The sequence below is a fragment of the Salminus brasiliensis genome, chromosome 10, assembly GCF_030463535.1.
Source record: "Salminus brasiliensis chromosome 10, fSalBra1.hap2, whole genome shotgun sequence".
In the NCBI taxonomy this organism is placed as follows: Eukaryota; Metazoa; Chordata; class Actinopteri; order Characiformes; family Bryconidae; genus Salminus; species Salminus brasiliensis.
Genome location: NC_132887.1, coordinates 11,068,918 through 11,133,967, shown reverse-complemented (window position 1 = coordinate 11,133,967; position 65,050 = coordinate 11,068,918). Strand labels below are relative to the sequence as shown.

The following is a 65,050-nucleotide window of genomic DNA, read 5'->3' as shown; positions in this document are numbered from 1 at the left end:
TCAGATTCAGTTTTATATCTAGCACAAGTAAAATCTTTTCATGTATTTCTTAAGCCATTTTGCTGTTACTGCATCCTTCTACAGATCCAATGCTGTCAAGTAAATATTCGCATACTGCAGTTAATCAAACAAAATGGTTATTGTTTGTTTTCCCAATATTTATATTTTCATTGACTTCTTTGGCAGTTAGTTAAGCCCAACTGTGCCCTCACCTGGACTGACCGGGTATCACAATTAAATGTGAAACCAAACACAGAAATTAAGTTGATCTTTTAATGTCTTTAAACAAGTTTGAGGCTCTCTATCGTGTCTTTAGTTATTCATCTTAAACAATACAGCCTACTCAAATCTGTGACATAGAAATCCTAATAGTTACCACTTTAAAACTAACACCTTACTTTGACTGTTACAAGCAAGTGCCCAAAGACTGTTTGATTTCTGTTCTTATAGTAGGCTCACATTCTGTGTTGGATAATGTTATAATGTCAGATCATTTTCAGATAATTAGACATAGAATACCATATATTCAAAGGATATTAGCAGAATATGTTATTGTATAGGAAGTTAAGTAGTCTTTGTTTTGTAATTGTATTTAAACTGTATGAAAAAAATCTGCATGTAAATCCTATTGTCATGGCAGGTGATAAGTAATGCTTTAGGAGTGTGGGGTTTAGAGCTCATCCTCTTCAACAGCCGCGAGTATCAGCGATTAATGATAGAGCCGGTGTAAGTCTCCCTAAGTGCTTTTATGTGTCACTGTTCTCTTATTAATATTTCCATTGTAGTTACTTTAAATTGTATGAACTAGAATGTTGTCTGTAATTTCAGAAATGAAAAAGCCTTTATATGTAACTACAAGGAGCATTGGTTTACAGTACGGAAACTGGGACAGCAGGTATGATGGCTGAATAATAACAATACTGATTGTATACAAGTATAACCTGAAGCTGATTTTAAAAATAACAGTTAACACCTGAACTGTTTTGAAATGTAATTAAAGTGCTGATTATTTAACAGAAGAGAACTGAAGTGAAATCTCATACTTATTAAATATGTTTTAAGTATCACTTGTCCTTCTTTGTAGTGGTTTAATTTGAACTCACTTTTAACGGGACCAGAACTCATATCAGATACATACCTGGCACTTTTCCTTGCACAACTGCAGCAAGAAGGTAAAGTTGTTATTGAGTAGTATTCGGACTGTTCACACACCTTTTAGCTATAGTTTTCCAAGTATGTTAAAGATGACCTTTAGTTTGTGTGTATTCGTGTCTTGTCTTCAGGTTATTCCATTTTTGTGATTCGGGGGAACTTGCCTGAATGTGAGGCAGACCAGATTTTGCGAATCATGAGAGTGGAGCAGCAGCATCGACCAAAGCTCATTGGAGAGGATGAGGCTCAGACAAGTAGTGGTCAAAGGTGTGGAGTTATTAGCACTGTCCCCATTGTGTCCGTAACACACAACAAACCTATTAATTTTATATTATTCGCTATTCACAGATTATTTATGTTATTAAGCCAAACTTGTGCATCATTAAGAAATAATTTCATTGATTTTCTTTTTATTCTTGTTCATGTTTAAATGTAGTTTATTAGTTAGCCTGTAATCTGACAACAAACCAGTAGTACCAAGTTAGAACATCCCAGCTAGTTGTGCATAGTTGTGTTTATGAAGTATATAGTATAGATTAGTGTCGAAGTTAAGTGTACTCAAATATCCAAGATACGTACCGGTTGTTTTATGAGTGTGGTCACGATGGACACTATTATCCTACAATGCAATGCAAAACTGGTGGATAGCATTGCAAGTGCTGTGGCAACAGCAGCTGAAGAACTTACACAGTGGCATATTTGCATTATTGATTATTAGTCTATATCTCATAGTATTGGTATGTAGTATGCCATTGGGACACAGTTCTTGACCACATTCCTTAGTATTGAGACCCACTACTGCAGGCAGAGAGGCTCTGTAGGTTTGTACTTCATATTGACATTGTGTCTTTGTCCATGTCTTCTTCTGTTTTCCAGAACCTCAGTGCAGCATGCTTTGGAGACTAGGCATGGTATGGAAGAAGGTGTGGTGGATGAGGATGAGGAGGAGCTGAGGAAGGCTTTGGCCTTAAGCAGACAGGATATGGAAGTGGAAGATGAGGAGGCTGACCTTCGCAGAGCCATTCAGCTCAGTATGCAGGGTAAGACATGAACATGGACATTAATTAGAGCATGTAGCAATAATGCTGCTGTTGAATCAGACCTGGTAGTTTATCATGACCATTCTAAAGTCTCAGTGTTACGCTTTACATTAAGCCTCCTTGTTTTACAAACACACAACACATCACAATATGTTCTGTTTTTTTTTGTTAACTATATTTCTCAGTTTCATTTCAGGTGCCTGGTCTTTTTAACAAACAAAATTCAAAAGGGGCACGTTTGACACAAGTTCATTTGATTTCATGATTTTTGCCAAGTCAAACCACAAAGGTTGACATTTGTATGTTTACAAGGTGTGTCTACACTGATAAGCCAGAACAGCCTACTGTGCTGTTAATTCTCAACGCAGCTCATTCTACAAGACCTCAGAAGATTTTATGTGGTATCTGATGCAGATGGATCCTTTAGATTCTGTATGTTATGAGGTCTCACTGCCAAGCATCTTAACAATTTGGCTTTCGTCATAGTCACTAAACTCTTCTGACCTGTCCATTTCTTCCTCATTCCTCATCCATGTCACCTACGAGTTGCCTTCTAACGTGATGTTTTGGGTCATCTGTGTATATAGAAGGTTTCGCCGTTAAAATGGCCAATTTCTGTTTGTCATCTAGTACACTTATTCGTAGCTAGATTAAAAATTTGTGATTTTGCTGACAATACCTACAATGTTGTTGATCCCCTTACTCCAGGAGCTTCTGGAAGCAGCACCCTAATAGGTACTAAAGAGCCTGTAGCTGCCATCACTCCAAGCTCCTCAGAAAGCACTACAGGTGGCGTGGCACAAAACACTCCAAGCGAGAGCCTCACAGCAGAGGAGCTTCGCAGGAGAAGACAGGCATATTTTGACAGGCATGAACACTTTGCCACTATGAAGTTGAATATTAGAAATCTATTTCACCTGTATTGTTTTAACCAGTATTCCCTAACAAATAATTTGTATGTTTTAGCATCTCATAAACATCACAATGTCTTATGTACTGTTGCTGTTCGTCTATATAGGCAGTCTCAACAACAGGCTCAGCCCACATCTTCACCGGACACAAAAGTTGCTGGTAAGGCAGAGTTATGACATTGGATTAGATATACTTTACTGGGTCTAGGAATTTATGTAGTTGACTTACAGTGATAAAGCTGACAAAACAAGCATTTTTATTCCATTAAGTTTTTATTTTTGTCTTGCTTTTTACACCATCAGGTGGAGAGCAGGACACTGGGAATAAACGCAGCCAGTGAGGACACAGTGACCATGGGGATCTATAGCCAGAGCTCTACAGCACCCAACTACTAGCTGCCCCGTCCACCTCAAGCAGCTTCCTTTCTCTCTAAACTGTCTCGGTGTTTGAACGACAGGAAGGACCAGATGACCATTCACCACTAACGCACCACCCTATAGATCCACTCACAAGGCTCTTATATGGAAAGAACTAAATAGACAGACACTTACATGGAAAGTAGTACCATGATCTGCTGTTTAAAGTGGCGTTGTGTGCACCGCTACTTTATTTTTAAGTCCAAGGGAAAAGGGAGGGCTCAGCAGCCCAAAGCAGTTCTCGCTTAAGTCTGTTATGGCCTTTTTACCACAGCGCCTTTAAATATGCTAACATAATTTTCATAATAATGACCGGTTTGTAGTCCTTCAGACTCATGGTGGAAGAGGAGGTTTCTAAATGGTATACATACGCTGTGGTGAGTTGATAGAGGATGTTCTCACAAATGTGTCAACCAGAGGAGAATGGAAAGGAGCCTAAAACCCTTATTTAAAGGGTGCAAGGGTTATTCAGGACCACTAGATGTCTGTGTTTATTGGGCACACCATACCCTGTCTTATCTGTTTTTGCCAGGCATAATTTTAAGAGGGACCCTTTTTTTGTGAATTCTGGTGCAGTACCTTGCTCTCGCTGGGTAATGCTGTAGGTGGTGGTTTAACATGATTGCTTGAAGAAACTCAATACAATCTTTTTCTTGATGAGGGTTTCACTGATATGGGTCCAGTATGACCGTTTGTATCTCATGTGGAGGGGGAAATGAGCTGAGTGAAAAAAAGTATTGTCGAGTCTTATTCTGCTCTGTACAGCTAAAGTTGAATTCTGTTCTAAGATCAGAAAGGAGAGACTACTGCTGTGGTCAGTATTTACACTGCACGGATTCCTAGCTCTCCGTATAACCCAACAGCTACTGCTGTTTACTGTTCAGCAATGTTCCTTAGTCTCTGTATGTGCTTGTGTGTTTGTTTGTGTGCATGTGTGTGTGTACGCACCATGCCCGCATAGATAACACATCTGTTAAGGGATAATCTACATTGGTTGCTAGAATATAAAAGCATGTAAAGTATTGACAGAGCAGTCACACTAAGACTCTACTTAATCACTGTACTTCCAATTTAGTAAAGTAATGATGCTTTACTGAGAGTGTTTACGGGCACCCTTTCACTGGATTTACCAGTGCTGCAAATATCTGAGTGAGGTTGACATGTGCAGCAATCAAGAGAAGGCTTTTCGGGCAGTCACAAAAATGTGTGATGCACATTGGCAGTAAGGAAGTATGCTGTTATGGACATTAAACAGTCAAGCTTTTCACCCACTTTTTAAGTTCATTCATTTTCTTTCTAATAGACTTTTCAGTTTCTTGAGTCATCATTAAAGCAGGTAGTGGATGCTGAAGGCTTTTTTCTTTTCATACATAATCTTGCTCCCAGCTGTTTGCAGTAGAATAAGTGATCTTTTTGCTCACGCACCAATACAAACAATTACCTTTGTAGCTATTGATTTGTTTTGTTTTTGTTTTTTTTACTTCTTAAAATTAAATGATGTTTTTCCCCTGTTGAATTGTGTTTCTTTCTCTCAGAAATTTCACTCTGATTTCAGTCATACGATGCTCTCAGTTACACAAGAGAATTATTTGACTGCTGTGTTGTCTGAGAGACTTTCTGTAAGACTTTGTTTTGCCTACAATAGTGTTGTACATCTGTTTGAATGTTTCCTGGGACTGGACAGGACTGTACTGGCTGCAGAAATATGAATCTTTAATAGATTAGAAAATGAACAGTATTATATGAAGTATTATAAGCATTAAATGATTCAGTCGCTCCATCTGATTTGTTTTGGATTAAACTTGCTTTCTGGACCCTCTCGTGTTTGAACACCCAATTGTTAATAGATAACTCTCAGTGCTCGCTTGCACTTTGTTTCTCCAAACATAGGGAACAGAACAGCCTGAGACAGATTCTTTAGCTGGTGTTTATTGGTAAGTTGAAGAACAACAAAGGAGTAAATGTAGCAAATATATTGCATCTATTGTTTTTTGTGTTTTTCTATCACTGTATTTCAACAAATGTACCTTATTCTTTTGTGTTTTTCTTTGCATGGGTGTTTCTACAGTTTAAAAATTAGTGGGCACTGTATATATTTGTTGCTCGGGTTAAAAAAGGTCATGCTTTAGTTATTTTTGTACGCAATGACTAATTCTACTATGGTAATTCATAGATACCCTGCTATTAATGACCGTAGAACTACAGTCATGTACAGTCAAGTATGCTTTAGTAGTTATTTAGCAGTTTTGTTTATGTTTATGTAGCAAGTTTTGCTACTCTTTAAAGTTAACCTGGTATTTTATCTCTTCAGATCAAACACTGAAAGACAGTGATGGAGGCCAGACTGCTGTTCCTTCTGATTTGCGCTTCCTCCTTCAAGTCTGCTTTCCAAACCCAGGAAGGCCCAGCTCCTAACATCACTGATCTGACCTTTAAAAATATAGACTTTGCCATGAACCTTTATCGTAAGATTTCGAGCCAGCACGACAACAACATTTTCTTCTCTCCACTGAGCGTTTCCACAGCATTCGCCACGCTGTCTCTGGCAGCCAGGAACTCCACACGCAGCCAAATCCTGTCAGGGCTGAATCTGGACACACTAGAACAGAATGGGCAGCCTGAGCTCATTCCACAACTCTTCCAGCACCTCCAGGGGAACATCACCCATGACGGAGCACTGAAACTAGAACAGGGAACAGCACTCTTTGTGGACCTGCATTTCCAAATAGAGAGGGCTTTCAGTGATCAGATCAAGAAGTTCTTTCATGCTGATGTAGAGCATGTGGACTTTGGAAAAGCTAACATTGCTAAGGAGACGATTAATAAGCATGTGAGGAAGAAAACTGGGGACAAGGTGAAGGAGATGGTGGCCAGCATTGAACCACTGACTCAGATGATGCTGATCAATACCATTTTCTTTCAGGGTGAGTAGTAGTTTGCACGCTCCAGATGATCAAACTCATGGCAGTCAAACTGGCTTGTCTAGAATGGCTTGCCTTTGAAGTAGTCTTGAGTTTAGTCTTGTGCAAGAGATGTAAGCTATGTCTGTGTGTAGGGCTGCACAATACATCATGTCTGCATCGCAATCGCAATGTGTGCAAGCACAGTATTTACATCGCAGGATGTGCACAGCCAAAATATATCAAACATGACAAAATTACACACTGTTTATTTTCCGTACCATCTATTATAGGCAAGTAATATCCGCTCAGTAACATTAATTTTACTCCAATCTTGCATACGCAGAGTGCATTATTAATATGCCATGTTGGATCTTTGATGTCTGGTGAAAATGTCCAATGTCTTTTTTCCAATATCTTGCAGCCCTACCTGTGTGTCTAAATGAAATGGTTCTTTTCTGTATCTAGGTGCCTGGGAGAGACCTTTTAACCCAAACAACACTGAAAGCAGTCGGTTTTATGTGGACAAATACAACATTGTCCAGGTGCCCATGATGTTCATTATGGATAAGTTCTACATTGCCAGTGATGACGAGCTTAAGGCAAAGGTGTTGCGCCTACCTTATTTGGGTGGCGCCGCTATGCTTATTGTCCTACCTGACAACAGTGTTGATTACACCGTCATAGATGATGAAATAAATGCTGAGAGGTTTCTTAACTGGATCAAGAACTTGAAAAAAACGTAAGTTTTATACATTGGCATGTTTGTTATATTGTTATTATACTGGTCTTTTGTTGCATTGTGAGTGTTTTTGTAAAATAATAATAAATGATCAGAAATATCTGACCTCAATACACTAATCCTAAATTGTATTATGTTTGTGGACACCCCTTCTTATGAATGCATTCAGCTACTTTAAGTTGCACCTATTAACGTAACAGATATGCAAATGCACTCAATATTGCCTATAGAATAGGAGACTCTGGAGCAGATAAGCATGAACCTATTGGTACCATACCCAATGCCAGGCATTAAGCTGTGGCAGTGAAACTGTGTTTTCTTGGAATGATGGTTGGTGCTCCATCCAATACTTTTGGGATGAGTTGGGGATGAGGTGGGGTGGTGGGGTGGTGCTCAACAGCCTGACCTCACAAACTCTCTGACTCTGGCAGCTGACTGCCATCAAATTCTCACAATGCTCTGGAATCTAGCCTCCCCTGGATAGCAGAGACAGTTACTCCAACAAAAGCAGGATAAACACTTCTTTAATATCCTTGATTTGGGAAGAAACAATAAATGAGTCCCAATACTTTTGTCCATATAGTGTTTGTTCAAGCATTACAGCAGAGTTACTGGATTTTACTATTGCTCTCTTTCGCATTCTTAGGAAACTGGAGGTCTACCTACCCAGATTTAAGATGGAACAGTCATATTCTTTGCACAAGATACTACCAGCCATGGGCATGCAGAATATCTTCACATACTCCGCTAACTTCAAAGGCATGAGCCAGGAACCTGGTCTAAAAGTCTCACAAGTCAGTATGCACTTTTGCCTGATATAATATTGGGGCTTTATTATACCACACTAATACAAAGTACTCATCTGCACAGTTAGGTATTACTACATTACTAACTCAGTGGGTTGGTCTGTAGACCAACATTTTCTCATTCTGATAGCAACAGAACATTCATACAGTCACTGTCACACACAAACCTTGTATCTCCAAAATGGCAGCTTTACATGTGAAGAATATTGTTCTTAACTTTCAATAGAAGTCGATATAAAGAGATTTTATTCCAGGTCATTTTGGAGCATTTCTATTGGTCCATACATTGTGTCAATTTCATGATGGAAAGAACAACTGCCAAAAAGTGGAAAACAGAAAAGAAAATGGAAATACAATATTTTTGCATAACAGTGATGATATTTTCATAGTAGATGTGAATAATTAGTCTGAAGATCCAGGGTTTACCATTTCACCTAGATGGGTTCAGTCTGATATCATATATAACTGACAATCAAATTCAAAGTTTATTTGTCACATACATAGTTATACACAGTAGAACTTGCAGTGAAATGCTTTGATAACTGTCCACTCGTATAAAACAACTTGATATAAGGTAGAATATATAAGATAAGCACAGAATATACAGCTTTGACAAATACAATAACCTAAATGAAGTAAATTAATAGCAATATATACACAAAATATCCACAAAATACGTGCTTCGCTACTTTGTGTAAGCTGTCTTGCTCATTTTTAATTCTTGATTCTGTGTGTTCAGGTTCTGCACAAAGCTGTGATTGAAGTGGATGAGAAAGGCACTGTAGCCGCAGCAGCAACAAGCGTGGGAATCACAGCGTACTCTCTGCCAGCCACCTTCATTGTGAACAGGCCTTTTTTCTTTTTTATATACCATGAAGCAACAAACAGTGTGCTCTTCATGGGCAGAGTGATTGACCCCACAAAGCAATGAATTAGCAGGTGCTGCCATCAATAAATAAGCGCCCTGAATTAGAAACGTTTGTTTTTCAGCTATGACCATGTTCACCTATGTGTTCTAGGTTATTAAATCACTTTTCTTCCAGGTTGTCCGTTGATTATACACCCCCCCCCCCCCCCCCATTTATCTGTAAATTGAATTTTTCAAGGGTGATGTACATTAAGCAGCAAGTAAACAGTCTGTACCTGAAGCTGATGTGTTGGAAGCAGGACAAAAGCATAAGAATTGAAGTCATTTTGCCAAGAATCAAACTGTGATTGCTTCAAGGAGAGGACAACGTGTGAACTGGTGACAGGGTCATAGACCCTAAGGAGCCCAAGGCTCATTGATGTGGTCCATGGAGGCCCCACCTCACAACCTACAGGATAGAAAGGATCTGCTAGTGATGTCTGTGTGCCAGATACCACAGGACGCCATGCTAGCCCTTTGTAGAGTCCCTGTCCTGATGGGTCAGATCTGCAGGCAATATTAGGTAGATTAGGAAATTCAATATGAATTTATAGCATGTAATTAGACTAGTCGTTTTTAAAACAAGGTTTTGTAGTTTTTAGATTTTAGGGTCACAGCAGGGTTCAACCTTTTATTTATCTATCTATCTATCTAAAAAAAAAAAAGAAAAAAAAAAATATATATATATACAGACTATTGTGTTTACGTTTAAAAATAAATAGACTGAGATACATTATAAACTTTTTAGCCACCGGGAGTTAAAATTGAGGTCTGTATGAGAGACGGGTTGGGCTAATGCTAAAGCCTCATGTGAATGTCTAAGGCAGTAATTGATATGGTCATTACAATTTCAACATGTCATGAACCAAAATTAAATATTACTTGTTCAACCTGAAATTTTCATATCAAGAAACGTGGATTAAAAATAAAAACAAAACAAAAAATCCATCGGAGAAGAAGGGGGGATTTTAATACCACAGCAGGTGGAGTTCACAGAGGTATCTGGCAACCCTGTTTGTCGTCACTACAGTAATGGCCGCGTCCTCGTGTTGGGCATGTGTGTGAGGGGCAGTCTTCATCAAACACGCACAACTTTTTAAACAAGGCTGTAAAAATGACTGTGAGTATAACTCTTTGTTTACGCTATGAATTATTTACAGGTATTCAAGCGTTAGCTTATGTTTTTTGAGCAGTAAAGACAGCGGTTAAAGCTGGCGGAGTGATACTGTGTTTAAGAGCTTAGCACTGTGGCGAACACTAGTCTCCCAAATGTGTCTGGTTTTGGGTCAGACTGAGTTAATAAGACTAATAACTGCCGGCAGCTGACATTGACCACTGTACTTTAGTTCTGTTGATTTCACCACAGTGGGTTCGATCAGAAGACCTGCTGTGAGAAGTGTGGTGGGGTTCATTAACAGCAGCAGTCACTCCTACAGTAGACTAGTGCAGTAATGAGGGTCTAATGAAGCAGTTTTAGGATCTTTTAATAGGCAAATCAAATTATTTCACTATTCATTTTCATTATAGACACCAATCAGCTTGGCATGTTGCTAACAGCTTACACACTACTGGTTTATAGCATAGGTAGCCTAAATGTAGACATTTCACCTTGTTTTGTACCTTTTTTGTTGTTTTTTTTTTTTTAGGCTTGAATTATTTTTTAATTTTTAATTTAAGACACCAGTCAGCTTAAGCTAAGCTTAATATTGCTAATGTCTTACAGCTAGGGCTGGGTGATATGGTAAAAAAATATCACAATGCATACTATTTATCATGATACCCATAATTGTAGATAAAATGCATCTGTAGTGATGGATTCTTAAAAATATATTATTATTATTATTATTATTATTATTATTATTATTTAAACATGCTGCACTTCATCCAGTTAAACCAGTATAATTACTCAGTTTTTAACAAAATGTTCTCTAAGCACTAATGATTTCCCTTAATATGCTTAGAAAAGCACAATTTGTATCACAATATTTAAGTTGATCACAGTACAATAAAACTGTCATATTGTCCAGCCTTACTTATAGCTTATGAAGTTTCCTACTTTTACATGCAAAGACCCACCTGTGTTCACTTTTACTATGCTTTTACTGTACCTCATAGTACACTGTTTTTTGGTTTGTTTTGCTGTTTATTTTAATAAAACAATGCAATTTTATTTGTTAAATGGTAAGCAAGCATCACATGAAACACTCTCTCTACCATCCCAGAAGATCTTAATACTATGAGGCTTTTGTGAAACTGAGCTGGGATCAATTTGCTGCTCTGAGTCTAATCACCCTTACTTAGTGAGCCCGCACACACACAAACATGGAGGCATTGGGAGCGTGGCAAACAGATTTACAGGTGGAACGTGTGCTTATAACATTTGGTTATACACTCTATTCGTCTGTCTTCCATACCTATAGGCGAGGCGTTCTTGTGTATTTTTGGACTGCATGCACTGAACTGTAATGCTCGTACCATTACATTTATAGATGGGCTTCTAAAATCTTGTGCACAACAGTGATTTCGTAATATTGTACATGGAAGAGTCCCCCTGCACCCTCAGCTCCCAACACACCAGATATAACTAATGATGTTTGTAATAGACTCTTATTGAGATATGAAGGTATTGAAAACACTACCAGGAGCAGTACTCCAGGACCAGGATTAAAAACTACTGGTACATAGGTAGCCTACATTTAGGACATTTCACATTGTTTTGTACCTGACTTGTTTTTTCAGCTTCAGATCTGCTTGATATCTTGTTATCTTGTTTTTCTAGGGAAAAAAGATGAAGACCAAAACTTTGTCAAAGAAGCGCCCAGGGTCTGGTAAAAAACGAGGGATCCTTGTAAAGGGCCAATGGAAGACTGTGAAGATAGATCCCAGCATTTTTGCTGATGAGGCCATGGGAGAAGTCGTTGTCTTTGAAGAACTTACAGATTATTCCTTGATTGAATCCAAAAAGACAGCGGCTGTGTCCCAGTTGCTACAGGAGTCCGTGGGGAAAAAGAAAAAGAGGAATAACAAGAGAAAAGCCAGAGAAATGGATGAAGAAGAACCTTTAGAGGAAGAAATTGCGGAGCAGTCATCTGAAGACGATGCTGAACAAGTGGCTATTGTGGAGAAACCGGCAAAAAAGCGGAAAAAGAAAAAGAAGAAATCCAAGGGTAATGCTGCAAACCTTGAGATGAATCAGCTGAACAAAGAAGATTGTACAGAGAGTCCAGACGCTTTAGAAAGTTTCTCCAGTCTGCCTAAAGAAGGAGAGGATCAGACGCAAGAACACACTGAAGAAAGTTCAATTACAATATTGAAGTCTAAAAATAAGAAGAAAACAAAGAAACAACAGAAATCAGCTGTGAAAGAAACAGATTCCCAAGTAAACCCTGTTGGTAAATCTAAAGGAAAAGCCAAGAACTGGACAGATGCAGCCCTCTCAAACTCAGCAGGTCAGGATACAGATGTATCCGCATGGAAAGACCTGTTTGTTCCTGAACCTGTTTTGAAGGCGCTGAGTAAACTTGGATTTTCTGCACCCACCCCAATTCAAGCTCTTGCTCTTCCTCCTGCCATTCGAGATCACCTGGATATTCTGGGTGCAGCCGAAACAGGTAAAATTACCTTTTGTAAAACACGAATTGTGAGCAGTGTTTGTTTTATACAGCATAGTTTAATGGCCTACATAATGGTGACCAGTTGTTACTGCACCATTAGTTTGTGCAAAGGTTAGGTAACAGACAGTCCAAAGTATCATCGATCAGCCCTAACATTAATACCACCTGCCTAATATTGAGTAGGACTGTAAGGTCTCTATGGATCACATCAGTGAGCCTTAGGTGCCCATGACTCCTTTCATGCCCTTTTTTATTGGTTGTCCTTTCTTAATCCACTTTTGGTGTACTTTCCACTGCATACCAGTAAAGCAAGACTTGCCTGATATATGATGCTATGGAGATATGGAGATGCTCTGACTCAGTCATCTAGCTAACACAATTTAGTTATTGTGCCTCGGATTCTTATGCTTGCCTAATTTTCCTACTTTTAACACCTCACACTAAGATAAACTTAAACCTGTAAAAAATCCTGGTGATAACGAATAACACAAAAAAAGATGACCATGACCATAGGTTTTTAAAACTAGATACTAAAGATTTATTTAACAAATCACCACCACCTTCAAAATGTGGCCAAAACACTTTAACTGTTATAAACTGTTTAGTATCAAACTGGGCTGAATGGCATTATTTCTCATTATCTTGAGAAATCACATTGTCACAGTGTCCTTTCCTAATGCCTTTACATACATATAGACTTAAGACTTGACTTGCAACTTGTCTCGAATGACTCTCAACTCAACTTGGACTCGCCAAAAAATAATGTGAACAATAAGTGTCTTTCCATTATCATTATCGTCTTTCCACACAGGTATGGTGTGTGAAAGTTACACACAGCCTGTCTAGTCCCTGTAGAGAAGTACTACCAATAGAATGGGACACTCTGGAGCAGATGCGTATAAACCTATTGTCATCATGCCTAATGCCAAGTATGGGCTAGAGGGGTATAAAGCCCCCAGCACAAAAATATGGAGCAGTGGAACAACTGTGTTCTCTGGAATGAGGGTGCTTCATCCTGACCTCACTAATGGTCTTGAACAAATCCTTAAAGCAGTGCTCCAAAATCTAGAAGAAGGCCTTTCCTGGACAGTAGAGACGGTTACTCCAGCTAAAGCAGATCTCTTGAGTTGGACTTGTATTTAATGACTTGTGAACATATCTGCTTCAAAACACTGATGAACTATTTGTCTCTAATTGTTTTTGGCTGTTCACTCTTGGCAGATAATTAATTAATTGATTGACTGACATTAATTGACATTGTGGTACCATAATTATGCCATATCACACACTCCTGGTTTGGCACAATTTAAAGAAGGAAGTACACTGATACAGTATCAAACACAGGACTGTTGTCTTTTAGAATGTTCTGTGTGGTTTAGCTGTAATGGGCACATTCTCTCACTATTCCACTCTGTTCATTGTTTAACCCTGTGATAAAGATTGTAAGGTTTCTAATAATTAAACATTCACTTTAATTAATGTAAATCTCTTGCTTTGCAGGAAGTGGGAAGACGTTGTCTTTTGGAATCCCAATGATTCACACAATATTAGAGTGGAAGAAATCCATCCACTCTAAGAATGCAGAAGGGAAATCGAACACCAGTCTAGCCACTGAGAAGAGCACAGAGTCTGGATTAGACCAGGAAGATGAGGAGGTAACTGACAGTGAAAAAGAGTCCAGAGCACAAGAGGGTGGTGAAGTGGATGAAGATGAGGGGATCACATTGGGGGCAACAGAGGATGGAGATGGAAATGATGATGATGATGACCAGCAAAGTCAAGATGATGGCTTGGCAACAAATGATGAAAGCATTGTTCAAGGCTGGGACATTGAAGCAAAGAGGGCTGAGAAAGAAGGGGAAAGTGAGAAAAGGCCCCTGCTTGGACTTGTTCTCACCCCTACCAGAGAACTAGCTGTTCAAGTCAAGCATCATATTGATGCTGTTGCACAGTTCACAGGTCAGTGTTATTATTGTGGAAGTTAGTTAATGTGCTTATCGAAGGGTTTAATTGATTGCATCAGAACTGCACTCATGGTGATGTCTTTTAACAGGTATAAAAACTGCTATTCTTGTGGGTGGCATGGCACAGCAGAAGCAAGACAGGGTGTTAAAGCGCAGACCAGAGATAGTAATAGCAACACCAGGCCGGTTGTGGGAGATGATTCAGGACAAGCACCCCCATTTGCGGAATCTGAGACAGCTCAGGTAATTTGTGATGCTATGCTCCCCTTACCTGGTACACTGATTAATGAAAAAGATATCTTTATTTTCACCATTTACTGTTTTCATATTTTATTGTCTATTACACTTCTGTGGATATTTTTGCATTAATCATACTGGAGAGAAATGTAACCTCTATTAATAGTGTTCCACTATTGATTTGCTCAGGTCTCTGGTCATTGATGAAGCTGACCGCATGGTGGAGAAAGGCCATTTTGCAGAGCTCGAGAAATTGTTGGAAATGCTCAGCACGTCCCAGTTCAACCCAAAGAGGCAGACGTTTGTGTTCTCCGCCACACTGACCATGGTCCACAGCCTTCCTACCCGCCTGGTGCGGAAGAAGGGAAAACAGCTGGAGCAGCGCAGCAAGCTGGAGATCCTCATGGAGAAAGTGGGAATCAAAAACAAGCCCAAAATCATCGACCTCACCCGTAAAGAGGCCACAGTGGAGACGCTGACGGAGACCAGAATCCACTGTGAGAAGGACGAGAAAGATTTTTATCTCTACTACTTTCTTCTGCAGTACCCTGGGCGCACAATGGTGTTTGCCAACAGCATTGACTGCATAAAGCGCCTCACTTCACTATTGACTATTTTGGATTGTAACCCACTGCCACTGCATGCCAATATGCACCAGAAACAGAGACTGAAAAATCTGGAGAGATTTGCAGAGAGGGAGAGGTAAAGGACGAACAAGCAGTTACACGTCTACTACATTTTAATGCCCAGTTTAAAGATTGGCTTTTCACCTCTGCCTTCTCATCTTTCACCAGTTGTATCCTCCTCACCACGGATGTTGCGGCTCGGGGGCTTGACATTCCAGATGTTCAGCATGTCATCCACTATCAGGTCATTTAGGAACATTTTACATAGTTGTTTTGTATCTTTTTATTACTTAAATAAATGTATTGATTCATACGTTATATTTTGTAATAGGTTCCAAGGACATCTGAGACCTATGTCCATCGTAGTGGACGTACCGCTCGTGCAGCTAAGGAGGGTCTCAGTTTGCTCCTGATTGGGCCAGATGATATGATTAACTTTAAGAAGATCTACAGGACTCTGGGGAAAGATGAGGATCTTCCCATGTTTCCTATTCAGATCAAGTGCATGGCTGCAATTAAGGTATGGAGAATAATGGAAGTTGTAAGGGAAATAGCATACTGTGTAGTTAATAGGCTTCATATGATCCAGAAGAGTCCAAGTTTGCTTCAGCTAACTTAACTGGGGTGGGGGGTGTTATTTTGTGACCATTTCTGCAGGAACGTGTCAAAGTGGCCAGGAACATAGAGAAAATTGAATATCACAACAGCCGAGCGAAGCAGCACAATTCTTGGTTGAGACAGGCAGCAGAGGAAATGGATATAGACGTAGATGATGACTTGTTCATGGGTTTGTATTTATATATAAAAAGTAGCCCTACAACAGGGTTCCTTGTTCTTGTTCCTGGGACTCCACACTGCATATTTTTGTGTTTACTTTCTTTAGCACATCAGTTAACTAATGACAAGCCTCTCCTGATCTGTTTTAAAGTAGGGGAAACAAATGTGCATGAGCATGGGGTCCCTAGAACGGGGATTAAGAGCCCCCTGTTTTACACTGTTGTGTTCCATTTGCATATGTAGGAACTAATTACTATTAAGAAGTAAATTGATTTGTGCTCTCTCAGGAGGTGGCAGGGACGATAAAGATGACAGGGACCAACAGAAGCTGGTGAAAGGCTTGAAGAAACACCTGAAGCACCTGCTCACCCAACCAGTCTTCAAACCCCACATGCAGACAAAGTACCCGACCCAGATGGGCAAGCTGCAGCTGCCGGAGCTGCCATTGGCCAGTGAAACAGCACTAATCAGTGTGACCAATCAACAACGTAAACAGAAACAGCAGCAGAAGCGTAACGGGAACCCCTGAAAGTTGTAACATTACTTTAAAGAAAATTGCATATAAAGGATTTGTGTAAAAAAGAATCAGAAAAAGAAAACCAGTCTTTATACTTTGTTCAGTGTAGAGAAAATGTGATTAGTAAACCATTATGCTCACTGTTTTGGAAATTAAACTCAAGCTTATTTATATAAAACACTGATAAGAGCACTGCCTCTTGCTCATAGGCTGTAAAAGTTGGCATAAATGTACTTTTGGTCCAAGCCTCAATTTTCAGTGTTCTCTGTGCTTGTAGAGAATGTCATAGTGCGATGTCTTGTACAGGAGGTATATGGAACATTCGGATCCCTCTGGAATGGCGTGGTACACGAGTTGGCCGTCACTGCTGTCCATAGAGATGATACACAGACTAGTGTCCAGCGCCTCAGACAAAGCCAGGATCTCCACATGGTCACACTCCATTGCCATGGCCTCTACTTCCTAAGAAACCAAACAGTCAGGGTGGATGTCCCAATGCTTCAAAGGCTGAAAAGGCTTCTCTACTTGTTTTTTTAATACATGGTAAAGATTCAGATATAACTGACCTGAGTACAGTAAGCTTTGAGGTTGGGGGCCTCCACAAAGTGCTGGAAGAAATCTGCATGGTTCTGCAAGTGAGCTGAGGTGAGCAGCCTCAGGTACTTCACCATGCTGTCTGAGGTAGCCTGATCATTGAAAAACCCCAAGAGTGCTCCTTCGCGGTCATCTGCTTCAAGCTGATCCAGTACACTGAGAAACTGGAACAATGCCATGCGTTTAGCTCATGCTGTAGCATAGTAGTTACATTTGTCTACCTAATCATGCAGAAATTGTTACTCACAGTGCTGAGGAGCTCTTTAAATTCACTTTCATCAAACCCTGCTGTAAGTAGGTCTTCGTGACTTCTTATCAGTTTATCCTTAACTCTTAAAATACAGAGCAAATTTTAGACGTAAAGCCACATGAGTGCCCAGGTTGAACAGATGTGCCATGAGAAAGCAGGGAAAACAGCTGTAGTGCATCTACCTCTTCATAGAACTTCCATTGTGCATCAGTGTTTCTACGAGTCTGAAGCACAGAGCCCTGTAAAAACAATTCCCATCTCCTTTCACTTTGCGAATGAATCCAAACTGGTGGCTTATGTCCTACATAAAAGAAAGCAAAGTGGTTGACACAGAACAAGGATCATCCTCTACCTGTCCTTGCCCTCTATGTGGACTCATGACAGATGTGATATGTCCAGCAATTACATTTAGGACACAAAATACTCCATGACTACTGGAATACAGTACACTGGAATTTTTTTGTACTCATTTTTCTACTGATTTCTACATTTTGTGTGGCCAAAATACTACATTTTGTAGACATGATTCAGTGACTAAGACTCACTTTTTATGTAACGCAATGAGACTGAGCAGATTTCTTCTCAGAAAGTGAGTGCAGGGAACATGAGCCAAAGGATATTTAGCAGAGGTCATATATGGACACATACCTGGTATTTCGCTTCCTCTGACTGCTCCAGTATCTGAGCTGAAACTGCCTCTTTGCCTGAGACTAACTTGGACTCGTCCATCTACAACACAGAGGGAGAGCAAGCTCTGCACCTTTGCTTTTATATCTGGATCACCTGGTTAAACCCTAAACGCATTCGTGTTCTCGACACCCGTAAAAAACAAAAGAGGCTGTCAACTGAGCTACAGGATTTAGCTTATTCGCCCTACCTTATTCGATCCCCTCGGCGACGTGAGCTGCGTTAGTGGACAGCACGCAGGCTGTGGTCCGTGTTTTCAGGTTGATCCAGGCTGAACATGTCGAAGCGTCCAGTCTCCCGCCACGCGACGTTCCAAACAGCTGGTTAGATTAAAAAAGCGGCGCGAGCTGCGTTCGAGAACCCGTTCGCGTGAAGGTAGTAATTGTTGTCACAGTTACCGGACGTATGGAACAACCACGTGCCTTCCGTTTAAAGGGACAAGGGGTGCGAAAGCGAAAGTGGCTGAAGTTCGAGATAAGCATCTGTACGTTATCTGTGTTAAATAAAACCAGTAAAGAGTAAAAGATGAATTCTTCAGGTCTAAATGTAAACGCTGGTCCTGTTCTAATCGTTTTAACATGGGTACTCCACGTTATGCACCGGAAGGGGGTGCTAAACTTCAGCTTCCAGTTTACAGCTTCAGTAATAACATTCCCATTTCTGTCTACCAAGAACGCCGGGCTGTTGAGGCCTCTGTCCATTTTACCCCCGTTTTCTACACACGTGTGTCCGACCAAACACCATACAGACACTCAAGATGATCATTCTAGGTCGAAATCTGTGTACATTACTGGTTTTACTGGGACACGTTAACTAACCAGCAAAATCAGCAGACCTCAATCCCAATCTCTAGCTGAAATGTGCATGAAGTGCAAGGCAGAGGGGGCTAAAACACACAGGGATGTGTATCTCCAGAGACTGGTGTAATCCTTAAATGACAGGACTGGTGCTGTTAAGACAAGCAGACACGTAACCACATAACATGTAAACTGTGTGGTTGGTGTAGCAAAGTGTGTAACAACACCATCTTCCCTGTGGTGGACAAGGGTGCAGTTTCCAAGCCAGATAAGTACAGTACACAACACCACTAATAACCGTCTATGGGCAAGACTCCTAACCCTCACATTCTCCTACCTGTGCAACATGATCCCAATGTAAGTTACTCTGGATAAGAGCATCAGCCAAATGTCAGCAATGTAAATTATGATGCATGTGACGGTGACTTTGTCCATTGAGGAATTGAATCCCCATCAATATGATATTCAAATATAAATGCGAATTAATTGGGGTTTTATGTGGTTAATGTGGTGTAATGTCCTTGGGCAAGACATCTGGCACTACATCTGCCTACCCTTGTAACATGATTCAAATGTAGGTTACTCTGGATTAGAGCGTCAGTCAAATGCCAGAAATGTCCATTATGATGAATCTGACTGTATTTCGTTCAGTGAGCTTGAGGAATTGAATCCCCATCAATCGGATTTCCACATCTAAATTCAAATCAAATGTTTTCATTGTAAATCATATTGTATGTTGAAATGCATACAGTTCCACTTCCCAACACTTTCAGTCTCCTTTTAATTCACGTCAACAGTCTCTAATTAATAATCACAAACATAATTTTCATTGCATTGTTTTGGATGAGCTGAGCAGTTTACTCCCTCCACTGGTCTTGCTGGTACTCTTTAGATGGACTTTGCTGGAGGTGTTTCTTTTCAAGGCTGATCCAGTCCTCCTTCTGTCTGCACTCCCCTTTGTGAGCTCTGAGCCGGAATTTGTCAGCCGCATCGCTCTCCTCTCTGTATCTGCCTTATCCAGAATGAACTCCTGCAGAAATCGTCACAAGCCTGTTAAACATGAATCAGCCCTTCACTGTGGTCTGTAGGACACACATAATCTGTTATATTTTTGCACAATATTTTGATCATGTGAATATTACCTTTATCATATCCATTATTGTCAGCATATTCATATCTTCTAATGAGCCATAGTGTTGCAGGTGGCACTGCTGCCCAAGATTTTTCACTGCTATCATAAGACTCCCAATCTCCTCAGCCTAACACAAAAGCATGAACAGCTTCACTTGAGTCCCTGACTGTCAAAAAAGTATCCAGACTTCTCTTTAAATGAGTGAATTCCACAGTCCTACTCTGCAATCATTGCCGACACACACACACACATACACACAGCAAAATGTTTATAGAAAAGCAGTGACAATAAAACAAGACACTGTCACCAAGCACTGACTAGAGGGTATAACGCCTCCTAGCACTGAGCAATAGAGCGGTACGCCTCTGGAATGAGTTGGTGTGGCAATTCTGAGCCAGAAAAAAACATGCAACATCAGTACCTGACCTGTTTGCTTGCGACTGAATGCAGTCAACATCTCACAGCAATGTTTTAACCCCCTTGAACCCTAGACTTTTAGATTTAATTTTAACACTATCTACAACCATTATCTATGAATTATTATGAATAATTATTAAATACCTACTATGCATTATTTAGTAACTACAATGAATCATTCAGTACCTACCATGAATTATTCTGTGTCTACTAATTCTCTGTCTACTATCCAGTACCTGTTAATTATTTAGTATCCACTATGGAATATTCAGTATTGATTATGAATTATTCATTAATCACTATGAATTATCTAGTAAGTAAATATTATGGTTGAAATTACATATTTTGTTAATAGGCCCACATACATGTCTTAAGGGGTCAAGGGGTTAACATCTAGCATAAAGTCTTCCTGGTGGAGTAGAAACTGCAGTAAAAGGGGCAGTCTCCTTATTAATGCCCTGGATATCAGATATCACACTGATTGAGCCGGTCTTGATCAACACTGGACATGTAGACACACGCTTTTGTAGACAACAGCATTCGGAAATCAGACCTGGTCTCGAGACTGGCCCTGGTGAATCTGAAGGGTCATTTCCAGTTGTTTATTGTTCTCTTTGATTTGGTCCCATTGGGTCTGCAGTTCTGACAACTCCTTATTCATCATCTGTTTCAGCCAACAAAAAAAGTACAGATACATTTGGCTGAGGCCATCACTGTCGAGACACAAGAAGGTTTAATACTATATAGCACAGTATTTGCACCAGATATAACCTCCTCTAATGTGTAATGAAATAGCAGTGCCTATTTAACTGTTTATTATGATTATTATTGTTGTTGTTTTATGTGCAACTCTGCTATGTGTATGCAGTGTACCAGTTTGGTTGTGTTGTGGTCCTGTTTGAGCGAGTCCAGGTTGCGTTGGCCCTGTTCAAGTTCCTCTGACAAGCTGGCCAGGCGCTGCACCAGGTCCTGCTGGGTGATGGACAGAGTCTCATGGCGTCTGATGATGGGCATCGCCAAAGAGTCAGCTCCATTTTCTACATAATCTGCACATAACAATGACAAATGCAAATCTCATGTTCAGGAAAAGCTAAAGAACATGTCATGATCGAAATTACTAGTTTATGTATTTGTAATATCTTACATAGATTTTTAATAATGATTAATGATTAATAATAATCAAATTTAAAATACAGAACAGATACAGAAGTTTTCTCTTACTCTCTGGAAGTAAGTCTAGAATCTTCATCAGATAGTCTTCATACATCTTATATTTATCAACCCTTTGTTTCAGATATTGATGTCTGTGGATAAATATGCAGTTAAACATTAGTTTTATGATATTTGACGGTTTATCTTACAATCTACATGATAAAAACTCTCCCTTACCTGACAAGACAATCCCTTACCTCATTTGAAGCTGATCGAGATACACAGACAGTTCAGATTTCTCTTTCTCCCTCAGCTCATTTTGTTTGCTCTCCACCTGGTATTTCTTCAAAGCACGACGTCGTTTCACCTCATTTTCCTCCACAAACTTCTCGAATTTAGCTGCCCTTTCTTTCGTCTGAAGGACAGAGAAGCTCAGGCTGCATTCAAGATAACAATTAACATTTTCATGTTGATTTCCACTGTGTAACTTTCTGACTCGGCACAGAGTGTTGTTCAGGGTTACTGTGATTGACAGCTTTGATAAGCTACAGGGAAATTGTTTGAAATTTCACTGGAACAGTGTCACTGATGTCATGTGACACTGAGCATGTTATCAGATAAACCAAACAATCGGACGGCAAAATGTGAAGAGGAAAACAGAAATCTTTAAGTCTTCTACCTACTTCTTGCTGTTTGAGCAAAAGTTCTGCCCTCCTCTGCTCCAGAATCTGCATGCGACCTTGGAACTCCAGCTGTTTCTGCTTTAACTGCTTATTCACCTCATCCACCTGCACCTGCTTCTTCAGCAATAGAGTTCTCTGAAGAGTGTTGACACCGGTGTCCAATATTCTGCTGGATGGCTGCAGAATGATTAACGAAAGCACTCAAAGTAAGCGTATAAGTTTTCAATAGGAAAATCGTTTGACCCAAAACTGTCATCCACATAGCAGAAACTTACAGTATGAAAGAAAAGTGCAGAAAGACCAATGCACCAACTGCAGTCATTATGTTGCAGTCATTATAGGACATATAAAAAAAACTATTATGTTAAAGGCAAATACACTTACCTCTGTTATGACAGGAATGTGATTGACATTCTCCGCATGCTCTTTGTCATAAAGACTACAGGGGAAAAAAGCATTTATGCAAATCAGCCACATGCATTCCTGTGGTTGTTAAAACGCAGGCCTGACCTTTACTAGCGATGCTATGTGACACTAAGTGTACTTTTCCAGTGTGTCTCAACCCTCTCTGTCCTGAAGGCACCCTACCCTGCACACACACCTAATGCTACTAATCAATTAACAGCTCAATTAATCAAATAACAAGTGCTTTCAGAGGTGCAGTGGGTGCAGTGTTCAAGCAGGGAACTCACCACAATGTGAAGGACAGGGTGCCCCCAGGGCCAGGGTTGGGAAAGACTGTACAATTCAACCAGGGCCAAGGTTTAACACAAAGCATATCATCACAAAACCTTGATTATTCTTTTTCTGACATAATTAATCTGACCGTCTTTTTATCCTATAAAGTTTTAATAATGTTTTTTGGTGTGACGGCAATGATGTGTGTTAAAAACATCAAAGCTGGCAGAGCTGATGTTTAGTGTGGTGCTGGCTCTTCCAGCCCATGTCAGTACTCTGTATAAACTATAAACTGTATCACTGTGGGCAGTGGTGGCTCAGCGGTTAGAGCTCCGCTGTCGATAACAGGGTTGTGGGTTCGATTCCCGGGCTCGGCAAGCTGCCACTGTTGGGCCCTTGAGCAAGGCCCTTTACCCTCTCTGCTCCCCGGGCGCTGGAGTTGGCTGCCCACCGCTCTGGGTGTGTGTGTGTGTGTACTCACTGCCCCTGTGTGTGTGTGTGAGTGTGTGTTCACTACCAGATGGGTTAAATGCGGAGGACACATTTCGCTGTACAGTGTACACTGACAAATACATGCACCTTTACCTTTTTACCTTTACCTTTATGGGAGCTAGCTTGTTAACTACTCTGCCTATTTGCACTATGACTATTTGCACACCTGTACAGATGTTCTTTTCTGTAAATATATTTTTTTAGCTCTTTGTTACCTTTAGTACTTTTTACTTTTTGAATTTATCCCCTACACTATTTATTGTTTAGTGTCATTTTCCTTTAGTGTAAGACTGTGTTCTGCGTTTTTTGTTACTTGTCATACGTGTTGCTCTCACCAAGACAAATTCCTTGTATGTGTAACATACTTGGTGAAATAAAGAGATTCTGATTCTGATTCTGATTCTGAACTAGTGCTAGCTCATAGCTGCTGCGTTTATTTGGGGCTTATAAGGCCAGGATGCTCTAAAGCACTTCTTTTGTTGCAGAATTTGTACTTTTGTAACAGTTGAGGCTCAAATTAACTGAAAATGAACACAAGGCATCTTTTCAGACGTCTTGTTTTATAAGAGTATCTAAAAGAGGATTGCTTTAACGTATCGAAACGGATCCAATTAAGCATTAATTAATAATTCATCATTACTATATGTCTTCTTAAGGAGCTGTGAAGTCGTACCTGACGTCCTCCGCCTGCGTTACAAACACATTTCTCCACCTGTTTTCCACTTTCAGCTGCAGACGGGGGTCATCCTTATTCAAAACAGGGACAGACGCCGTGGCCATTTTCGGATATGCAGCCAGGCTCCGTCCTCGGAATGCTAAACCGGAGGGGGAAAGGTCCGCGGTGTGAGTCCTCTTGTAGATCTGTTACATGTGTCCCCTGCGCTCCAGCAACAGCTCTCCGCTCAGCTCCTTCCGGATTGTGTGTTCGTGTTACCGGGTAACCGCAGCACGCACACACAGGCACGCGCTGGAAGCCCCTCTCGGTTGTCTTGGCAACTGTCCGGCCGGCGTGCTCTTCAGGTTAATGTGAGTTTACACGAAGTGTCCTACAGGGGGCGACAGTGTGGCAGCTGGTGTCTGCTCAGGACCGCTGTCATTCAGCCTCGGAGCCCCTAAAGTATAAAGGTAGAAAATTATATTTAGAGACATAAAACATTACCTCAATTCAATAAAATAAAAAGTTTAATGAACAATTCCTTCGATTTAATTAAAGCATTCTCTGGTTTTAATAAATAATTCCCTTATTTAAATAAAAACTAATTATATAACATATATATATATATATATATATATATATATATATATATATATATATATATATATATTATATAATATATAATAATTTCTTTAATTTAATAAAACATTTCCTCAATTAAAAAATATCTAAATTTAATAAATAATTCCTTCCATTTAATAAAACATTCCCTAGTTTTAATACATAATTCCCTCAATAAAATAAAAAATCCCATAATTTAATAAATGATTCCTTCTATTTAATAAAGCATTCCCTGGTTTTAATACATAATTCCCTCCATAAAATAAAAAATCCCACAATTTAATAAATGATTCCTTCCATTTAATAAAGCATTCCCTGGTTTTAATATATAAATCCCTAAATTTTTCTACATGATACTTTATGGGCTTTGTAACAACCAACACAATATTTGGTGTCTTCCTTTTGTAGCACACATAGTCCAGCTTGATAAGGACTTGGATATTACCAGTATCCATTAGTTGTTGTTTTTTTAGCTACACTACATTAGCTTTGTATCTCCAGAGTAAAACCAGACACTTATACTTAAGACTCCAATCATGTCTTGATCAGATGCATCCAGGGCACCGTGGGAAATTTTGTCAATTTGGCTTTTATTGTCTTGAGCCAAACTTAGTAATCAGCAATAAATGCAATGCATGATAGTCACCATAATTACAGCACTTCCCTTTGGAAAACAAATGATATGTAAACGGTTTACACAGCTGGATCAGATCAAATCAACACAGCGCTTTTTCAGCGTATATAAAGTTGCAGTAGATAAGAGGTTTATCAAGTAGATATCAGTCTGTAGTTGTGGCGTGGCATATTATTTTTTTCATTTTTTCAAGTCTTATCAGCTTTTTCCTGGGCAGGGTTGTGGTGGGCCCAGAGCCTACCTGAAATCATTGGGCACAAGGCAGGAATACCCCCCTGGAAAGGGCGTCACTCCGTCACAGGGTACCTCACACAACTATTCACTCACACGTTCACACCCATGGGCCAATTTAGCATGGCCAATTCCCCCTCCATGTGTGTTTTGGGGAGGTGGGAGACAGCCCTGGAGCATCTGGAGGAACCCCACTCACAAACTGCTCACATACAGTGACCGAGCCAAAAACCCCAGGCCACTGGAGATGTGCCACACACACACACACACACACACACACTTACTGCAGTGATGCGGTGCTACCCAAGTGATTTTTAAAAAATTTTATTGATATTTTCAAAAGGCTGTGCTAGCTCAAGTCATACAATCTTCATCTTTGGTTACCTGTGCACTGCTACAAATAAAATGCACTTTCAGGGGAACCACACCTCTTCTCCTGAAGGTTTATGATGCTAATACACTATATGTGCAAATGTTTGTGGACACCCCTTTTAATAAATGCATTCAGCTACATCCATGCATTCAGTTGCACCCATTGCTGACACAATGTGAATTTCCCCACTGCGGGACTAATAAAGGATTATCTTATCTTATGCACACTCAAACAGCTTGTCTAGTCCCTGTAGAGAAGTATTGCCAATAGAATAGGACTCTCTGGAGAAGATAAACATGAACCTATTGGCACAATGCCTAATGCCAGGCATGGGCTAGAGGTGTATAAACCCGCCCAGCATTGAACTGTGGAGCAGTGGAACTGTGCTCTCTAAAATGATGATTGATGCTCCATGGGATAAGTTGGGGAGTTGGAGATGAAGTGGAGTGGTGATCATCCAACATCCAGACCTCACTAACGCTCTTGTCATTGAATACGATCGAATCCTCTCAGCACAGCTCCAAAATTACGTTCCTGGACAGTAGAGACAGTTACCCCGACAAAATCAGGATAAACTCTTTTTGAATACCCAATGATGAATTTGCAGATGTCCCAATACTTTTGTCCATGCAGTGCTGCTTTAAGTTCAGCCTCTCCAAATGCAGTAATAGAATAATGTGCTCAGCCGGTGGTGCAGGGGCTAATGAAACTAAACATTGTTAAGCATGTCCATAAAAGGCAGTTGTAGCTCAGCGTAGGGCAGCTTGGCCTTGTCAACTCAGCGAGGGAGTGCAAGGAGTTTCAGATCCACATTCACACAGACACACACGGTGAGTACCAGATTTCCTTAAACCTCTCGCTCTTCTGCAAAGCTGTGTACTTCTCCTTTTTTTGTGCAGTCAGTGTTGTTACTTAGGTTGTGCAAGAACAACAGCTTGTGTGCATGCAATAAGCTAGAGGTACTGATAGGAAAATGTGAAGTAAGGCTCCATAGAACCCTGACCACATCCTCACTGACCTGAAGAATAACAAAAAAAAGTGACCTATGATACTGTACACTGTGAAAATCTCTTAAAAAGCAATTAGTTTGTTACTATTGTGTATTTTCACTGTGTGTGTTATATGATTACTTACCTTTGGAATAAAATGATATGTAATCAATTTACACCATCAAGTCAGATCAATTCAACACTGCGCTTTTTTATACAAAGAAGTTGCAGTAGATAAGAAGGTTTATCTAGTAGATATCAATCCAGTAGCTGTGGCTTGGCATTTTATGTGAGGCTGCTGAAACCAAACCCTAATCATTCAGGATTAACCTGAGTCTGATAAACATATAATGCATACTGCGACGTAAACATTTGCACGTTTCAGCAGGGGCCATCCTGTAGATCTGCTGCTGCATGATAATACATGCCTGAGATGTGCAGCCATTCCTGATTGTATTCATTCGCTTCCACAAAACATCAAAGGTGGTCTGACCGCCTCACACAATACCACTGCGGCTCACAGTTGCTGTCAATGGCCAGGTAAGATTTACCTTGATTAACTCATTAATGTTCTGATGTTTTACATGTCCCTTTGGTCCATATGTTCCCTAAACCGTTCAAACCATCATCAAACCTACTGGCTAAAAAAAAGTGAGCTTTAATCATATTCACATGATAACAAACAAGAGAAAAGCATAATTATTCATAATTATCACTTTAGACCAATCAGAAGTTTTTGTGGCCTACAACACTGCTAAAGGAATCGGACTGTTCCTTCAGAATTAAGGGCAAAGGGTTCTTTGAGCACTACCATAGTCGACCCATTTTACTTCCTTAAAGACCAATTTCTGTAAAAGAGCTGTGAGCATGAAAAACCTTTACATTGCTAACCATTACATCAACTTCTTTTAACCCATAAAAGGCTCTTCACACTTATACCTCTTGCACAAAAATGCATCTCTATGGAACCAAAAATGGTTCTGCCATAGCATCGCTCGAAGAACCCTTTGTAGCACCTTTATTTTTTAGAGTGTCAGTGTAGTTTTTGGACCGGAACAGGAACAGGAAAAGCTCTTAATTCTAAAGAAAGGATCAAATTCCCACAGCGCTGAACTTCACGTCTCAGTGCACACAGTTAAAGTGCATCACATATAAACTGATGCAGCTCTGCAGATCTGACTAAACACAAGCAGCCAATCTGCCCGTGCTTCTTATTGCATCTTCAGGAGACTGAATGAGGTCTAATTATAGGAAGCTAAGGATAGCTGGGAAACCATTATCAGTCCTATCTGATCCAGGCTGGCCTGCTTCCAAAACTGACATTCAGCTTCTAAAAGAAGAAGTAAACAGAAGAAAAATGCTCTGACCTATGAGGTTAATTGCAAATGCAGAGGCAAGGAGAGTCATTTCGTTTTCTTTTGCTTGGTAGGATTCCAGGTGCTGGTGAGGATCATTATACTGCAGGTTTAGTGTGTTTAGTCCTCCTCCTTTTTTTTCACCCCTAATTTTTTTATTTTATTTTTTTTTTGTGTGTGTGTGTGTGTCTGTTTCTTTGGAACCCTACGTGTTGGCCACTTATGCCATTCAGTCTATCTGAAACCTCTAGCACTCTTGCAGGGTGATTAACTTCCAGTGTAGCTCGGGCCAAACACAAAACACGCCCACAGCATGATGTCATTTACGTAGAGCAACATTATAAAGCGGCCACTGGCAACACAAAAGCCTCAGAGCTGTCGAGTGCTTGGTCATACATGGTGATCCTTAACGGCCTAAAATTACCACAGAGAACAGCTGAGACCCTGATGACTGCTCACCCTCCCCCCCCTTACTCTCTACCTCTCTCTCTCTCGCGCGCGCGCGCGCTCTCTGTCTCTGTCTCTCGCTCACTCATCTCGCCGTGTCGCGAGCGTTATAGTGTCATTTCACAATGACACGTTTTAGTTACTCGAAATATTTTTCCTTGTTTCATTCAAGTGGAGGGAAGAGCGGTTCGGCGCTGGCTCTGCTGAGCCAGTGTGTTGACAGCGGAGGGCGACGAGGGAACCTCGACGACGTCACCCCAGTCCCCACAGAGTGAGTGCCTTTGTCGTGCTATTGTTTAAGAGCAGGCGCGAGCAGAGCAGCCTACAACCAAACTGCAGTAAGAATATTCATTTATTCAGATAATATCTCTGGAAGAAACAAAAGTGGCTTCAATATTTCAGGAGGCTACAATATCAGGAACTGAGGACTGAGCATGCATGTGCTCAGCTCAGCTGAAAGTGCTGAAATGCTGTGTTAGGTGATGGCTGCTTTTGTGTTTTTTGGAATTGCTTGCATGCTAAAAAGTGCATGCATGCTTAAGAGTGAGTGAAAATGACTAGTTACTATGACCTCTACTTAACCCTTGTGTTGTCCTAAAAGGGTGGAAAGCGACTCTACCTAGACTGACCCAAACAGTAGTGCAGCCAGGGTGCATAGGTTATCTTCAGATCATAGCAGACCCTCAGGACAATGAGACTATAGAGAATGTTAAGTCCACACAAAGGTTAGGACTAGTGCACAAATTGGTGCTATGCATTCATATAGACTCAATCAATTGAAGCTGGCATCCTTCACTCCTATAACTTAGTAATACCTCAGCAGCCTGCTTGCACTGTTGTTGTGGTTTTGTTGTGTAATTACTGAGTAACAATCTTGGGATATCATGTAAGTCAAGCATAATGTGAGAATTCAGAACATGTGGCCAACATCTGCTCATTCAAATCACCCTCAAATCGACCTGAGCACAGTAGCTTTAAATTATTATGTAGGCCAACCTACAGTCCTCAACATGCTAAAAATGAACCTGTGTAATTTTGTGGCGTCCTCAACAGTCCAATTAAGCCTACACGTTGTCTGTTTCACAGGGATGCAGAGCCCATAATAGAGCCCATAATACTGGCTATTAGAAAAGGTGATGTGCAGACAGTGTCTGAATTGGTCGCATCCGAATCCCGCATCCAAACACCGAAAACAACGGAGGACTGGACAGCCCTGCATGAGGCCGCATACTGTGGCCAAGCTGACTGTGTTAAAGCTCTGCTCAAAGGTAAGCATTCTTAGGCAAAATGTGTAGGAGCTTAAAGGTCTTTTCATTTGCATTTTGGGTCCAGATAGCTTAAGGAAGCTAAGCCTGTCTGGGGACTCAAGATCTTTCTAATCGCTTCTGCGGAATTCTAGATGGGAGGATAAACTTGCTCAGCAAGTTGAGCCGCTGTTTTCTTTTAGCTAGGCTATGATTTGTCATGTTATACAAGGTAGATAAGTGCAAACTAAGAATACTGTGTGTTTGTGTGTGTGTGTTTGTGTTTGTGTGGTTTGTTTGTTCATCACCTAGCTAAACCCACTTCGGTAGATAAGCGCACGCTCCAGGAGCAGACTGCTCTTCTGATTGCAATTGATGGAAAACACCTGGAGTGTGTGAAGTGTCTATTGGTGGCAGGAGCAGACCCAGATATTAGCAATAAAAACAAAGACACGCCACTTTATAAAGGTACAGCATTCCTGATTAACTGTAATATTTATATTACTCAATCAAATATGCCAAATATGCATGTGGTCAAATGACATTTAAAGCCATGTACCATTTAGCTTGTGAACAGGAGGATATTGACATAGTCAGAGTTCTTCTGGCGTTTGGAGGTGCAGTGAACCAGCGCTGTCATCGGGGGTGGACAGCTCTACATGAAGCAGTGAGGCGCGGCAACACACAGTTGTGTGAGACCCTCATTCAGGCTGGAGCTGCCGTCAACCCCCCCAGCACCTATGGCATCACTCCACTCATGGAGGCTGCTCGGCTGGGGAGGACAAAGGTTGTGGAGTACCTCATCCAAAAAGGTAGAGCGCCTTATCACTCTAAGCAAAAAAGGATTCTACTTAGTAATTAAAAATAAAATTAAAAAGGCTGCTACATGGTAAAGAAAAAAAGGGTTCTTTGAGTGCAGGAGCTATGAAGAATCATTTCCCTGTTGTCCACCAAAGCAAAGAGCCCTTTACCCAGACAAAAAACCAAAACCAAAAAACGTTTAAGCATCCAGATGGTTCTTTGAGGTCCCTCATAGAGCCATTGCCTTTTCTAAGAACCTGTGAAGAGCCCTTTTTTAAAAGTGTAGACTGCAGATATTCATGCCTCTTCATGGTGACTGGTAGGCAGCTCTGTGGGGGAGGGGGTGAAGTGTGATACTCGTCAACAGTTGTGTTGTGTTGATAGTAGCACACTAGCAAGCTGCAGACGGTGCTTATCAGAGTTTAATCAGCTGACTTGGGTGAATGGTAGTATTGCAGGGAAATATGCCATGTTATGTGTCATCATCAGCTAAATGCACACTGATGTAGACAGAGCAGATCCTGTGCAAAAATCTGACTAAAAATGTCATGATAATGATAATTGAAAAGACAAAATGTCAAATAAAATAGAAAGAAAAGGTCATTCTGTGTTAGATCTTCAGCCAAGGCATAAACATTTCATTTTTATAAACCAATCAGAACAAGCTGCTTGCCTTATTATACTTAATGTAGTTGTTGGAAGTGAATGGGTTAACTGGGGAGCTTCCATGTCTTTTTTATTTGGGAATGGTTATATGAGGTGAGGGACCCTGTTTAGAACTGCCAGCTTGCTTCTTGCACCATCTAACATCTCCCTTTTCTTGTACAAATAGTTTTTAATGCAGTTACACTGAACATTTACATATAGATCCAGTACAGACACATGTTTACATAATACGTTTCTGATGTGAAACTTTTATTTCACTTTTATGTTGTTTCTGATGTGAAACTCTTATTGTTGGTGTGGTGCAACAGATAACACCAGTACCTGCCACTGAGCTATCACACCATGCGGGAGACTGGGGTTCGATTCCCGGTCTGTGTGATTATGTTGCGCTTCACCAATAAGAGTTCTTGGGCAAGACTCCTAATACTACATTGGACCCCTCTGTAATACGACAAACCTTGTAAGTCGCTCTGGATAAGAGCGTCAGCTAAATGCCATAGATGTAGAAGTATTTTTTCTTATGTACATGTAGATATTAGTACTAAGCAGTTGTAATACACACTCACTTTGAGTCTGATTAGGTTTATCCGTTTTCCATGCCCTGCTGCTCTTCTCTTGTGTGTGAGAATGTGGAACTGGCAATGGGTGATATCTTTTGTAGACTGATAAGACCTAACTAATACAGGAGGGGTCACAAAAGCATACCCTAACTGTCAGAGTTAACGCCGATAAGTCAAAGAGTTGAGAGGATATTTAAAGCTGTTTCTTTTTGCGTCACAAATGCTACTTGTGTAGCAACGTGCCTTTGATAAGGATTCCCCTAAATAGAGATGAATGGCAACACTGTGGTTGCAGTGCCAACACTAACTCTGGCTCTTTTATATCTCTAAAGGTGCCAATGTGAACCTGCAGTCATGTGAGGGAACAACAGCTCTGAGTCAAGCCAGTAAACACGGCCATCAGAGTACAGTGGAGCTTCTGCTTAGACACCATGCAGACGGCAACAAAGCCTCCAACACTGGACTCCTGCCTCTGCATATCGCTGCCCAGCACGGCAATAAAGAGTAAGTATACTCGCTATAAGTGCCGTCTAGGTATCATTACAGAGGCCACCGGTTATTTTACAGTTTTTACAGTAGTTAGATGGAGAACAATGCAAACTAGTTGAGAAATTCCTAAATTATAGGAGTGAGGAACGCATTTGGAACTTCTCTTGGTTCCACTGCAACACACTGTAGGTGTAATGTGCATGACCCTGCCAGTTTAGGGCTTTTTGAGAATAGAACCCCTCAGGCTGCAGGACAGCTGTAGTAGAAACAAGAGGCTTGCGGGTGAAGGGGTCAAGTGGTGCGACAAAGTACATTATATTGACAGTGCCTGCTGTGTGACAGGTGATGCAAACACACATATGTTTTAAGTGGCAACTGTCGATTGTCTTCCTGTTTGTCAGTGGCCCTGAGTAGCTTATCTTTTCTTGCTTTTTCCAAGAGTAAATGATCTTTAAGATTTTGAATTCAAGAAGAGCTGTTACTTTATTTTATTAAATTATTTAAAAATAGAATTATGTAATTGTGTGTACGCAAATTGTCGCTTTCACAAAAAAAACTTGTATCTTCAAAATGGTTTTACCGGAGCTGGGAAAAATCATCAAAACATCATGAAATTGTGATATGATTTAATGAACAAATTTGAATGACTTAAAAGGTAATAAGCAGCAAAATAGAGATGAGAGGTTTTTGCATGGCAGTGGCCAATTATTAAAGGAGCATTATGTAACACTGTTACCTTAAAATAACAATAGGGAGAGTAGCGCCACTATTGTTGCTACTCCAGGCTCAGCATGCCAAAAAGGGCAGTATGTAACTCTGGCTAAGGAGGCTTGTCCTTTGCAAAAGCATGTCCTTTATCCTTGAGCGGTGCGAATTCCACTTCCACATATAGGGAGAGCCCAGGAGGAAGCATAAAGTTGCTTTATGATCTACATTCAATTTTTGTTTGAATGCGGAAAAAGTCAAACAAAACATGCGAAAAGCAAGACTATCTGCACAATGATAAATTAATCAAACTGTTGTTTTTAAATAATAATAAAATAGCTCCTCTTCTTCTTACAAATACAGATATGATAACGTAAAACCCACACTATCAACAGTTTCTCTGTAGTTTCTCTAAATGAGCTCTGAGTAGGGGTGTAACAGTACACTCGGGCCATGATTTGATTCATGCTATTGGAGTCAATATTTTTATGATTTTCTGATTTTAAACAAATTTTGACTGAAGAAAAAGGACAAGTCTTTACATCTTGTTACTTAATCTATTAATGAGGTGGGAGGTGGGAACAGTGTGGCATGTAACAAGATCATGCTGGAGTGGGTTGTTGATTGGTGCGATTGCGTTAGCCTAGCTACACCCCCAGCTACACCCCTAGAGTAAAAAAGCTTTAAAGAATAAAAAAAGATTTAAAAAGAATCAAGATTTAACTCATGGCTGAATCTCTGATTGTGCTCATCTCTCATTGTTATCTGCTTATTCCTAGGAATGTCGCCCTACTGCTGCCTGTCACAAGTCGATCCAAGATACGGCAAAGTGGGATCACACCTCTTCATCTGGCAGCTGAGTTCAACCATGAAAATGTTGTGTCTTTCTTGATTAGTTCTGGGTCTGACGTAAATGCCAGGCTCTCGGACAAACGCTCAGCCTTGTTCCATGACCATCGCAGTACAGCTTTGTACTGTGCAGTGGCAGCTGGTAATGCAGGGGTTGTGGAAGCCTTGCTCAAGGCTGGTGCAGACCCCAACCTGGATCCCCTCAGCCCGCTGATGGTTGCAGCCCGTCTGGGTTGTTTTAGGACTGTTTCCTCTCTGGTGGAACATGGGGCAGATGTTAATGCTCACATACCAGCCCATCCCACAGATTTCCCAGGAGTGCTGTTGTGTACACACCATTTGGGCATTTTACAGTATCTGTTGGACCATGGCTGTAAGGCACAGGATTGCTTCAGATGTTACCATAAAGATACCAGACAGCCTTCTTCTGTTAATCAAAGCAGAATGGAAGACATGGGCCAAAGGACTCAGTCAGTCATCGCAAATACAGTTCCATCACAAACAACCTGCACGGAATCAACCACCAGAAATCTACAGGTATGGACTCTAGTAACCTAATAGCTTTAGAAGTTTTATTGATACAAAGCTTTTTCAGGCATTTTAGTCACAACATACTGATATAAAGCAACAAAATGTAACATAAAATACATATGAAACAATTTTTTTCGAATATTAGAACATTATAGACAAGTGCTGATAATAATTAAAGATAAAAATGGTCTGAAACAGAAGCAGACGACACAAAATTCTGTACAACATGCATCCTTGGAAGTTTATTTTGTCAGTGTAATGTTGGTCAGCATAGGTGTCTGTTAGGTGTCGTATCAGAGCTGGGGAGCCGTGCTTTCCTTCAAGTGTACTGGCTACCAAGTGATGCTGCATCGAAAAGACGCACATGTGTCGGAGGAGACATGCTAGTTCACATGGCCTTCCAAATTAGGTAGAATAAGGGGATGAATATTAGAAATAAAAATAATTAAAGAAAAATGAAAGAAAGTTGTCAGCTTGTTGTAGCAGAAATATAATATTTCCCTTTAACCCTTGAAATGTTAAGAATGATTAGGCAGGACTTGCCTCCATCAAGCAGTGGGGAACTTAAGGCTGGAGTCCAACACAGTTGCTGATTTTCCTGCTCTAACACACCTACTCTAGCAATTATGACATGTGAGTCGAATCAGGTGTGCTTAAGCAGGTAAGACACAAAACTGTGCAGGAATCCAGCCCATCAGGACTGAAGCTCCCCACCCCTGATTTATTGGGTTGAGTGCATTCTTCTTACCTATGAAGCCACACCAGCATATTTAAAAAAATATTAGCACACTGTAAACAATGACCTCGCAGAAGGTTGGGCATGGTCAGACCTTACCCTTGTAAACAGACAAGTTTGAGTCAGCTGAAAAATGTTTAGAATTTCTTGTATGTATTGGTGAAGTCAAGACAATATACGCCGATCAGCCATAAAATTAGTACCTAATATTGATGCACCTAATATTGAGTAAGTCCCTCTTTTGCTGCCACAAGAGTTCTGACCATTTGAGACTTGGACTCCACAAGAATTCTTTCTGGTTTCTGGCACCAGTGTGTTAGCACCAGATTCCTTTATGTCCTTTAACCCCCTGAGACCTGGACTTTCGCTTGGTGTGCATTTTAAATTTCTACTATTTGGGATTAGTAGGACCTAACAAGTATAAAAACTAAACTTAGTCTTTATACAGAAAGTCGTTTTCACAAAAAAATATGAGGCCAAAGAATCAAAGTTTAAAAGTATCATAGTGCAGTGAAGCAGAAATTTAATGTCCCCATATGAGGATGCAGGGTCTCAAGAGGATAAGCTGTGAGGTGGGGCCTCCATGAGCATTAATGATCATTAGGTGCCCGTGACCCTGTCGCTGGTTCACTGGCTGTCCCTTTAGTAATCTAGCCATCAAAATTTGGCTTTTGTCAAAGTGGCTCAGATTCTTAACACATCATCACCTTCCAGAACTGACTGTTCACTTGCTGCCTAATATATCCCACCCTTGAGAGACGCCACTGTAGATGAAGATAATCAATGTTTTTCACTTCACCTGTCAGTGATGCTAATCATATGGCTGATTGATGTATTAGCAACCTTTAGATTATTTTTGTTAACATTATTTGTTTCTAACATTGCTGTCAATAATTATGACTCGCTTATTCCCAATCTCAATCCCCAGTTTTGTGAATGGATCACCTCTGCACCTGTTTGTCACATGGCTGTACCTCTGATCAGCCTGCTTCTGGACTACAGTGGGAACGTAAACCTGTGTCACAAAGTGACTGAAAAGTTCAGTAGGAAAGAAGAGTGGATTGATATTAAGGAAAAAGCATGTAAGTATAGTTTCTAATGTGTAAAATTCTTAAATGTGCTTCTGTTCTGTCTAGAATCCCATAAAGAGCTCTCTAAGCTGTGCATGGGGGACCTAATACACTATGGATTTGCAGCCATCATGCTTTGACCTTTCTAACACGTTGTTATCTCTACAGTGTCTCCTCGCCCATTGACACATCTTTGCAGACTGAAGATTCGCGAGCAGGTTGGTGCCCAGAGATTGACCTCCATGAACACTCTTCCACTACCAGGCAAACTGCTCCAGTATCTGCGCTGTTCACAGAGCAGCACTAGAGAATACCCAGATCTGATGCTTGGGTCGGATCGAATACAAAGTGCAGGACCTCAAAGATACATATGATTCCTTATTGTGTCCATTTCTACCCCAGTAAGACTTTCATAGAAGGACGCAGTGGTAAAACAACATGCCGAAACGTGTGAACACATGTGAATCAGAAAATATCTGAAGATGCTGCTTATGATACTGCTGGTTATATAAGCAGTGGTGTTCTTGGTGGTTGTGTATGTGTTTGCATTGTTATTTGAAAGTGAGAATTCTTGGTATTCCTTTGTAAGGTATGAAGAGATTTGATCATCAGGCAATCAGTTGGTGAGTCAGCACACTTATGTTGAATGGTAATTATAGGTGAACAGCTGAGATTAACTGTTGTCCATAATAGCCTATAGTTGTACATAAAAAAACCAAATGCTGTCTACAAGAATTGCACTGATTACACTGGGGAACACAGCTACTGAGTGAACTTCAAATATGTCAAATATGTAATTTGACTGAAAACTGAAGATTTTATGACTTGAACTCACATTACTGTAACTTATTTAGTAAGGTATTATTGTGTGTGTGTGTGTGTGTGTATGTGTGTGTGTGTATTTGTGTTCAGTGTGCCATAAAAGAAGCCAAAGGAGAGTTCATAACTAAGTGAATTCTGCATCAGTTTGACAAGACTATGAGCAATATGCTCAGGAAAGAGCGTCACAGTAACGTGTTTGTCATATGACATGTGCCCGTTTTTGTTTGCTTGCGTGCCTTTTTTTTTGTTTACGGAAAGAGTAAGTGTTACTGTATCGATTGATTCTGGCTTTACACCGTGAATTGAACACACTGCATGAAATCGATGGACATAAAGGCTTACTGTAGTGGTTTAAATGTGCACAGTATCACGTCTCAGTACAATGAACTGCAACCGAGAACAAGTGTGTGGGAATTAAACTGACATTCGTTTACTGTTTGCTGAGTCTGACTCATTTGAGGTAGCACAGCCTAGTAACTGTGAATATACTGATGCTCAAACATGATAAATAGATATCACTTCAACTCAAAACCTGACTCAAAGAGCTTTCTGACCTGTATTTTGAAATTTAACACATGCCCATTCCCTGAATACGACACAAACTGAATCTGTGCTCATAAATAACCACAGCAACAATGGATTAGTTAAAACCAGTGCTCTCATCATCGCTCAGGTAAATAGAAGGAATTAAATACAGCTTCTATAAGAGTCTCAGGGTGAGGTAAGGCAATGGCTTGAACACCCTGCCTCAGTAACAAGCCACTAGCTGCATTTGAGTTTGCTACATTTGTTTATTTATGTATTTGTGCTTTAAGTGCTTAATCAGAAATTGGAAGGCCTAATGTCTATTTGTGAACAATTACAAATTCAACAATGCAGTAATACAAACTTTAAGAGGATTTTTGCATAATTAAACTGTTAGGATGTAAACACGGTCCCTCGGCGAGGTTTGCTGTGAAATGAGCAGTTATGAAATTATGCATTATGAAATACATTATGGAGTCTTGAGAACTGTCCACAATGGTGGTGATAGGGACCCAGCATATATCTGATGCCTCTAAAAACCTACCACACATACAGTCATTACATGATACAGTTATGAGAATATCCCCTGACGCTCTGGGGCTTTGTTTTGTGATAGTTGGGTAAAATGGGTTATATCTGAGATGTGGACGTTAAGACATCTGGTTTCTATTACCACAATTGTAAAGAATGATCAGGTTTCCCTTCAATGCAACGTTTCACACCAAACTACTGTGGTAGACCTTGTTTACATCTCAACCACTGAATTATGCACAACCTTTGCAAAACTGGTGGAATTCCCCTTTAAGAACAGACATTAATATATTTATATATATACTAATTAATTTATAGTTCATTTACACGTAAACTGCTCTAAATGAAGCCGAACACACTGAAGATAGAGGTTGAAACCGGTTTAGTGGGAATCGGCTTGACCACCACGTGCGTTGTGCTGTTTATAAGACCGTCCGGCACTTTCTGCATGTCCAGTTCCGTTCCTCCTATTTTCGCCCTGAGCCCCACGTGGGCGAGACTGGCCTGGGGCAACAGGAGGTGTGTGTGCGCGTGTGTGTGGAGAGCCTGGTTCCCGCGGTACTGGAAGGGAGCGCAGCCGCATGTGAGAGCCACTCGGAGCGGCTGCAGGTCCGGAGAGCCGCGGCGGGCAGACGGCATCAGGCTCGCTTTTCGTTCTTCGCCGCCGGGCTCCTGCGTGTGAGTCCCGTGAGTCCCCACGTGTGCGCTCCTCTTCCAGGCGTGATGGAAACACGGGTGCGCGCCGTGAGAGGCACGGGGCTCTTCCCAAAACGAAGCCGGGAGCTGACGCTTGCGCATGGGCACCTGTCCCGCTCGGGATGGGTCCTCCCGGCTGGGGTCCGGGTCTGGTTCCAGACGCTCTGCGCGCGACTCTCGCTTTTCATTCACGTGTTGGAGGGACGCGGTGCTCTCGTGCGTGAGCGGAGTGGGCTTGTCCTCGGGCGCTTTGGGGGCAGAGTCGGGGGCTCTGTGCGCGTGGCACCGGGGCATCCTGGAGTACTTCTGCGAGAAGCGTTTCAGCTGCTTCTGGAGATACTTGCGGTGGTCCACGGAGCGCCTGCACGGGGCTGACTTGTCCAAGGCTGCCTTGATGTCACTCGAAGCCAAGTTCACGAAGTTCAGCAATGTTTTCACCTCACTGTCAGAGCTGGCCATGTCTTGTTTTGTATGATTGGTTTTTGTCAATTTATTTTTAATCCATTCCGCTGACGCGCTTTAGGAACCACCCCTCTGTATAAAATAAGATTAGAAATAAATGAAAAATGATACATTTGACAGTTAATGCTAATATTAGGCTGCCCAGGCCACAGCATAATGCTTTATTAGGCTATTTAAGAAAAAATACAGACTTTACACTTAAACAGGTTGCTGTTTTTGGGACCAATAATAATAATAATAATAATAATAACAAAAAAATTATAAAACAATAAAATTATAAAAGCCTACTAAAATATTAAATATAATAATAATAATAATAATAATAATAATAATAATAATTAAACTCACTATTGGTGAAGCGCCCAGCTTTGCTTCCCTCTCTCTCTCCCTGGAACGGTTTAACCACTTGAACGAGCTGAATGAATATAAACTTCGTGTAGTTATGGTGCTTTTCTTTGAGCCAATCAGCGACCTCAATCCCCCCCCAGCAGCGACCCAATGAGTTCCCCGCTATCGAATTCTTTGCCCTCGCAAATTGTTGTCATGGCAATCCCTAAGAAAAGAGGCTAATAGATGCTATATTTCTTTGTAGAGACCGTTGTCTCATTTCCCCCCACACTCACTGGACCCTTTCAAGACTATGTTTGGTGTTTTTGATTTCCCCCTACTTAAAAAAAAAAACACCTCAACTCACAGTTAGTTAGCTAGTTAGTTACATCAAACGTCCTGCAGGCTTCAGCTAGCTTAAATCTGTGTCCACTAGCTGGGGTGCTGGCATGCTTCACTGCACCAGGAGAATAACAAGGCTTTTAGGGTTTTTCGTTTACTTTCGGGCTACTTTTAACTGTTCTGATCTAAAGTTCTCGTCTCTCTACCTAAGAGTGATGTAAGGAGAAGTAGGATTTGGGGTGGGGTGGGCTGGTTGGTGGTGGTGGGGGGAGTCTAAAGAGATGTGCACATAACCATGGAAAGGGGGCCTGAACGCTCAAGAATCTTGTCTTTCTGTTTGCCCCCTCAATCGAGCACCACAAAAGCTGAATTACTCATTCAAACCTCGCGGGACAAAGGCGAAGGAGCTGGATAGCACTCCTGCATTTGTAGTCAAACATTTAGAGACTTAAATCGAGTCGTCATGAAGGAGAAAGAGTTAGACAAAGCCCATAGAATTGCCATCAGCAAACATTTTCCTGTGTCATATTAGTGGGGTCTCCATGACTCCTTCTGGCCCGGGGACAATAGCACAAGTTTGCACACTCGAATACTGTCACCCTGCCAACGCCGACAAGGGCCAGAAACAGGACAATCCCTGCAGAAAGCACGGGCTCCGCGGGGAAGGTCGCAATAGAAAAGGAAAAAGGGACTTGTGAAATGCTAATTGAGCCCCGTCCCACATTGAGAGGGGGGGAAAGAGAGCAGGCTACCTATCGTCCCGTTGAGCCACCTCCTCCTGGCAGAGGGGTCTTAGTTGTAAGGAGCAGTTGTCTGGACAGCACACTGCAAAGCATGCCCAAACACCTTAGCTTCACACATTGGGGCCTATAAGCACAAAGCATCAGTAGACATTTGAGTGTTTTGTAGTGGAGTTTTACACAACTTAGTGCATATAGTGAATTGTAAGGCATCGTGCATTATTGCAGATATACAAGTTGAATCCTGTTTCATTTAACAACCCGTTTATGATGCTCTTAATGGATGAACTGCATTATTTGTCATGCATCCACACTGATGCCTCTGTTTTTCTGTCAGTTGTTTGATGGAAATTTGGCAGAAAGTGATGTAAGTACAGAGTAAAACATACAGTAGCTAAGGCACCTACGCACGTACGCCTAAAAAATCATTATTTAAAACTATTTATCACATCAATAAACTTGTCAAAACTCCAGATCACTTTAGAACAGATGCAGATCATCATAAATACAGTAAAAAAAATCTCATTTTGAAGAAGGTAGTTAAGATCTTCTGAAATCCATCTCCAGCTCATCCAATTTAACATCATTAAGCACTGATTTACCAAACCAGGTGTTGATGCTTAATATAAATAACATTAGACTCCATGAGGAGAACTTTTGCAGATGTTTTAATAAATACAGGAATAAAAACTCACTACTTTTTGTATGAAAGTTATTAGTATTTATTCTAATATTAGTGTTTTTACTGAGGAAATAAACACTTACTGCCCAGATAAGGAGCTTTTTACTTTTGCACAGTACTGTATGTACAAAATAAAATATATATAGCCATATCCATATGCAAATATTGTATGTCGCATCCCCTTGTAAATTGTTTTTCTGAATTGAAATAAGTTAATATCCTTTACAGAGAAACATGTCTGGACCTTTTTGTGCGGAATTACTGTTTATTTGCTGAGTCTAACCTATTAGGGAAATATAAATCTATAAAATAAAAGGAGCCATTATGTTTTCACTCAAAAATCAACACATTATATGATTGGTTTGTTCAAACATTTGCATACAACTGTATGTTTATTTAATAGTGAGGTGAAGTAAAGAATTGTTGCACTTGTTGATTAAAATAATTACCTCATGGGGTTACCCCCAATAATTATCTCTAGTATGGCATATATATGACATTCACTATATGTCCAAATGTTTGTGGACACTCCTTTTATTGAATGCATTCAGCATTTTTAAGTTGCACCCATTGCTGACACAGATGTGCAGATGCACACACACAGCTTGTCTAGTCTCTGTAGAGAAGTACTAGATAGAATAGAATTAGAGTCTCTGGAGCAGATAAATGTGAACCTTTTAGCACCATGTCTAATGCCAGGCGTGGGCTACAGGGGTATAAAGCGCCCCAGCATTGAGCTGTGGAGCAGGAGAACTGTGCTCTCTGGAATGATGGCGTTCCATCCAATACGTTTGGGATGAGTTGGTAGTTGGGGGTGAGGTGGGGGAGGTCCAACATCCTGACTAACCCTCTTATTGCTCCAGAATCTATCAGAAAGCCTTCCAGGAATGAGCAGGTGCTCCAATATTAAACACTATTCTTACATATGTGACCTAACTGCAGATGTGGAACATTACAAACTGCAGCATCCGGATTTGTAAACCATGATGAGATCAAAACACTTTTGAATGTAAGTGTGTACTTGATTTCTGATCCAGCCTGGTTTTAATACACTGCAGCCCAAACTGTTGCAAGCAGGACATGGTATTTGGAGCTAACTGTTAAAGTCTTCTCCAAGTTTTTATTACTATCCTGATGCACCGGCACTACAGCTCAGAGTCTTTAATGGCTGCAGGACTCCATTGTCATTCTCTTTTTCTGTTCTCACCACTCCTCTGTCCATCTCAAAAGGCCAATTAAACAATGGGCAACCCCTCCCCTGTCCGCCTGCCTCACTCCTGCTCTTTTGAAGTAAGAGAGAAAGAGGGAGGAAAGAAGAAAATACGATGGGCTAATAAACCCCCAGTGTCTGCCTGTCTTTCTGACAGCCTGAAGAAGATGGATGGTGGGATTGTAGGACAGATGATTGATTTATCTGCAATTGAAAGACATGGTTTGTAAACGTAGATGGAAGGAAAATAAGCAGGATAGTTGGGCTTCATATGCTCATGTATTTACAATCTTCATGTTGTAATATTTCTCGAGAGCAAAAGATGGGTGGGTGATACTCTGCAGAGATGTCAGCAAGCACCGACCATTAGTTTGACGTCAGAAAGATGTTGGACTCTAACGTAGAACTGACAGTGAAGTCAAATAAAACAACACTGGGATGACATCAAGCTCCAGTGTTCGATACATGCTGAATTTTGGTTTCTTAAAATCATGACTTAACACCAATATTTCAACATCTAACACCATTAGACTTTCATGTGGGTGTACACATTATGAATGTTAGCAGAAGTTGGGTTTTGGGAGGTATGAAGATTTTACATGTAGTATTTATCTCTATATACTTTGTTACAGTTGCTCAAAGCGATAGACGTTGCATCAGTACTTGAAAGTCTTTATAGTAAAATAATAAACTACTGAGGAGTGGAAGAGGCAGGTCTGCATTAACCGCAAATGAGTGTATAATCAGATCAGTATAGTGGTTCAGTATAATCAGATCAGTTCAATATGCCATTTTATGGGCATCTGCAGGGGCAACCGTATATGGTAATTTAGTCAACAGACCTGTTTCTTTACAGTGTGTATGTTTATGGTATGTATGTGTTGTATAGTATGTAGCATTTGAGGCCCTGTTCACACTTGGCATTAACATGCGTCTTTGCAATCTGATCACTCGGATCACAATAGACGCATATGACTACATTATTTTTGTAGTGTGAATCACTTGATGCGTCCCAGACTATAAAACCCCACCCGCATCCACTACGTCATTAATGTGCGCCATGCCCCATGGAATGATGTGAGAAATCACAAGTGGTCACAGGAGACGCATTTCAAATGCCAGGTGTGAACAGCTATGCATTTTGGCAATCATTTGTGATCAAGTCACCCAAGACGCCTGTAAATACCAGGTGTAAATGGGGCCTAAGTTATCCTAGACAGATCCACTGTCTATCTAGTATTGATTGTATCAAGCAAATGTACTGAATTCAGATATTAGTTCCTTACTTTCTCAGTGTACTGTAGACATTATATAGTAGAGAAGTGGAGGGAATGTTGAACAAAAAGGGAAAAAATGACAAAATACTGATGTTTTAAACTAATAATATTAGTATTAATTTAAAAATATCATATTAATGGTATTAAAATACCTAAATAACTATAATTCCAATGCCCCTGGATAACTGTAACTTGTTATAACAGGCAACTATGTTCCCAAAATGACTGCATTATCAAAGTCCTCCACTAGAGGACAACAGTGCTTTGCTGAAATAATTCTATCCACATAAACAGCCATGCCAATGTGATTGTGTTATTCAATATAGTCAAAAAATCAGTTATTCCAATTTATAGTGTTATGCTACAGCAGTAAATCTGTTTTTTTTTTGGATGCCTTGGGAGAGCTGTAACACACAAGGAAATAATTTATTTATATATATTATTAACAATTTTTAATTTATTTTTTCATTTATTCCCAAAGAGCAAGTCTCTCCCCTGTGACAGGAACACAGCACATATCTCCCCCAACATGTGTGGTTAAAGGCTAATGGCATTCTCATAAACCCTGGGCCACAGATGGTCCATAGCAGACCTCAGCATTGCTAAGCAGTGCTTTTACCAGGTACGTCCTCTGGGGCGAAATAAGATCGGGCTGATGCAAGACCAGCAGTTGTAAATGTCAGGTCTGCCTCTCAGATTATCTCTAATAACATAAAGGTCTGGCAGCTCTGTTATTCTCCCTCAAATGGCATTTGTACCCTTGGGCTACCACTCAGCAGTGAGCATGTCTACGTGCCACCACAATCAGGTTTAATCGTTCACATGACCAGTTTGTGAACACTTTCTGAGTAAGACGTTCCACCACGACTGCTACAGTATGTTCAAATCAGCCATTTGAATGCAATATGTTGGGATTAGGGTTGGGAGATCATATCATATCTGACTAACCAGACCTTATTTGGTTTGTTAGAGCATTGGTTAGAGTTTTCTGAGTTGCACATTGTACCCTAAGCTCTGCCTTTTTGAAGGTGAAGGGAGGAGAGCAGAATGACATCTGGTGAGGAGCAGCTTGAAACCACATGCTGAACAGAAGCCAGCATGCCTCTTAACATGCAAGCTGGTTATGGATGCTGAGTATCCCTGGCAGCCTTATGACTGTTAGCTGGAGTACAGCTTCTCTTTTCATCTCTGTAGCCAGTTACGTCAGCTAAAGCCATACAGGGGGAAACTACACATCTGTGTAACATGCAGACTAGTCTGAGGCATGTGTGTGAGGCATGATCCTTAATGATGCAGCCAACATAATCAAGCACCAGATGTGTCTAAAGTATATAGACACATCTTGTAATTAGTGAATTTTGCACTTTGCCAATAAAATGGGACTCTCTGGAGGAGCGACAAACAAGTCTGAAGTTACCATGTCCCATGCCAAACACCAAGAGGGCTATAAAAACCCACATCATTGGGCTGAGGAGCTGTGGAACTCAGGAACTCTGTGTTCTGAGGAGTGATGGTGCTTCATCCAGTACCTTACTTGATGAGTGGGAGTGGTGTTTGTCATCCAGAACTAATCATCCAGCTTCAGTACCTTCAGTAACTTTCTCATTTTGCCGTTTGAAAGCTTCTTAAAGAACTCTTGGTGGAACTGAGTGCACCTGGATGCAACAATTCCACCATCATGTGTTTCTACCCCATTGACAGTTCCTTAGATATGATTGCACAAGCCCACATAACAGTGATATCAATACAACCTGAATTCTGGAGCTGTAACTTGAGTGGCACAGTGGTGGTGTGTTTTACCTTACAGAACCATTCCATTACAGAGTGCCATTGCACTGCTAAATAACTAATGTCCCCAAGTTTTGAGGACAATGTGATGTGATGTGAATTATCTGGGCTTGGTGAATTATCACAGGCTTTAGGCAGTGTTTTAGTTTAGTAAGAGTTCTGGAAGGTTTCTAAATAATGGTTCCAATAAAAAGGTTTCTCTGAAACCCTTTGATCTTCCTTTTTTCTGACGATCCTGGTTTTCTGCTCCATAGCCATTTCTTATAATACGCAATATGAACAAAAGTATTGGGACATAGCTCTTAATCACTGAATTCAGGTGTTTCATTTAGTCCCATTGCCACAGGTCCTAGTCATGCAGTCTGCCTTTACACACATTAGTGAAAGAATGGGTCGTTCTAAGGAGCTCCCTGAATTCCAGCGAAATACTGTAATAGGATACCACTGTTGCAGGTTGCAAGTCATTTGGTGAAATTTCTTCACTCCCAGATATTCCACCATCCAACTGTAAGTGGGATTATTGGAAAGTGGAAGCACCGCAACTCAGTCCATGTAAAGTTACAGAGCATTGTCACAGAGTATGAATAACTGCCAAATCTAGAGCTTCAAAATGGGGACCAACTCCATATGAATGCCAATTGATTTAGAATGGCATGTCCTGTAGCTCCTGTAGGTGTGATGTGTCGGTGTCCCAATACTTTTGTCCATATAGTGTACATTTCGCCATTTTATATTCACAGACACGTTTCTGTCCTGACAGTTCTCAACAATATGGGTACTTTGAAAAGGGCTTAAGATCCAGATCACTCACCACATCAGTCTATTTTCCTATCTGATTGTGTGCTGTTGACAATGATAACATGGTAATACTCTGCCTTCCCATTTAAGCCTCTTCTTCCGACCTACAGAGCACAAATGGGAAGGATGGTAAACAGAAGACAAACTAGAGCTGACAGAGAGCGGGTCTCCTGCTAATATCAGCAGAACACCAGAGCACTTATGCAACTTTCTAAGACTGATCTCGCTTCATGAGACTCCGAGTGCCCCACATTTCACTCAGTACTGCTTAGTGTTGCCCATCTCTCTATATAACAGAAGAGTACAACCACTTCTGTTATATATACACTTACTGTGATATCATCAGAATAGGAGGGATTAGAGATGCCGGCAGCAAGACACTCATAAAACAAGTCATTTTTTTACTGAATGTCTTACGACGGCAATACACCTGTTTCTTTTTACTTCAGTGAGCCTATTTACAGTTGTTGCATTTGCTAACTACAAACATTATTTGTTCTTGTTACAGTTATAAGCTAAGCTAGGTATGCTACACTATATGGGCAAAAGTATTGGGACACCTGCTTATTCATTGTTTCTTCTGAAATTAAGGGTAGTGACAAACAATGTATTCCACTTTTGTTGGAGTAACTGTCCCTACCATCCAAGGAAGACTTTCTACTAGATTTTGGAGCATTGCTGTGAGGATTTCAGAGTGAGGTCATGATGTTGGATGATCACCACCCCACCCCACTAACCAACTCATCCCAAAAGTATTGGATGGAGCACCATCATTCCAGAGAACCCAGTTCCACTGCTCCACAGCTCAATGTTGTTGGGCTTTACACCCCTCTAGTCCACACCTGGCATTAGGCATATTGCCAATAGGATCATGTTTAACTGCTCCAGAGAGTCATATTCTATTGGCAGTACTTCTCTACAGGGACTAGACAAGCTCTGTTTGTGTGTGTGTGCATTTGCACATCTGTCAGCAATGGATGCAACTTTAAGTATCTGACCACAAACATTTGGACATATAGTGTACGTGGCTGTAAATGTAGAGCTTAGAATTTTCAAATTAACATCAGCAGCCGGAGCCTGAGAGAGCACAACTGGCCTTTCTCTCTACGGGTGGGTAGATGGCTTTCTCTGTCTCTCCCCACATAACTTCAGGGTGAAGCTGGCCGGCACAGGCGTCCGCTGGATCAGAGCTGGGTACCCGGCGCTTTCCTCCAAGCGAGTTGGTTGCCCGGTGAAGTTGCATTGGCTGCAGTACGATAAGAAGCGGTGGTTGGTTGTGCATGTGTCAGCCATCACCCTCCCAGTATTGGAAACATTACATGTGATAGGGTAAGAGTACTGAGTAGTGGTTTGGGCAACTGGCTATCTAAAATCAGGGAGCAAAATTGCATAAATAATAATAATAATTATAATAATAATAATAATAATAATAATAAATACAAATAAATTACATCACAGCCAAGGTGGAGAAGGGCTGGCCTGTGGAATTCTGCTTAATTTAAGAACTGTTTTGCCCTCTTTTACTTGGTGTATCTACACCTCCTCTATTGTCTTCTTTTTATATAAAGATTGTATGAATATTACATCATAGGTTCACATCCAGCTAAAAAAGTACTTATCCACGCGCGCGCACTCTCTCTCTCTCTCTCTCTCTCTCTCTGCCCCCTCCCTCCCTCCCTCGCCTGGAGCTCCAGCACAGCAGCCCTGCGCATTGAGGAACATCCAGAGGAGCATCCGCGCTTCATGAACTTTCCCCACTGATTCGCGTTTGCCTGTGTTTACTTCTCTCCGCCTGGCCAAGTATGAAGCGAGCGGGCGACTGCGCGTGGCTCTGGGACGCAGAAAGGGCAGGACTAGCGGGCGCGTAGTTGTGGGGGATCACGCAGAGGGGGGAATGCGTGCACATAGTGCAACTGACCACTCGACTGCCTCGTGCGTATCTGGCCGCGACTGGAGACGAAGAAGATGCTGTGGAGAGACACTAGTGCCTGAGGGAGCACACGCGTATGAGACTGGGCTGAATATGGGGCTGCCTGGACGCGGCTATCAGCGTTGAACTCAGGAAAGTTTCCAGAGAAGAGACTGTCCTAAAATAAAATAGGTGAACAAAACGCTGGCATGAAGCACTGGGCGGAAAGGAGCCAGCTGAGCTGTTCGCTGGACTAGCCAGAGCGGACGAGGTTCCTGCGAGCAGTCCAGTCTAGTCCTATGCGTCCTGTCTTTGCTTCCACGCTGATCTGTGCGCGAGAAGAGCCGAGGAGGATCAATGCTGCTGCTTCCACACACAGTAACCCTCACACTCCGCCTTTGCCCGTTTGTCTTCGGGCACTGCTTTCTCTCCTCGCTCCTGCTGTTGTGCCAGGTAAGCTTGGCCGCTCGTGCTGATTTTGCTTCTCCTCCTCCACTGTCACGTGAAGTTGTGCTTGGGCACCATGTCCGCCGTGCACGCGTTTGGGTTCAGCCCTGCAAATGGCAACGTGGTTAGTGTAGTCGATGCAGTGGACTTGTCAGAGGAACCTCACTTTATTGAAGCTTCTAACTTTCTTTAAGCTGCCAGGCGAGACACGACCCTGGGCTGGTCTCTCTCTCCCTCTCTCTCTCCTCCTCCTCCTCCTTACGACCTGTTTCCACAGTGGAAAAAGCTAACTACAAGTGCTTCAGTAGTTTCCTCTGGCAAGTCCATGTTGACATAGACCAGTGGTGCTCAAACCCTGCTCTTACACATCCACTCCAGCACGTGAAGGGCTGGTGACGCTGATTAAGGGAACCGCATGGGTGTGGGGACCTCAGGACCAGGACTGGGGCCCACAGACAAGGGCACAACCAGTGGTTGGTGTAGCATAGTGGGTCTATGACAGACTAGGGTTTGAGTCCCCAGCCAAGCAAGCACACCATGCTATGCAAATAAGAGTCCTAACACTACATTCATTGCAGAGACACAATATGTCCAAATGTTTTTGGACACCCCTTCTAATGAAAGCATTCAGCAAATTCAAGCTTTAACTTTAATCAATGCTAAAACAGATCTGCAAATGCACACACATACACGCACAGCTTGTCTAGTCCCTGTAGATAAGTTTTGCCAATAGAATAGGACTCTGTACAGCAGATAAACATGAACGTATTGGCGCCATGCCTAATGCCAGGTGTAGGGTAGAGGGATATAAAGTCCCCCAGCATTGAGATGTGGAGCAGTGGAACAGTGCTCTCTGGAATGATGGTGCTCCATCCAATTTTGGGATGAGTTGGGGAGTTTGTGGTGAGGTGATGTGCTAATCATACAACATCCTGACCTCCCTAATGCTCTTGTTGCTGAATGCCATCAAATCCTTACAGCTATGCTCCAAAATCTAGTAGAAAGCCAGTTACATCAGCAAAGTCAGGATAAACTCTTGTTGATACCCTTGATTTTAGAAGAAATGAGCTGGTGTCCCAATACTTTTGTCTATATATATATATATTGGATATATATTTATCTAGTATATCTTTAGTTGGAAAAGTGGGCATAGACCATGTTTTATATCTATATGGGACAAACAGGGCATGTCTGTTGCTACCCTCAGGCACAACATGCCATGAACATTTCGGTTCTCTTACGTTCTCTGACTGAAAGGCAACACTGAACGGCTGGTGTGAAAATCAGACAGCGTTTTCACTCCTGAAACCATAAAGAGAGCCTGACCAGATAAACTGCGTTACAATCACAAGCTATGTCATTACCATAGACCTATCATTTGGGTCATCTCAGCTCAGCTTCCATATTTCCAGACTCTACTCCAGTGCCCACGCAAATACTAATAAGAACCTGCAGGCGAGTAATGGGGTTAAGGATCAAGAGTAATGTATTCTCCCCATGTCTCAAAGCCCTCCCACTACCAGTCCTAAAGGCATAGAAAAGCCCACTCTGTGGGTGGGCGATTTTTGCAGAAAGCGGGACTATTCGCAGTCCTGAACGTATGATGTGTTGGGTTTGCGTGTGGCTGCAGGCAGAGCTCTTTCGTTTACTTTTATTTTGACTCGGGTGCATGCAAGGGAATTGTGCGGACCCAAATTATCATATTCATCAATGCAAGCATCTGTCTGCTTTGTGTTTTTGCAAGATTTGATCAACACAGGGATTGTGTGGTCACACCTCCGATCATGTGGGCAATCATAGTAGATCTCCTCTCAGTGCATCACAGCCCACACAATATGTCACACTGTACGCGCATGGTCTGTTGTTGCATCTATCGCTCTTCATCTTTCACTCATGCATATTCTCCTACTCCCACCTACTCAAGCTCTGTCTCTCTGTTTCTCTCCCTCTCTCTCTCTCTCTCTCTCTCTTACACTATCTCTGTCTCTCGCTCTTTCTCTCTCTCAGGCTGAGCTTCAGAGGTCATGCTCACAGCTTGGCACTCAGAGAGGAGGTGAGCAGTGCCAGTCGCCCTGCCACTGCAGGACCTATCCACCTCTACCTCCCCCACCTCCTCCCCCACCTCCTCCTCGGCTACTGATCCCCGCAGGTAGGGGCTGCTCGGAAACCAGGGTTAGCTTTCCACCACCCTAACCTTTCAAATGACAGGTTTACTAATTTACAGGAGAAAATGGAACCAGAAACAGGAGGAGCTGTTTCTTGCTAGCAATAGGAGCAATTACTTTTCCCTATTATACATTCACAGAGCAATTCACACATTGACCTACCATGCATAAAACTATGCAGATATGGATGAGAATGGCCAATCTGGTTGGAGCTGACAGAAAAGCTACAGTAACTCAAATAACCACTTGGTACGATTAAAGTGAGCAGGAAAGCATCTCAGAATGCACAACACATCCAACCTTGTGGCAGATGGGCAAAAGTGGGCACAGATTTAACAAAAGTGGACCACTGAAGACTGGAGAAACCTAGCCTGGTCTGAAGAATCTCATTTTATTCAAAAGCTGGATGGTTTACAACAGCAAAAGACCACATAAGGTTCCAAGTAGTGTTCCTGGTGCTTAGAGAGTGGATAGGGTTCATGATTATTGGCAAGATATTGGCATTAACATATATTAGAAGGATAAAGTTAATTAAATATTTACCCATTCACCCGTTGCACCCATTGCTGACACAAATGTGCAAATGCACACACATACATCTTATCTAGTCCCTGTAGAGAAGTACTGATAATAGAATAGGACATAAACCTATTGGCACCGTGCCTTATGCTAGGCGTTGCCAAGAAGGGGTATAAAGCCCCTTCTTGTTGTCGAGTTGTGGATGAGGTGGGGTGGTGATCATCCAATGTCTTAACATCCTAGAGACAGTTACTCCATCAAAAACAGGATAAACTAATACCCTTAAATTCAGGAGAAACTATGAATGAGCAGGTGTCCCAATACCTTTGTCCATAAAGTGTATTTCTTGTATGTGGCAATCTAGTCAAAGTCTGACCAGAAATACCTTTTCCATATGACTCATATGACGTATGAAAATAATCAACATAGTCCACATTTCAGATCCGCCTTTAAAAAGGTTCATGATATTTTGGGAGGCGGATGGAGAGTTTCGCTTAGGTGTTATAAATTTGATTAGTCGAGAGCTTTAGCTGTGGTGAGGCATGAACTGAGAGTTTGTCTGGCTTTGCAGAAATAAAAGTTCCACTCTGGTGTGGGAGAGAGCACAAACAGTGGGCTAATCACGCACTGGTTGACCTTGGGGAGTTCCCCATATGCCTGGAGCAGCTTGTGAGATGTTTGCCTGCTGCTCTGCCAGGCGCTGTAGTCAGCTTCCCCTGACAGAGCCCCTGATTAAAACTCAGATGAGTTAATTAAATTAGGGGTTTGATACAGATAGGGGGCTAATGAACTGGGCCAGCATTCCACTGTAGTTATTTTGAAGTTGAGCTTATACAGACAGCCAGAAGCATTAAAAATTAATATGCATGAAAGTATGATTGAGTGTGAGTTTTGTATGCGATGCATATTCAGAACACACTTGGGTGATTTTTGTATTTGTATAACAGAAAGAATCAGCAAAGTGCATAGAAGAAGTGTATATATTATGGGGGACACAATATTATACACAAAATCTTACTTTTCATCTATTCAGCGAAATAGCACTTGCCTGGAAAGCCTCTTTATTTATTGCTCATAGTTTTTATATAGGATAAAATACTTAATGGTATAAATTCATTCTTACTTTAAGACCACAGTTAAAGATGAAATGCAGTCAATAAATAAAGAAATCCTGAGGCCACTTGCCAGATACTGAATATTTGAATTCCATTGTTTTTCTGTTACTTTTTCTATTACTATTATTGCTTTTATTTATTTATTTTTAAAATAATTTTATTTCTATTTTTTACCCCATTTTATACCCAATTTGGAAGGCCATTTACCCAACCCGTGTTTACCCAACCCCCATCACTAGCAATGCCTCCTACACTAGCAGTGTGAAGACTAACCCATGTCTCCTCCAAAACATTGCTCTTTTCGAACTGCCACTGATGCAGCATTGCTAGGACAGCACACTCGCAGGAAAGCACGGCTCCCCAGCTCCAATACCACAGCTAACAGACACCTAAGCTGACCAAGCAGTTATGTGGGGAGGATGTGCCATCAACCCACCCCTGAGAGAGCAAGGCAGTTGTGCTCTCTCTGACTCCTGCTGCTGATGGCTGATACCCAGCAGCATGACTCTGGATTTGAAGCAGTGATATTTGAGATTTGCATTGCATTCTGTGCATTCTTTGCCAATTGTTTCCAATTTTGCTAAACAAAGGCATCAGTTTTTATGTCCATAATGAACCTGGACATGAAGGCTGTGTCCTGAGCCAAAAGAACATTCATCTTTGGCTCTACCTGCGGGTGTCTATCTACCAGTTATGTCAATAAATCCTTGGCTACACCCTTACTCTGCTCATTTACCTTCTCCTGCCCCCCTCTGTGCATTTGTTTAAACTTTAATGTTAAGGAATAAGTCATACAGTTTGGGAGGAGGAGCAGGCCCAAACCTCTCCCCTCTATTATTATGCACCCTATGGAACCACTCACCTTCTTGTGCTAAAAATTCACACCCCACTACCACCCCAGCTCCTCCTTCTTTTCCAACTCATGCTCAGAGCTTGCTCGGTAAGGGGGGGGGGGGGGGGGTATCTGGCTTCAAGTCTCATCAGCTGAAGCCGCCCAGAACTCCAGCCCCATTTCTCAGAGTTCCCCTTCCTTGCTGAAGCTCACAGTGAGTGTGGTCCACACATTGTAAAAGGGTAAACAGGATTCAATGTAGAATAAATTTTAAAAGAACCACATAAACCATTTCTTTTACTTAAGAATGTATTTGTAAAATGGCATCATATCAATTATGCTGATTCTAATGTTACTAATAACTTGAAGTAATAAAAAAAATAATAATAATAATAATAGCATTTTCCACTGAGTAGGCACAGTGTTCACATCCCATACAGTAATGAGTGGTCATAATGATCCCAGCCAATGTAGTGTTGTAAAAGATTCATGACTGCATGCCATTTACTGAGTCTATGGAACAAGTGGGCTGGTTTCTGTTTAGGTAATGCATGTGTGCAAGACAAAGTGATATATAGTGCATACAGTATATGTGTGTCTGGGAGGATATGTGCGTGAGTGAACAAAGAGAGAGAGTGGTTTTCTTTGGAATTCTTGGTGCTAATATAATACATAAAATTCATTTCTGAACCGGCTGTTGTTCTTGTTCCACTTTACTCATTTATTATCCATCTATGCCGATTACACAGACTTATTTTTTCTTTCAGTGGCTGAGCCTCCCGGTGTCCCACTTAGACCCTGGTGGACGGACTTCATTGTGGTCGGGACAGTAGGATGTACTTCAGCTTTCTTTCTACTATTAACTCTCATCATCTGCTACAAGGCCATTAAAAGGTACACAGACTGTTTTCTTTTATGGAATTCATTGAAATTCTATTCACTCTTATGGACCTAATGCTGTCGTTTTAAACTAATTAACAACTAGACCATCTAGTAGAGTATGCAATGATTAATGTGGTTATGGAAATGCCTTAGGTTCTGCATGGATGTCGAGTTACTGGAAAATGCCTAGCTCCATTTGCTTGTCATTAGCTGTGGTGTACAAAACGGTTGTGAGTGGTTTACTAGGTTTTGTTGAGTGATCTAAAATGATCTCAATTGAACACTCAGTGATCATGAGTCTCTGAATTATTAGGGATAATTGTCAGCTCTTCAAACGATTTGTTTAATTGGTTCAACTGAAAATGTTCTATGTTATGAATTTTGAAATGATGTGTATGTGATGTGGTGTAGGTATGCCATGGCTAGTGCTGTAGCTATGACCAGCCTTTAGCTCCAGAAGGACATCTGCTTATGAGGAGGAAAGTCTTTGTAATTTGACATAGTAGTATCTGATTGTTTGATTGCCAGCAAAAAGTCCTGCCTACCCTTTATAACATGCCTGGGAAGCCAGTAGGGCTATGCATTGGCAAGTATCTGGTGATACAGTAAGAATCACAATACAGAGGTTACATTTCAAAATATTCCGATATATTGTAGTACTGTAAGCAAGACGTGATATTTTTAAACCTAATTTTACAGTGAAAAAAATATGTGGTGATCCACTGTCTGTCACCAATCTATACATGTAAATTATTGATTGAAAATTGATACTGTGAACTGATACAGTTAGTATATATCATATTAAAGTGTCATTGATTAGCTAGCTGCATGATAACAGTCTCAATGGCAGCACATTTCTTAATGGCGGTGGTTCTTAAATCAAGTATGACCAGCTAGTCATACACTGGAGAGCAGTTCACCACTCTGTGACTACCAGCATCACCTCTTTACAGCATGTAAAGAGGCTGTAATTGATTTAAATCAAATGCCTGGTGTCAAACAAGAAAGTGGAGTAGTTCAACAGCAGTGGGTTTTATTAAGGGCTATGAATTCATTAATTTTAAGTAGTAGCGGCTTCCTAAGAGAATTACCTTTTCCTGACCTGCCAGTTAGCAAAATTGCTGAATTAGTTCATTGGCTGGATTACTTCGTCACGGTTTAACATCTGTCCATATTCAGAATGGCATGATTAAAATAAGTTGCAGTTGTTGACTGCAGTGGTTTAATAATGCATACATTGATGTGGGTAATACTTTAATTACTGGTGGCAAAAAAATAGTGACCCTAAGTAAACAACACTCTACAAGGCATACTGTGAATCCATATCAGTTGTGCAACATCTAAGGTTTATTGTGGCATTTCTCAGCAGGGACATGTTCCCTGCGTTCTCAAAAAGGCAGGGGCAAATGCAGGCAGCGGAAGTAATGAGTGGCTGGCCTTGGAATTCATTATGGCAATTCTCCAGCCTTCTGTAGCCAGAGGGCATCCTCGTTTTAATGCTACACTAGCAAGAATGTGTTATTGCAGTGAGATGGATGCTGTAGCCCCAAACTCAAGTCATTATTTATGAATTAATCTGCCCAGTCATTCAGTCGCAGGCAACATCTTTTATACATGCAAGCAGGTCGTGTCCTAAACTTTAAACCAGTAAGAGCTTACCAGTAAGAGCCCAGTGAGTTAGCAGCTTCATCTGCAAGTAAGTTGTTTACATTTGGAGTACTTGGAGAGATTGAAACTTGGTTCAGTTGAAAGACCTTTACACAGTTTCATCTGTGTTTTCCAACTTTCCTATCCTGTTCGCTTGAAAAAATATACAGGCTGCAGAGGGGTAGACAGCACTCGGTCCAGTCTGGCAGAAATCTCATTTCCAATAAAGGAAAATACATTTCACATCCAATCTGAGTAGCAGGCTCTGTCAGGTGCAACGTATGACAGGTACAAAGGATAAGAAACCTAAGCAATACATTAGAGGCAAAATATGAAGGTGCAGAACCAGCCTCAGAGGTACAATATGAGAGCGGATAGGGCCATGTCTTTAGTAATGTACTGTTTATTGTTCAGTTGAAACATAGTGAGTCATAGATGGTTGTTTTGAAGCCACAAACAAGAATGGAACAAAACTGGAGACGACCTGCACTCAGTAAGATCAGTCTGACACCTGAGAGAAAATCCATAGATATGCCACAGCACTCAAAAACGTGTGTAGCTTTTCAGTCGTTGCTAGATGTCCTGAATGAAAGAGAATAGCCAATAAGAGGAAGAAAAAAACAGGGGAGCTGTAATTGAACCTTGGCTGCGAGCTGTTTGAGTCACTAACAACCAGGAGACAGTATTATAGTCTCTGCAGCCCATCAGTACTGGGCTTCCCCAATGAAACAGACTGGCCAAGGGCCAGGACTGCCGCACACTGTTGCCAGAGGAGGCCCTGCTGCAGCAGCCTCTGCTGACTTCAGACTGCAAGCTTATCTGTATTTGTGCCAGTCATCCGTCACAGGCAAAGAAGGTTTAAGTGGAAATAAATTCCGCTCACGTCACCATGGAGGAAATCCTGGAAAAGCTGAATGGATGTTTACTCAGTGCTTTCATTTCACAAACAAATAAACGGCACAGCGGCTTTAGGGAAGCAGTTGGAGAATTTCATATGCACAGAACAACACAGGACAACACCAAGAGCAAACAGAATGTGCAAAAAGTAAATAGCATGGAGTGTAGACTTTAAAAATTCAAACCAGACTGTGGCTATCAAAGCCATACCAGCACAATAATGCAGCCAGTGAAGACAACTGTATGCAATTTTAATTGGTACCTGCCTCTCTGAGGATGCTCACTGCTTTGCCACATTTTTCAAGAGTGTCTTCCACCCGCTTAGCTTACACCATTACAGTGTGTTTTAAACAGCACAACACTTGTACTGGTCTCGGTGTTCTCCTCAAAACTTCAAACGGGGATGTGCACTGCACTTGAACAGCTTTGGTATGAAATATTTATCAATTCTGTGAAGTGTTGTGTCACCACCTGCCATGTGTCAACTGCTGCCATCTATTATTGAGGAGTCACAGTGGTACCAGGAACACAGTACGCCCAAACGGGCTGCCCACGGACCCAAGGCCGGGCTACACATTCAGTTAATTAAGACTCATTTCCTCCCATTCACACTCTGAGATTTTCTTCTCTTGGTCTACACGCATGAATATTGTGTAAAAGACTTGATATCTAGGCTGAGCAGAGTAACAGAAATGGGCCGAATTAGTTTAATATTAAGATTATCTCTGTTTCAGATCCTGAATAATAGATCTTTTAAGGGTCTTGTACCTACAGTTCTTGAATGGCCTCCCTTTTAAATCTGTTTACATAAAAATTTCTGTAGCCATTCTGCCATTACATACAGAGCCAGATTGATAATTATGTATTAAGAGATACAAATGATTATGTATGTATTACAATATTACAAAAAAAACTGAAGAGCGTATTTTGTAATATGAATATATATTTGGTAAAATGTAATTAATAGAAATGCATTTTTCTAAAACATTAGGACACCCCCCCCCAAATCCTATCTAACCATGTTCTAATCATCTGCAGCTTAGAATCAGGTGCACCACATCAGGTAAGAGAGGTTTTTGGAGGATCCTATCTTGTTTAAACCTCAGACATTTGGTTGCTCTTGATTGTTGAAGTGAGGGGTTTCACCATGGCCAAATCCAAATAGCTCTTTGAGGCCTTCAGAAAGAACGTTGTATATGCAGACCAGTCAGGAAGGTGATTTAAAAGATCTTAGAACACAGAAATCAGTTGTCCTACAAGTATGCCAATATATTCAAGCCAGACCGCAAGATGTGTCTGAAGTCTCCAAGAATCTGAAAATGTAGCTCCTCCCACAGTTCATGTCAAAGTACAGCATCAAAAAGAGACTGCAAGTTTGACTTTCATAGGAGGTGTGCTAGGGGAAAACCCTACCGTCCAAACAAACATTAGAGCAAGACTGACGTTTGCTGGAAAACGCCTACACAAAGACCAGGACTTCTGGAACAGGGTGCTTCAGACAGATAAATCTTTTAAAAAAAAAATTTTCATGGGATGTCCAAATTTTAGTTGTCATGAAAGACTTTTGCAGATGTCATATAGCCTTTAAAATGCTTCCCGTAAGTAAGGTGTTAACCACCCCTAAAGGATAATAATAATTCAGCCCACATTCTCACATTTAGATTTACAATTCAGCATTTTCCTCAATCTTTCAACTAGCTACCTTAACTAAAGCAGGAAATTACCTTTTCCCCTTAATTACAAAGAACATGTGCCAAAAATAAGTGCCTCTTGTGTAGAACACGATGACAGCAGCCGCACAGGCCCATACAAAAGCTAATAAGAGCCTCTAATGGTCCAGTGATACCCACTTCCATCCCCCATCAGGGACCAAAGCACATGTTGGAGACAGCTGTCCTAGAGATGTTTCCCTCTGTACACAATTATAGAACTATCTTGGGATTGAAACGCCTTCCCACTGGACTCTGTGTTTCCCTAAAACCCAGGGAAATTCTAAAATCTGAAGTAGTGGCCTCGCATGACTGAGCCTCTCTCATGTGATGTGGCTGTAACATTGTCACAAGAGGGAACAAAGACAGGGGCCCTGATGTACCTTTAGGGACCTAAGCACCAATAGAGCAAGTGTACAATAGTCGGAGTGAACAATGCCTGCACTGACTGTATTCAGCTCCGTTCTGCGTTACATAAGCATAAAAAGAGTACTGGCTGGCACATATAAGACACAGTGCAGTGGAGAAATATAATAACCAGTGAGGTAATGAAAGGGAGACAGAGGGGTGCATGAATAGGCCATGTTGAGTAATACTGTCTTACACAGACCAAGAGATTCTCGGCAATATGTGGGCGTAGTTAACTCCGTTGTTCTTGTTAGAGAGGTAGGGAGACCGTAGGAGGACTACAAGAGAGAAAGAGGAAAATTGATCATTTTGTTATTGTACCGGAATGAAAACATTCGACCAGAATTTCCTCCTGTCCTTATTTTGGTCCTGTGTACATGTCTTCTGAAAACTGTGGCTCAAGAAACCATCTGAGAAACCAGTGTTGTGTGTCTGTTGCAGGAAACCACTTAGAAAAGAGGAGAACGGCACCAACCGCGGAGAATACGCCATGAGCTCCCGCAAGAAGAAGAAGACCAAAAATACTGGCACTAATAATGTTGTGGTGTAAAACACACAAACACACACACACACACACATACACAGACTAAGGGCAAGCAATGTCATTGGCCATTTTGCCGCATCCTCTGCACCCTCTGACTGAACGTGCAGCAGGGGTGTAAAAGCCAACCACACGGCAGAAACAGAAGGAGAGGAACATTTGTGTGAACAGTGCAGACTGCGCTGTTGTGGGACTGCCCTGCACTCTCAGAGAGATTGAATGGCAAACTGTGTCTTGCAGACAAAGCAGAATATTTGCATGTGTTTATTTATTTACTTTTTTTTCGCGATGCTCACATGTCAACATGCTAAGCTAGATGCTTCATTTCACATTTAATGCACTGCTCTAAAAAACACAATGTTAATTGTAAGTGTAGTCTTTTCTATTTATTTTTGTTTGTTTGTTTGTTTTCTAACTTTCCCCGCAGCTTGTTTTTCACCATGCTAAGATAGATGCTTAATTTCACATTTGATGCACTGCTCTGAAAAACACAAGATAATTCGTAAGTGTAATCTTTTCTATTATTTATTGGTTTGTTTGTTTGTTTATTTAATTTTCCTCATGCTCACATGTCAGCATAAGCAAGAGGCTTTATTTCACATTTATTGCTCTGCTGTGAAAAACACAATATACTTTGTAAGTACAGACGTTTCTATTTATGTTTGTTTGTTTGTTTGTTTATTAACCTTTCCCACAGCTTGTTTGTCAACATGCTAAACTAGATACTTAATATTACATTTGATGCACTGCTCTGAAAACAAAATATATTTCGTAAGTGTATTGTTTTCTATTATTTGTTTGTTTGTTTATTTAATTTTCTAAACAATTCTAAAAAGACTAATTTGTAAGAGTAGCCTTTTCTATTATTTATTTATTTTATTTATTTAGTTGTTTGTTTTTATACATTTATTTGCTTTGTGAAAAGCAAACCATCAGTTATGTTTTCACCTAAAATACAAACCTAGTTCGCATGATATATATCTGGACACCTACCAGAAATCCTCCCTCTCTGTACCATTTTGTATTCAAACAATCATCTATAGACAACCAAGGATGTAGACTCATATTTGTGCTGTGTATGTAAAACCTAGTGTCCTATATCATTGAGATATGCCTATGCACAGACACTTACGCAAGGTGTTACATCATCACTCTGTGATGAACACTGGTGGTCTTCTCTGTGTTTCCTTGCATTACATGTGTGGTTTACCGTGATTCCATATGTACAGTGATACTAACATTCCAGTTTTTGAGGCTATATCCTACTCAAGGCTCGAATGCTAAACACCCCCTTGTCTGTGCCAAATTCTAGTGATTACAAGGACAGTGGACAACTACGCAGGAGGCCCTTGGTCATGTTCAGATGTGATTACATGCTAATTGTTCCCTTCACGAGCCACCAGACAAGGACCCTTCTGCAATAGTACGACCATTAAGTTTAAGCTGTCTGATGAACAATGCTGTTTATTATGAATGACTGCACGAAGTGGAGCAGCGTTTCATGTATGTGTGACAATGCCATACAGTTTCATGTAGGATGTGGTTAGAAGGACGATGAATGTCTGTAACATTGCTGATGTTATATAAAAATATCATAAATATCATGCTACAGTGGAAACCTATATATATATATATCTATATCTAAACATATATATATATATATATATAACAAAAACATTACCATAAGAGTTGAGTTGAGCTGTGGGATATGCATTACAATAGATGCAGCTGGTTCTATTTCAGTGGTTTAAACATCATGTTTTATGTCTGTGTTGTCTGTCTAGACGTCTGCGTGCCCAAACCGGTAAGATTATTTCACCTGCAGTGTAACGAGTATCCCTAAACAATCTCAGAACGCTATACATAAAATAACAAAACAAAAAAAATCATGTGCAAAAGAGAAGGAATGATGCATGAATGTAAATATTGACTTCAGCATATCTGCCTTCTGGACTGTTACTCACTCATACAGAGTGGCCGAGTATGTTTATACATAGTAGAAATAAAACAATGCAATCTATTGTGACTTTGTTTTCCAGTGTTGTGTTGTAAAGGCTAATATACAGTGGCACCCATTGCAAATTAGGTTTATTAGCAAAATGTACAAACTTCCAGCTCTTTGCAATAAACCAAGTAAACAAGCACAAGTCAAAGAGCTCAACACAACTAACAGAACCAGTGGTTTTTCCAAATTCAGTACAGAATGCCACTTTTAATGACGACTGCAGTGTCCGGATTATTCAACACCCTGAATAGAATCCCTTACAGAAGTACAGGTTTGCAAATCAGGTGGCAAATCTTCACTAGTTGCATCAGGAGTGCTTGAGATAAAACACATCAAATACCTGGACTGGTTTGAGGTTTGCTGACTGTGGTGTTTGATTCCATGTTAGAAATATGTCTAGCATGCAAGTCAAGTCAAGAATTGTCAGAAAGTTCAGAGAAAAGATCACTGCCTTACACAAACAAGAAAAAAGATACAAAAAGAGCAATTATATATGCTTGTCATTAAGGGGGTTGAATAATTCTGACTGCAGTAGTCATTAAAATGGCATTTTGTGTTGCATTTGGAGAATGCATGTGCTACATTAGTTGTGTACATCTATTAAAATGGTTTGTGTTTACTGTAAACACCTGAAAGTTTCTATGTTTTGCTGATAAACCTGACTAGCAAAGGAACTCATTTTAATTGCAACTATATGTTGTGACTAGGGTTGGGTGGTATGATGGTAATAAGGTATTTAAGTGGTGAAGGTATCTTCAAAATGAGGACGGTATTTCAAAATGATGACAGATTTGATGTGTACAAATTCTAGTCTGTGCCTTTCTAGTAAACAGTCAAATAAGCTCATTCTTCAATTTAGATTTAAGAGGGATACAGCACAGGGGCAGCTGTGGGAGCTCACTGATAGGTGATGTTGGGAGGAAAAACAAATGGCTTGCAGTAGCTGCGAGTTTAGCATGAGCCACTCGATCCAAATCTAAGGAAGAGCCAGCAAATCTGGGTGGACCAGTCGTAGCCAGACATGGAAACTCATCCATCAAGCACTTGTTATACAAAAGAAGCAGCATCCTTCCCTACATGGTTTACTGATTATACTAACACTGGTCAGCTACATTACATGTCTTCTGCAAGGGATCTGAAGCTTGAGTGATCTTCCATCAGGACATTGATCCCAAGTATATCTCATAGTCCACCAAGACATGGTATCAGAAGTCCTGGAAGATTCTGAGGTGATCACAGTCACCTGACTTGAATCCCATCGAAAATCTTTGCAGCACGCAATGCTAAATATATTATTATGAACTGAAGGCAATTGCCCATGGAATGGGCTAAGATTCCTCAGGAATGCTGGCAGAAGCTGGTGTCTGGCTATGCATCACATTTGCTGTAGGTTATAACAACACTACTACTAAAGTAAACCTGGGAGAATCAGTCGTAGCCATCCGGAAACTCATCTAACAAGCACTAAATTACGCGCTACACATAATCAACAATCAGAACACATTCACTATCGGCCCGTGAATAAATCCTAAAACCACTCACTCTAAGCTGTGTTCTCAGATATGTGTGTTTTTAGGCCCCAGTTAGCTGTAACATGGTTTGTACTGTGAAGTTTGTTGTACTAGCACTAACTAACTTACCTGATCCTGGCTGGCCAGCTATGGTTCCAAACACTACATAAGCTTTCGCAAGATTTTCTGTCACTCCAACAGCATTAAACTTCAGTAATTTAGACCTTAGTCCTCAACATCTCTGTTTAGACATGTTTGACAACTGACAACTGTGTCAGTAGCGCAGCAGTTAGCCAGAACAGCAGCTACACTGTTCTGTGCAAGCTAAGCCAAGCTTAGCCTTAGCTTAGCCAGTGTACCACAGATCCAACACCAAAGGAAAATAAACTAAAATATTAGCTCACTGTTTGTCCTTGAATTTCGTAATCCAGTCTTTATTGTTTAAACCTTTATAAGTGAGGACAGTTCGCACAGTTAGTGCTAACTGTCATGCCTGCCCCTGTTCTGTCATGTCTGCCTCTGTTTTGTGTCACCATGTGCTCCCAAGCACATGGCTGTTTGTGTCTTGTTAGTTCAAGCCCCTCCTGTTCATTAGTGTTCCCACCTGTGCCTCCTCTCTAGCCACGCCCCCTTGTTAGTCCCAGGTGTTTCTTGTGTGTCCCTTGTTAGTCTCTGTATAAGTACCCCTTGTTTCAGCCTTCCTTTGTCTGGTCTTGTGCATGGTCATGTTGCGATGTGGTCATGGCAGTTTGTGGTTTATTTCTTTTGTTGGTCCCAGTCTTTAGTTTGTTTTCTTGTTTGTATCTGTTTGTTTGGTTTAGTTTTGTCTTTAATAAAAAAAATAAAACCTGTGTTTATGCCTGTCTCCACCTCCAAGCTCTCCACATCTTAACACTAACCAGCTTCTCTTCTCTGATTGGCAGCTGTTTAATGTTTGCAGTTGTGATCAGGCTGTTGGATTAACATTTAACAAATGATTGATTTGCACTGATTTGAAACGGCATGGTGTTCAACTAGTGGTTGTACACTGTAAGCAAGCTGAGCTTTGTATTTGATTTTTTGCATTTTTTTAAAATAACAGAATGAGATGGTGTGGAAGCATTAACAACTTATGCCCATCTCTGAATTGCTATGGTAATACTGTATACCACAGTAATGTTTGGAGACAGTACTAAAAAAGTGAATATTGTCCAACCCTGTTTGTGGTCTAGTCTTAGTGTACAGTTGTGTGCAAACATCTGAGCATCCCTGTTGTTTTTTTTTTAGCATAATTATAAAATCCTCGGAAAGAACTTACAGGAACACTGTGTGGCAATTTTACCTTAAAATAAAAAATAATAAAATCATTTTGAAGCTTCACTGACTTTAATAGGGAGACTTTGGTGGAGCTGCATGAGACCTCTTTCCAGGATTGTGCATCATATTTGTGTCAAATCCTGCATTATTACTCTGTATGCTTCAGCCTGTACACAAATGCATGTGTACAGCTGTCCATTAGGGGGAGCTCAATGAACAATTTGTATTTACGGCAGTGGTTTACCTGTGAATTACACTCCAGAACTGTAGGGGCAGTCCAGCAGTAAAAATACCTTTTCTTTCATAATTTTGCTTTAAATATGGTACTTTTCCGCTAGTTTTAGAGCACAGGCTCTATTTAACAGTTAAATAAAGTGTGCAGAAATATTTCTCTGTAAAGAATTATGTTAACTAATAAAATCAATTTGAACAGGAATGCCTTTACTTTTTTACACGAATGTGAACTAGGACAACAAATGTCGGTCATTCAATCAGATAAAGAGTAAACAGAGTCTGTTA

The 65,050-nt window shown here is 40.9% G+C and overlaps 8 protein-coding genes across 9 annotated transcripts in view; 5 read left to right on the top strand and 3 right to left on the bottom strand.

Moving 5' to 3' along the window:
* The window catches only part of atxn3 (ataxin 3), a 7,024-nt gene extending 1,993 nt beyond the window's left edge, over positions 1-5,031 (top strand). The window contains exons 4-11 of the mRNA XM_072690308.1: positions 641-726; positions 829-895; positions 1,085-1,172; positions 1,284-1,419; positions 2,029-2,192; positions 2,901-3,060; positions 3,211-3,263; positions 3,407-5,031. Of these exons, the coding sequence (XP_072546409.1) occupies positions 641-726; positions 829-895; positions 1,085-1,172; positions 1,284-1,419; positions 2,029-2,192; positions 2,901-3,060; positions 3,211-3,263; positions 3,407-3,444 (792 nt within the window). The 3' untranslated portion in view covers positions 3,445-5,031. The remainder of the gene's footprint in view (positions 1-640; positions 727-828; positions 896-1,084; positions 1,173-1,283; positions 1,420-2,028; positions 2,193-2,900; positions 3,061-3,210; positions 3,264-3,406) is intronic.
* An 868-nt stretch (positions 5,032-5,899) lies between these two features.
* serpina10b (serpin peptidase inhibitor, clade A (alpha-1 antiproteinase, antitrypsin), member 10b) lies at positions 5,900-9,004 on the top strand. The gene is made up of 4 exons (XM_072690307.1): positions 5,900-6,444; positions 6,889-7,162; positions 7,809-7,956; positions 8,708-9,004. Exons 1-4 carry the CDS (start codon positions 5,973-5,975, stop codon positions 8,897-8,899), a joined length of 1,086 nt encoding a protein of 361 aa, XP_072546408.1. The 5' UTR covers positions 5,900-5,972; the 3' UTR covers positions 8,900-9,004.
* An 883-nt stretch (positions 9,005-9,887) lies between these two features.
* On the top strand, positions 9,888-16,851 carry ddx24 (DEAD (Asp-Glu-Ala-Asp) box helicase 24). The gene is made up of 9 exons (XM_072689204.1): positions 9,888-9,995; positions 11,655-12,486; positions 13,990-14,448; positions 14,543-14,696; positions 14,880-15,392; positions 15,485-15,560; positions 15,648-15,836; positions 15,974-16,103; positions 16,381-16,851. The coding sequence occupies exons 1-9, from the start codon at positions 9,990-9,992 to the stop codon at positions 16,620-16,622; spliced, it is 2,601 nt and encodes an 866-aa protein (XP_072545305.1). The 5' UTR covers positions 9,888-9,989; the 3' UTR covers positions 16,623-16,851.
* On the bottom strand, positions 16,678-19,135 carry LOC140564099 (ubiquitin thioesterase OTUB2-like). The gene is made up of 6 exons (XM_072689206.1): positions 18,332-19,135; positions 18,103-18,183; positions 17,637-17,755; positions 17,452-17,536; positions 17,177-17,368; positions 16,678-17,072 (listed from the first exon to the last, which is right to left on the bottom strand). The coding sequence occupies exons 2-6, from the start codon at positions 18,181-18,183 to the stop codon at positions 16,866-16,868; spliced, it is 684 nt and encodes a 227-aa protein (XP_072545307.1). The 5' UTR covers positions 18,332-19,135; the 3' UTR covers positions 16,678-16,865.
* A 567-nt stretch (positions 19,136-19,702) lies between these two features.
* Positions 19,703-24,458, bottom strand: ccdc197 (coiled-coil domain containing 197). Its single transcript, XM_072689205.1, has 9 exons — positions 24,166-24,458; positions 22,707-22,761; positions 22,323-22,499; positions 21,897-22,054; positions 21,709-21,791; positions 21,361-21,533; positions 21,041-21,151; positions 20,081-20,197; positions 19,703-19,968 (listed from the first exon to the last, which is right to left on the bottom strand). The coding sequence occupies exons 1-9, from the start codon at positions 24,270-24,272 to the stop codon at positions 19,765-19,767; spliced, it is 1,185 nt and encodes a 394-aa protein (XP_072545306.1). The 5' UTR covers positions 24,273-24,458; the 3' UTR covers positions 19,703-19,764.
* A 2,939-nt stretch (positions 24,459-27,397) lies between these two features.
* asb2b (ankyrin repeat and SOCS box containing 2b) lies at positions 27,398-37,689 on the top strand. 2 transcript variants are annotated; one of them, XM_072689201.1, is made up of 9 exons: positions 27,398-27,535; positions 28,970-29,068; positions 29,884-30,065; positions 30,354-30,509; positions 30,608-30,853; positions 32,401-32,572; positions 34,042-34,648; positions 36,307-36,460; positions 36,617-37,689. In XM_072689201.1, the coding sequence occupies exons 1-9, from the start codon at positions 27,528-27,530 to the stop codon at positions 36,820-36,822; spliced, it is 1,830 nt and encodes a 609-aa protein (XP_072545302.1). In that variant the 5' UTR covers positions 27,398-27,527; the 3' UTR covers positions 36,823-37,689. The 2 variants fall into 2 exon arrangements, with proteins under 2 accessions (XP_072545302.1, XP_072545301.1); XM_072689200.1 differs by lacking the exon at positions 27,398-27,535 and having other exon boundaries at positions 28,742-29,068.
* On the bottom strand, positions 35,356-39,874 carry LOC140564096 (protein FAM181A-like). Its single transcript, XM_072689202.1, has 2 exons — positions 39,833-39,874; positions 35,356-39,556 (listed from the first exon to the last, which is right to left on the bottom strand). Exon 2 carries the CDS (start codon positions 39,479-39,481, stop codon positions 38,666-38,668), a length of 816 nt encoding a protein of 271 aa, XP_072545303.1. The 5' UTR covers positions 39,482-39,556; positions 39,833-39,874; the 3' UTR covers positions 35,356-38,665.
* An 8,900-nt stretch (positions 39,875-48,774) lies between these two features.
* On the top strand, positions 48,775-60,455 carry LOC140564688 (proline-rich membrane anchor 1-like). The gene is made up of 4 exons (XM_072690306.1): positions 48,775-49,010; positions 51,012-51,153; positions 54,403-54,529; positions 59,620-60,455. The coding sequence occupies exons 1-4, from the start codon at positions 48,915-48,917 to the stop codon at positions 59,726-59,728; spliced, it is 474 nt and encodes a 157-aa protein (XP_072546407.1). The 5' UTR covers positions 48,775-48,914; the 3' UTR covers positions 59,729-60,455.
* Positions 60,456-65,050: the final 4,595 nt, after the last annotated feature.

Bases quoted from the DNA above. Each gene is read 5' to 3' on its own strand.
- LOC140564688 (XM_072690306.1), top strand. From the start codon at position 48,915: ATGCTGCTGCTTCCACACACAGTAACCCTCACACTCCGCCTTTGCCCG. The intron at 49,011-51,011 runs GTAAGCTTGGCC...TCTCTCTCTCAG, and splicing joins CGCTCCTGCTGTTGTGCCAG to GCTGAGCTTCAGAGGTCATG. The intron at 51,154-54,402 runs GTAGGGGCTGCT...TTTTTCTTTCAG, and splicing joins TCGGCTACTGATCCCCGCAG to TGGCTGAGCCTCCCGGTGTC.
- LOC140564096 (XM_072689202.1), bottom strand. From the start codon at position 39,481: ATGGCCAGCTCTGACAGTGAGGTGAAAACATTGCTGAACTTCGTGAAC.
- LOC140564099 (XM_072689206.1), bottom strand. From the start codon at position 18,183: ATGGACGAGTCCAAGTTAGTCTCAGGCAAAGAGGCAGTTTCAGCTCAG. The intron at 17,369-17,451 runs GTGAGTAACAAT...GCATTGTTCCAG, and splicing joins TTAAAGAGCTCCTCAGCACT to TTTCTCAGTGTACTGGATCA. The intron at 17,073-17,176 runs GTCAGTTATATC...TTGGTTTCTTAG, and splicing joins TCAAAGCTTACTGTACTCAG to GAAGTAGAGGCCATGGCAAT.
- ccdc197 (XM_072689205.1), bottom strand. From the start codon at position 24,272: ATGGCCACGGCGTCTGTCCCTGTTTTGAATAAGGATGACCCCCGTCTG. The intron at 22,500-22,706 runs GTAAGTGTATTT...ATCATTCTGCAG, and splicing joins ACATTCCTGTCATAACAGAG to CCATCCAGCAGAATATTGGA. The intron at 20,198-21,040 runs GTCTGATTTCCG...CTTTTGTGTTAG, and splicing joins AGGGCCAGTCTCGAGACCAG to GCTGAGGAGATTGGGAGTCT.
- asb2b (XM_072689200.1), top strand. From the start codon at position 28,923: ATGACACGTTTTAGTTACTCGAAATATTTTTCCTTGTTTCATTCAAGT. The intron at 29,069-29,883 runs GTGAGTGCCTTT...TCTGTTTCACAG, and splicing joins GTCACCCCAGTCCCCACAGA to GGATGCAGAGCCCATAATAG. The intron at 32,573-34,041 runs GTAAGTATACTC...GCTTATTCCTAG, and splicing joins GCCCAGCACGGCAATAAAGA to GAATGTCGCCCTACTGCTGC.
- serpina10b (XM_072690307.1), top strand. From the start codon at position 5,973: ATGAACCTTTATCGTAAGATTTCGAGCCAGCACGACAACAACATTTTC. The intron at 6,445-6,888 runs GTGAGTAGTAGT...TTCTGTATCTAG, and splicing joins CAATACCATTTTCTTTCAGG to GTGCCTGGGAGAGACCTTTT. The intron at 7,163-7,808 runs GTAAGTTTTATA...TCGCATTCTTAG, and splicing joins ATCAAGAACTTGAAAAAAAC to GAAACTGGAGGTCTACCTAC.
- ddx24 (XM_072689204.1), top strand. The intron at 12,487-13,989 runs GTAAAATTACCT...CTTGCTTTGCAG, and splicing joins TCTGGGTGCAGCCGAAACAG to GAAGTGGGAAGACGTTGTCT. The intron at 16,104-16,380 runs GTTTGTATTTAT...GTGCTCTCTCAG, and splicing joins AGATGATGACTTGTTCATGG to GAGGTGGCAGGGACGATAAA.